A 53,748-nucleotide genomic window follows, 5' to 3' on the forward strand; every position below is an offset into this window, starting at 1 on the left:
CTTCAACAACCTTCAAAAATAGAGAGGACATTTATTTTTGTCTTCTTTGGACTGTGCTTTTATTATTATTTTTTAAATGTTTTATTTTTGAGAGAGTGCAAGTGGGGGAGGGGCAGAAAGAGAAGGGGCAGAGGATCCGAAGTGAGCTCTGTGCTGACAGAAGCGAGCCTGATGTGGGGTTCAAACTCACAAACCGCGAGATCATGACCTAAGCCGAAGTCGGATACTTAACCGACTGAGCCACCCAGGTCCCCCTGGACTGTGCTTTCAAAAATATTCTCCTGGGGCACCTGGGTGGCTCAGTTGGTTAAGTGTCCGACTTCGGCTCAGGTCATGATCTCTCAGGTTGTGGGTTCAAGCCCCACATCAGGCTCTGTGCTGACAGCTGGGAGACTGGAGCTTCAGATTCTGTGTTTCCCTCCCTCTCTCTCTCTCTCTCTGCCCCCCCCCCCCCCACTCATGCTCTGTCTCTGTCTCTCTCAAAAATAAATAAACATTAAAAAAATATACTATTCTCCTACTGGACTGAGCCACTTGGGCCACAGCTTTGGTGGGTTACAGATGTAACAGCAATTCTCCTCCAAAGAATAGATATGCCACAGGCTTCTGGCTCTCCCTATCTGCCAGCTGTGAGGACCACACAGTCCCAGTTTTTTAGTTCCCTGAGCAGACATCGTCAGGGTCCTACTCCCGACCGTCACCACTCACCACACCCGTGAATCTCTGACCGTGCACCTGAGAGTCTGACCACGTGCCTCCTCTGACTTCAGGGCTGTGCCTGGTGAGCACACAGGGCAGGCCGGCCACAGGGGGCTTAATGTGGGCCCAGGAGCAGCCCTCCGCCAGTGACAAATGGAGGTTGGTAGACAAATTCTCACCCTTTGCGTAGGAAAACTCCAAGATGTAGTGGATACCATCTCCCAGGGGGCCCGGCAGGACTGACCCCAGATGTCCCTCGTTAACGTGCCCCGTGGCGGCTCCCTCGTACTTGTACTCCAATCCTGTCTCAGTCTGTTTCTGGCAGAACCCAAAGACGTACGTTGCATTCCATCGACATGGACTTGACCGTGACCTGACCTGGAAAGAAAATGTGGCTTCTCCCTTAGCTGTTCCTACACTTCAAACACACCTGCTGCACCTGCCGCTCCAGCTCACAGGCGGCCGGTCCCATCGGCCCAGACTCAGCCGCAGCCTCCTCTCCAGGCGGTACTCCAAGCGGGTCGTGCAGCGGGTCAGTGCTGGCCCCCAGACTGGAGCTTCTCTGGGCGATCTGTTCAAACATGACTTTGACAGACAATAGGGGAGAGAGGGAGCAGAGAAAAGCTTTTTCAGAGGACCGGAGGCTGGGGACTCGGGTGTCACTGGGAGAGAGAAGTGCCTGGGGGACAGTTCTGGTGGCCCGCGTCCAGCCTCCCTCCCCACGCTGGCGCAATCTCAGGGGCAGCATCTGGCTGCACAGGGGAGTTCTCGTCTTGAACCAATGGCATTTGAACCGAGAGCACGGGAGGAGCCGAGGCCCGGGGGTGCAGGGAGAGCCTCCCCGCTCTGCACCAGCGGCCGGCCGGGGGATCTGGAGCGTTGTGCAATGGGCGGAGGCAGGCTGCTGGGAGGAGAGGCCGGCTCCCAGGGCTGAGTGTGCCAGGGCGCGACTGAGCCGGCCCTGCAGCCCGCGGGCAGGGCGGTGTCGCCCAGAGATAAGCCAAGGCCTGGCTGTGAAGTGTTACTCAGGACAACGTTAAATCGCTTCCTCCGAGCGGAGCGGGTGTGAGGGGTGGCAGGTGGATGCTGGGTGCTTCCCAGGAGTGCTGAGGGCTCCTCATCCCCACTCCGTGGCTCACGAGCCCTGCCGTCAGGAGGAGCTCAGGCGCCGGCCTCCCCACCGCGGCCCAGGGACAGGGCAGCATGAGCCGGTCAAGGCATGTGGGCAAGATCCGGAAACGCCTGGAAGATGTCAAGAGCCAGTGGGTCCGGCCGGCCAGGGCTGACTTCAGCGACAATGAGAGTGCCCGGCTGGCCACAGACGCCCTCCTGGATGGGGGTCCCGAGGCCTACTGGCAGGCACTTGGCCAGGAAGGTGAGGTAGACTTCTTGTCCTCGGTGGAGGCCCAGTACATCCAGGCCCAGGCCAAGCAGCCTCCTTGTGCCCCGGAGCCCCCCGGAGGGGCAGAGGCGGGTCCCAAGGGACTCGACTCCTGCTCCCTGCAGTCCGGTACCTACTTCCCCGTGGCCTCCGAGGGCAGCGAGCCGACCCTGTTGCACAGCTGGACCTCAGCCCAGAAGCCCTACCTGAAGGAAAAGTCCAGCGCCACTGTGTATTTCCAGACGGACAAGCACAACAACATCAGGGACCTCATTCGCCGCTGCATCACCCGGACCAGTCAGGTATCGGTGGTGGGGCCTGCATCTCCGTGGCCGTGGGGTGGGTTCTGGAAGAAGGGAAGAGGGGGGCCTCCTGCTTTAAGGGATGGAGTTCAGAAGACTGGGGTTTAGGATGGAGTCAGGGATGTTGTTCTCTGTCTCACCCTGGATCACTGACTCTCTGATCCCACCTGTCACAGTCTGGGTCCAGGCCACCACCACCCATCACTGGAACTCCTGTGATAGATTCCCGCCTGCCCCTCCTCTTCTATCTGGACTCCCCCCAACCACCCACCCAGTCCCCATGTGGCAGTAGAGCACTTTTTCTATGCTTCAAATCTAACTTGGTCCCTTCCCTGCTTAGAGCCCTCCGTGGCTCCCAATTGCCCAGAGTGAGAAGAGCAAGCTCCTTATAGCTCACAACCCTCTCCAGCTCCTCTCCCAGCTCTTGCCACTCAAAACTGAGGGACACGCAGATTCTCCAGCCCAAGGTGCTCTGTCTTCAGGGCGTTGCATGTGCTGTTCCCTCTGCCTGGGACCCTCTCACCTTCCCTGCTTTTCACCAGCTGATGCCTACTCCTTCCTCAGGACTCAGCACCCAAGTCCTTTTCTCAGGAAGGCTCTCCTGAACTCCCCCGGCTGGGCCAGGTGCCCCCCTTCTGTGCTCCCAAATGAAGGGGCCCGTCCACTGCAGCATACACTTGTCCCCTGTCCCCTAAGACTCTGCTTAGACCTGCCTGCCCACAAAGGACTGTGCAGCACCTGAATCCAGCTGGTGGTCAGATAGGGGACCGAATAGGCAGAGAGAAGGCTTCTCTCTCCCCCAGAGTATTTACATTTTAATGCGTGACTTTAGAAGAAGAAAAAATATTTCAAGACCAGAGGTTGGCTGATAGAATTTCAGGCACGGTGACTGGCATTTGGTCAGTTCTCCCTATGCCCCAGAATCACAGGCCACACTGGCTACCTGCTGCAGCTGGGGAATGGACAGTAACTCATTCTACGGTGTGTAAAATAACCATTCCGAATAGAGCTTCAGATGCCCACTCCTCCCTCCTGAAGCTGCAGAGGGGCAAGAATAGGCTCAAAAAAGAACAAGCTGATATTTAAGCTCATTTTCTGCTAGGATCCCCAGTCTCATGACTGAATCCCCTCTGGAGTTCAGTACTGTGTGAGATCTGAAGGCTGGTGGGGGGGGCGGGGAGGGGGGGAATGGGAAAAAGCCCGCATAAGGTGGAGAGGCTGTGGGTGGATGGGGGAGGGAGGGAGTGGAGTTCTGAAAAGTTAAGTAAGGTTACAGTGGGTGGAGCATCGGCTTTTCAAGTCGCAATGCTGCTTCAGAGCAGTATTTCATGTTTCAGTGACATGTCAGCATTAGAAATTGACAGATCGGCCGAGGCAGGCAGCCAGGAGGTCTGACACGGCCTGGGGCTGGCTGTGTGACCTAGGGCAAGTCCCTTGACCTCCCCAGGCTTCAGATTCCAGGCTGGACTAAGGTCTCTTCTAGCTCCCAGGGCCTGTTCCTAAGTGCGCTAGCTCTGGTCTCTCTGCGTGTGAAGTTCAGTGCCCTCCTGATGCGTGGGGACCAGTGGTATTAGGGAGATTGTCAACCACAGCTCCAGGGAGTGAGGCTCCCTGGAAAGAAGCCAGGTTAGGGCTTGTGAAGCAATCCCCTGGCTGAGTCCCTCTTCCTCCCCCTCCTCCCCACCCAGCAAAGCTTCCCTCCCCTGTGGCCCTGTGGCTCCTGATGTCCTTTGTTTCACCAATATAGCATGTTATGCATTTAAGACAACACTTAACAATCTGAAGATGTCACCTGAAAGTAAGACTTTCCAGCTCCACTTAGCTCATGGGAAGGGCTGGCTCTGTGGTGCTAAGTGGCAGCCACCTCTTTGGGTGAGTTCCCTTTGCCACAGTCCCCACCACACCCTCTTGTCCCAGGCCACGCTCATGGCCTTCATGAGCTTCACCCATTTTGTTGCCCATCAACACACACACACACACACACACACACACACACACACACAGGCTCGGGGCTGTCCTGGGCCCACAGAGAGCCCAGGGGGCCTGGAACCCAGTCACAGGCTGTGCGCCTTGCCTCGCCGCTCAGAACTGGAGGTGGTCGGGTTTGCATTCTCCTCCTGTGGTTTCAGCCTTCTGAAAGAACAGACAGAGCCCACTCCGTGTTTTCCAGACCAGTTTGCACCAACTAGCGCGAACCATCCCCCTTTCCCTCCATGCTCACACTCCTTTATCCCATGAAGCCTAATTCACGGCCAGGCCCTGCAACCAGTTGGCAGAGCAGAACAAGAGGCCTTCCTGCCTCTGCCTGCCCGCTAGAGGAGAAGACATTGGTGTGAGCAGCCCTCTGTGCCCGGGAGAGGCCGGGAGGGTGACTAAGGCAAGCTTCGCGGAAGAGGTGGCCTCTGAGTTGAGTCTCAGAGGCTGAGTAAGGAGTCGTCAGGCAGAGAGGGAAGGGGAAAGGATTCCGGGCAAAGGTCGGGAGTGGGGAGGGGTTGGGTGTCCCAGGGGTGGGAAGACACGCAGGCACAGAAATGACCGGCATAGATCGAGAAGTTTTTACTCACAGTTCCCTAGGAGCCGGACGCCACGCAGGACCACACAGGAAGCACCCGGGTCCGTCGGGAGGCAGACAGAGCCAGGGGAATGCATGGGCACAGGCCCTTACTGTGCTTCTGCAGGAAAGGGCCGGCAGGCAGTGTAGCTGGGGCCATCTCAGTGGGCTCTGGGCTGCAGATGGTCCCTCGCTGTCCAGGACCCAGCCCTGGGGTCACGTAAGGCAGGGGGACTGTTGGCTTGGTGTGTGTTAGATAAAGGAGGGGGTTGGGGTTGCTTGGTCTGGGTTTCAAAGGCTCCTAGGCAAGGTGTTTTTGCTAGTCTTCAGGAATCAATTAACCCTGGATGGCAAAGCATCATAAAAGATGGAAAAAGCATGATTTAAAAAAAAAATGTTTATTTATTTTTGAGAGTGAGTGAGAACACGAACAGGGAAAGGGCAAAGAGAGAGGAGGACAGAGGATCTGATGCAAGCTCTGGGCTGACAGCAGAGAGCCCTGTGTGGGGCTTGAACTCATGAACCCTGACATCAAGACCTTAGCCAAAGTTGGACAGTTAACCGGCTGAGCCACCCATGAGATCACAAGAGCTGAAGTCAGACACTTAACAGACTGAGCCACCCTTGAGATCATGACCTAAGCCAAGGTCGGACACTTAACCAACTGAGCCACCCAGGCGCCCTGGAAAAACCGCGATTAATAATACATCCTCCAAGTGTGGTCAGGATCCCTGAGGGTTCCAAGATCCTTTCAGTGGGCCTGGGAGGCCATGCCCTCTCTAATCACTTATCTGTGTGAGGCCAGATTATCTTCATATGCTTCCACCCACACAACACAGCACAACAGATTGCTGCAGAAGCAGATACGAGAAGCCAGCTGTCTTCCATTAAGTCAGATACCACAGAGACTTGCAAAACTGTAAAGGAATGCCACTCCGCTCGCTGCGTGTGGCTGTTGTTGTTTTTGGAAAACAAAGGAGCATCAGCAGATAGAAGAGAAAGAGGAAAGAATAGAAACAGAAGCATTGAGTGGGGGGTGGGGTGGTAAGTGTTCCCAACAACTGTCCCCAACATGCCTGGGCCCCGCCAGGACCCAAATCCCATTTCCCAGTCTACACCCTGCCCTTCCCGAAGCATCAGGATTTTCAGCCCAGGAGGAGCTCACATCTGTCTGGCAGGTTGTGAGAGATTCTCAGCCAGGATTTGAGGTCCCCGCAGGATGACCTTTGGGTACGGGTATTGCCCCAGCAGCCCAGCAGCCCCCTGGTGGGGTTCCTTGGTCTCACTGCGGCTCAGATACCCAGAGCTGGCCTGCCACACGGCACTTCCTCCCTTACAAGATGTCATCAAAGTGCTTCCTTCTTCTCAGCCAACCACACCCCAACGTGCTGGTCCAGCTGATTGGCCTACTTTATTTCTTTTTTATGTCCGTAGAGGTATAGGCACTAATTTTAATCCTCTCCCATAATCTGGACTAAAACGTTTTTGCATGTTATTCTAACAGTATTCGTACTTGCTCAGAATGCATATAAAAATCATAGTCATATTTAAACTATAAACTAGAATAAAAATCTATGCTTTTTGCACATGGTTTCATTTCTATTATCTGGGCTTAGGGTTGGATGCACTTTGAATGATAGCTGATGCTCTATTTTTGAGCAGTGTTTTATCAGTAAAGAAACTGAGGCCCAGAGAGGGTATGTGGCTTGTCCAAAGCAGTCACCGCATCTCCAGTAGGACGGGAGCTGTCAGGGGCCTCTGGCTGGTTCAGTCCGTTAAGCATCTGACTCTTCGATTTTGGCTCAGGTCATGATCTCAAGGTCATGAGGTAGGGCAGCACAGAGCCTGCTTTGGATTCACTCTCTTCTCTCTCTGCCCCTCTCCCCACTCTCTCTCTCTCTCAAAATAAATAAACATACATACATACATAAACGAAGCTGTCACTTGGGCCCTACTTCCTCTGAAGTCTCTAAGGGAGGGTCCTGCCTTCCTCTCCCAGCTTCTGGTGGCTGCAGGCATTCCTCAGCTTGTGGCCACTTCACTCCAGCGTCCGCCTCCATTTTCACCTGGACTCCTCCTCTTCTTCCTGTCTCTCTCCTGCGTGTCTTTTATAAGGACACGTGTCATTGGATTTAGGGCCTACCAGATATCCTGGATGATCTAATCTTGAGAGTCTTAATTGCACCTGCGAAGACTTCTTCCAAGTGAGGTCACGTCCATAGGTTCTGGTGGTTAGGATGTGGACATATCTTTCTGGAGGTCTTCATTCATCCTGCTATGCCATGTAAGGTAGCACATCCACGCAGGGGACTGAAGAGGGTATTGGCCTTGAATCAATCCAGCTGGGAAACAATCCCAACAGGAGGCAAACAGGATAAACCTAGATGTTGTGAGCCTGTATTTCCAAGCATCCCTTAAATCACTACGTGGGGTTATTTGCAAAGCTGCTCCCTTCTCTGTTCAATCTGTCACCAACCTCATCTCTGGGAAACAAGGACTCACTGGAACACAATGGGAGGATTTACTGATCTCCTGGGGAGAGAGAACTGTCCCTTTTGTCAATATGTCCCTCAAGGAGGAGGCATTTATCTTTTGGCAGAGAGGGTCTCAGTTGTCCTTGGTACCATAAGTTTAAATGTGTACAGACAATCCTATGATAACGGGGCCATCCATGGCTCTAAAGGAGAGTGGCCTCCCTATTAGAGCATCTTTTCTGATTTCTAACCTGGGCAGTTCCTTCCCCTGTCCAGAGACCCACATCATCGGAGCAGGAAGTCAGCTCCAAGTGGGTACCAGACATCTCCTTCACCTGTTTCAGTGACCTTCTTCTTGTCCTTGCTACTTCCCAGATGTTGATGGCCAACAAATCTCTATATCTCTATATATACTATAGAGAGACACAGAGTATACTCTCTATATATCTAGAGTATACTATATATACACTATATATAGCATATATACTATATAGCATATTATTATACATTAATATATAATAGTATACTATATACATTATTAGAAAAATGGTGGAACGTTATTACAGGGAATGCTGAAAACTGCCTTAGTGCCCAGTCCAAACTTGACTGCTAGTTTTGGCTTTGTGCTGGCTGATGTGTCTACGTACTACTGTCCCTCACTGGCAATCCTACTGGACATACTATCATTTTGTTCTCTGTTTTCCTTTTTTAACTGAATTCATTATTTGCCAATACACGTGTTGAGCATGGATTACACAGCAAGTTTTACTTCCGCATTTCACCGTCTTACAGTTTTCATGTAACCATTATAATTATCATTTTTAATGGCTGCCTAATGACCCACTTGTCAATATGCCATGATTTGGGTATTGGGACAGACTTTTGATAGGGTGACAGACATCTGCTTCTGCTCCAGTCCCACTGTGGGGGACTCTCCCATCATTCAGCAATTTTCTGACACCAGCTGGGTGTCTTGCAACCCAACACACACCAGTCCTGAGCCAAGATTGTCATCTGTGCTTCTGACCATTCTGACCAATCAGCTCAGACTGGACACTCCAACAACCCCCTCCTTGGACTTGATCAGCAGGCTAGAGTGGCTCAAAACTTTTCATTTTCTAGACTACCAGTTTATTATAATGGATAGAACTCAGATACAGTCAGATGGAAGATACAGGGCAAGGTATGGGGAAGGGCACAGAACTTCCATGCCTTCTCTGAGCACTCTGCTCTGCCCAAATCACCAACCCAGAAGCTCTCTCAACCGGTCCTTTTGGGGTGTTTAGTGGGCTTCATTACACAGGCATAATTGATTGCATCATCGGCATTGGGGGTTGATTCAACCTCCAGCCCCTCTCTTTCCCTGGGGGGAGGGTGGTGGGAGGGACAGAAAATTCCAACCCTCTAATCACTGAGTTGGTTCCCCTGGCAACCAGTTCCCATCCGAAAGCCACCTCATTAACATAACAAAGGATCTCTCTCCTTCAGCTCTCACCACTTAGGAAATTCCAAGTGTTTCTGGTGCCAGAAACAGGGTCAGAGACCATACATTTCTTTTTATAAATCACATTCCTGTGGAAAACAACCCCAAGCAAGTTTAAGAAGAGGAACATGTACTGACATCTACGGTGGGAAAGTGAAGGGTAGGACTGGCTTCATTTTCGGGCAGACTGTTCCCACGTGATGGCGAGCTGGCCGCTAGCAGCGGTAGCTCAGAATCTAGCTCAGAATCGGTTAGCTGAGCCACCCCGGTAGCAAGAACGCCTGCTTTCCCCCAGAACTCCTGAAGTCCTGAACTGCTCTTCTTAGAATAACTTAGATCATGTGAGCGGCCCCGGGCCAATCACTGTGGCCAGCAGGGGATGCAGTGCTCTCACTGGTCTGGCCTTGGTGATGTGCCCTCCCTGTGCCCAATCCAGCGCAAGGCAATGGCCCCACCCAAACCACATTGCTTGTGGAGCAGAGGGGATTCCTTAAAGCGAAGGTTCGGTCCTGCCGGCTGGAGGAGGAATGGTTGCTTGGCCCGGCAGGCACACACTCGTGTCCCCCGCTTTGCTGGATGTCTCGAGCTCCCTCCTCCCCAGGATTCCGTTATGACAGAGGAGGCAGAAAACTGCTGGCTGAGCAGGACTCCCTTCTCCATCCCACTGGGGCAGCTCAGCCTAGTCTAGTCTATAATAGGGTCTCCACGGGGATTTTGTTTGAGGCGAGGATTGTGTGGCTTACGCCATTTGAAGGCCAGTGGCCTTGGAGCGCCTTCCAGCTCCACATGACTGAGCAACCATGTCGTTAAATCTATCTCTCTGCCCAAAACCTGCCTGGCCGCCTCCTCTTGTTCTTCTCGTCCCCTCCTTGCGTTCGGTCTCTACCTTTCTCTCCTTCCTCCTGTGCCTGCTGCACCAACAGTGGACCAAGTGGCCACAGGGTGTGTGGTTGGACTGGAGAGATGGAATTAGCACAGAGGCCTCCACAACGGCTCTTTCCCTTGAATGCTGCCCTGGCAGAGCACCCCCCCACCCCCCGTCCCTGTTTCTTTTTCCTGCAGCCCCACAGAAGTGAGAAGGGCTCTCTTAGTCCCACTGGGATTTAGGAAGTTTGGCTGCAACCATTTAGCACGGGGCCCCTGACTCTTTTTGTTTCCACCTTTCCGCCCTGGCCCAGGTCTTGGCCATCCTGATGGATGTGTTCACGGATGTGGAGATCTTCTGTGACATTCTAGAGGCTGCAAACAAGCGCGGGGTGTTTGTCTGTGTGCTGCTGGACCAGGGAGGCGTAAAGCTCTTCCAAGAGATGTGTGACAAAGTCCAGGTCTCTGACAGCCACCTCAAGGTAGGGGCTCCCAATGAGAATCCAAAAGGTATTTTGTATTGGGGTAGTACAGCTGGGGGTGCCTGGGTGGCTTGGTCGGTTAAGTGCCTGACTTTGGCTCAGGTCATGATCTCACAGCTGGTGAGTTCGACCACCGCAAGGGACTCTGTGCTGACAGCTCAGAGCCTGGAGTCGGCTTCGGATTCTGCCTCCGGCTCTCTCTCTGCCCCCCCCCCCCAAATATAAATAAACATTAAAATTTTTTTAAAAAAGGATAGTATAGCTTATGCCACGCTAACAGATCCCCCCATCTCAATGGCTTAACGTAATAAAGGTTTATTTCTTGCTCAAAGTCCAGTGTAGGACAGACCGCCCTCCCCATCTTGTAGCTACGCCATAAGGAACACATGGCCTCCAAGATGGCAGCAACAGGGAGAGAGAGAACAGGAGGACCCCCGCAGCACTTGACCGCGAACGGACTCCATCACTCCCACATATAGCCCTTTGGCCTCACACAGATACACGGGGGCTGGGAACTGCAAGGAGCCCATGGATATCCCGTGGGCAGCAATCTCTGCAGATGCTTTTTCTCCCCTTGGCTGAGACCCAGTGGCCACACGTCATAGGCCAGGGCGACAGCATCCAGGCCTGCTTGGTGCATGTCTAGGACTCCCCAGCCCCACCAGAAAGCTGATCCTCTTGGACTGAACCCAACTCCCCACTTCCTTCTTCTGGCAATCAGAAAAGAAACCCAGAGGTGAGAGTTCATTTAGTCATGTCACATTTAGGGCTTCATCTACTTCTACCTGGGCCAAGTGGCCATTCTTCTGTTCATATCTGGTTAATCGCATGGACTGTGTCACACACCCAGTGATCCATCCAAAAACAAGGACTGCAGCCCAAATTCCAAATACCAGAGACTGAAATCTTCAGCCTTGCCTAGGGGAACACCTCGATCTTTGAACCTTTATTGTGTTGTTTTGTACAGGGCATTCTCTGTACGAATTTGTTGTGGTTAAAAAACAATTAGCAAAACAGCTTACATTTGTATTTATTTTCTATTCCATATCTCTACCCCATGTTTTTCCTCCTCAAAATCCATTCCTTTCAAAAATAAATCTGTTGGAGAAGTGACAAAAAAACAAAAAACATAGAGAAGGACATTGCGGCCCATATTAAGGCCAAATGTAAATTCAAGGTCAAATGTAAAACCACCCAGTTTTTATAAGCAGACCCAGCTGAACAGCACATGGGTAGTTCCTTTGGCGACTCTCCTCTAGCTCAGGCAAGGCCAGTCTCCGGGAGAGAGACCCTGCTCTCCTCACTTCCCCTCCTCACTACCTGGGATGCTGCTGAATTCAGCCACCTCCTGGACCAGCAGGCCTCAGGTTCCTCTGATTACTGCGTCTGCTTGACGTTACCTGGATCACACCTCCTCGACATGAGGTCATCAAAACAGGCCTAGAGAGTCAGCACAGGCCTTGCCTCCATGGCCCACATCAGCTACACATAACAGTCCTCTGACCACCAAGGGATAGTGGGATGTGGTCCTCCCGTCAACATGTCATAGAGCTTACGGAGAGGCTGGGACTCACTGTTGGAGGCATTAGGCATCCCCTTCCCAGAGCCCGCACAGCCACTAAAGACATTCATGGGACCCCACCAGTATCCCACCTTCCTTGGAGACCCCTGTGATTTGCCTGTCTTTTCATTACTCCAGCCTCCCAAGGGTTCTGGCTGATGGCCGGGGGAGCAGGTGTTCCTGGGGGAGAAAGGGACAAACAGAGCCACCCCTTCTGGCTGCACTTCCCTCTGACTAGCTTGGGGTCAGGGACTCATGTCACTTACAAGGCAAGGCTGGGCTTGCCAGGCCTCTGGAGTCCATGGGAGCCTAGACTAAGGGCTGTATGGACATTAGGCCCTCATCTTTCTTCTATTTTCTGCTTTGTTTAAATTCTACCATCTCCCCTTTCCTTTTTTTTTTTTTTTTTTTTTGTCTTTCCCATTATTCACATAATATCAGGACAATGAAAAGAATTTAGAAGATTCAGCCAAGGGAAAAATAAAAATGGCCTATGATCCTACCAATTAAAGATAACCCCTCCTGTTGATGTCTTAGTGAGCATCCTTCCCGATGTTTTCCTAGAGAAACACGTATGTATACATAGTGAGTGACAGCTTGATTCTCCTTGTGACAGAACATTTCCATCCGGAGTGTGGAAGGAGAGGTATACTGTGCCAAATCAGGCCGGAAGTTCGCCGGCCAAATCCAGGAGAAGTTTGTCATCTCGGACTGGAGATACGTGCTGTCTGGATCGTATAGGTGCGTGCCGGGTTTCACCTATCGAAGGCTTGGAGGAGGCCCAGGCCGAGCATGGTACACGGCAGCCCCTGCCGTTCGGGCCCACATACCCCTACCAGTCCCGTGCCCGGCAGGGCTGGGACTTTATCACATACATGAGGCGGGAGGCAGTACCAGTCTGGGCAGAAGAGGGAAATCTGGACCCTTCCTGGTGGAGCTTCAGGCTCCAGAGGCACTTCCAATTTCCCTTCGGATTGCCATAGGACGTAGAATTTTCTTTTTCCCTCCTCAGCTCTCTCAGGCACGATTGTAAAACTATGCAATTTGCTTTGAGCTGTGTGTATGTGTGTGTGTCCTAGTTTATTTTCAGAAGTGTGTCCAAATTCCATGGGATCTAAGGCTGGTGCTAGGGACAGGAAGTGGCAGCAGCCCAGACTGGAAGTCAGACGACAGAGGTTCAATTCCCAGCTTTGTAGCTTCCTGGCTGGGTGACCTTGGGCAAGGCACCACACCGCTCTGTTCCTTCATTCATTGGACAGCTACGTACAGCCCTCCTGGGTACATTCCAGGCACGCTCCGGGCTGGGGTACCCTTCTGGAGCTCCCAGTAACCCCAAGGAGATAAACAACAGCCAGATCAGAGGCACCTGACTGGCTCAGTCAGTAGAGCATGTGCCTCTTGATCTTGGGGTTGTAAGTTCAAGCCCCATGTTAGGCATAGAAATTACTTAAAAAAAAAAAAGCAGCACATAGAGAGTGATGGGAGCCTGGGAAGAGGTGGGTAGGGTGGGTTCCCCTTTGCTCTCCTCTGGGCCTCTCTCTCTCCACCTTTTCTGGGTCTTGTTTTCCTCAGCCGTGCAGCACTGGAGCTGAATGCAGTGTGGTCCGTCTGCAGGGGGACGTGGTTGTTTCATGGCTTCTATACCGGGAAGGGCTCTGACGAGAGGCAGTCCTCAGGGACCACCTCCAGCGTCCGGGGGTCACTGAGCCCCAAGGGCATTTCTATCCACAGCTTCTCTCCGTGGCGTTGTACAAAAGGAAGGCCACCTGCTTCTGATCCTTGGGCCCTGCATCCAGCACTCGGTTGTTCCCTAAGAGGCTGAGGTGGGGCTGAGCTACCCTCCCCAAGTGGCCAAAACCAGCTTCGCAGCTTTTGTCCATCAAGGCATAAAGCTCTGGCTGGGACCCAGTTTGGCCTCACACCCCACATCAGGACTTGAGGCTTCTGACCTTGGCCTCTGACCTTGACCAAGCTGCCACTAGACCTGTTTTGCCACCTGGATGGGAAGGGTCAGATCTCTATCAGGGCAGCTGCCCCAGACCCAAGGAGCCAAGCCTGGAAGCAGGGGCCCACCATAGCTGAGGAGTTTTCTCTCTCTCTCTCTCTCCCTCCCTCCCTCTTTTTTTTTTTTTTTTTTTTACAGGGAAATTCACATAACATAAAATTAGTCACTTTAAATGTGTAATTCAGTGGCATTTAGTACATTCACTGTGTGTGCAACCATTACCATTGTCTAGTTCCAAAATATTGTTATCACCTCCAGAAAAAACCCATACCCACTATATGGGGAGGAAAAACTTCCTTTTCCTATTACCCTTCTAGGTTTTTTGCCTGGGGCCTGTAAATTAAACAAGATAAGGTAATAAGAGAAAAGCATATGGATTGTTTATAAGTTTTATGTGGCATATGTAGCCTCCATAAAGAAATGATCCTAAGACATGGTTGAGCCTGAGCATTTTTTATATGAGGTTTGATGAAGAGTAGAAAGTCCTGGAAAGTCGTGGAAATTGTGGTAGAACAAAAGGGTATAAGCTCCAGGTAGTTACTGGGGAAACGTAGCAAAAGGCCTCTTCGATTCTTCCGCTGACTTCAGGGACAGAGAAAGAAATTCTGAAAGAGAAAATGAAGAGGGGGAAAAGTCTCTCCTCTTATTCTGAATAGGGAGAGTTAAGCCTGTTTTCCTTTGTATTTGCTCTTACAGGGCTCAGCACGCAGGGGCGGCCCTTGCCCTTGGTAGGGGCAGAAGGAAGCAGAGCCAACCTTGTTGAGCTTTGTGCCAGACCCTTGGCCAGGTGTGGTCAGACATTTCGTAAGGATTGACAAGCCTTTGAAGGAGGCATTATTCCTCCAGTTGACAGATGGGGGAGCTGAGGCACAGAGAGGGTGGGTGATTGGCCCAGGGTCACCAGTTTCCTTGGCTAGGATCTCTGGCTCTCCTAGAGAGAGCTCGTCCTCTCTGCTACTGGGCTTGTCCTCCGGATACGGGAGGTGTCAGGAGAAGGGTGGCAGTGGGCTTGAAGACATGCAAGGCCGTTCCTGAGAACTGAAGAATCTGGAGAGAGTGCAGGGCGGCAACTATAACTTGTTTTGCACTCAGCTCTCAAGGGGGACCTGTTTGCCAGGCTTTTCGAAAATCCTTTTCCTTGGGACTCTCAGTTGTCTCCAGTTAAAACACAGTTAAAGCAGTCTCTATTTCATTCTTTCAATCCAGCTATCCCTGGACTTCAGATATTTTGGCCCTGGTTGCACCCAGTTCAAACTGAAGAGCTCTGTCCGCATCTTCAGCCGAGGGATGGGGGTGAGGTTGGGGGGGCTCGTATGTATTTCAACATTTAAGCTCTTGTAGAAAGTCTTACCCCAGCACAGGCACTGTGCCAGGTCTGGGGACACAGAGCTCTTCTCTGTCATCAAAAAATATGGATAAATGGCTGTAGAGCGGTGTGATATGTGCTGTAAGATCAGCATGAGCTAAGAAGGTGCTCGGGGGGTCAACCAGGAGGAAGCTCCCACTTCCTAATGGCAGGTCCAGGGGTGGGGCCTTGGCGGGCACAGCATGAGAACCTAACTGGCCCTGATTCCATTCCTGCCCCGAGCCGCCCTTCCACCTCTGGGCTTTCTCCACCAGGAACAGAAAGGTTTTTAAATTCAAACCAGATCAAATCACTTGCATCCTGAAAATCCTTCCAGACTTGTCACTGCTCCTAGAAATGAAAAAAAAAAAAAAAAAAAAATTCATTCTTACCATGGCCTCTGTCTCAGCAGGATTTTCCTTCCCCTCCACTGTGCTGTGGCCACACTGTTTTCCTCCAGGTCTTTCATGCTCTTTCACACCTCAGGGCCTTTGCACTTGCTGATTATTTACTCTGCTGGAGAGGTCATTCTTGCTGTCTTTATCCTGCTAATTCCTTATCTTATAGCTTCCAGATCATCCCCTAGAGAGCTTCTCTGTGGACTTGTTTAGCCAAGATGGAAACATGATGTCAGAACCTGGATTGGGTCTGTTTTCTTCTCAATTGCATTCCTGGCGTGAAGTACAGTTAATCAGGTGCCTGAGTTTCATATATGACCATAAATATCTGTTGAACGAATGAATGAATGAATGTCCACATTAGGTCCTGGTCATCCAGTGTAGCTAGAGGAACAAAGTTTTTCAAACTGTGTGCATCATCAATCCATTAGCAGGATAGGAAGTCAATTTAGTGGAGGATGCCTGGAAATTTTTTTAATAATGAAATAGGATAGAATAAACATAACGAGAGCAGACCAAGGTAAGGGATGTTCTGGAAACTGTTGCAGGGGCATGTATGTGTTTGTATGCGTGAGTAGGTCATGATGTAAAATGTATTTCTCCAAGATTAGCTGAGATAAGTCTGAAGAATAGGCAGGGAGGACTTGCCCTGCCAGAGATCAAGACTTGTCATGGAGCTTGAGTGATGAAGACAATGTGACTCTGGAGGAGCAGACTGACAAGTGGAACAGAGCAGAAAGCCCAGAGAGAGACCTGCACATGATGGGGCATGTCAGGGCATGGGGAAAGGAAAAAAAATCTCCATACAGAAAATATATATACAAAACACATATACAAAAAAAAAAAAAAAAATCACCCTCCAATAGATTAAAAGGCCTTAAATGTCAAAAACAAACTTTAAAACTCTTAGTAGAAAAGAATACATGAATGTCATTTAGCCCTTAGGATAAGGATTATGTGTCTTTTTTTTTTTAATTTTATTTAAAAAAAGTTTTAATGTTTACTCATTTTTGAGACAGAGAGAGACAAAGCACGAACGGGGGAGGGATAGAGAGAGGGAAACAGAATCTGAAGCAGTCTCCAGGCTCTGAGCTGTCAGCACAGAGCCCAATGCAGGGCTCATACCCACGAACTGCGAGATTATGACCTGAGCCGAAGTGAGACGCTTACCCAACTGAGCCACCCAGGTGCCCCCAAAGATTAAGTATTTTAAGACAGACACCCCCCTTTTGTGTTAAGCAGAACACAAAAGAGCCTTGCCTATAAAAGATTGCTAAATCGGACTATATTACAATCAAGAACTTTGGTTCATTGAAAGATATCTGGAGGAAAGTGAAAAGTCAGATTACAAAGTGAGAGCAGGTTTTCATGATGCCCTGAGAAGATTTGTGTCGAGAACCACAAAGAACTCCTAGGAATCACAAGAGCAGAGCAGGGCAAGGAAAAGTGGGCAAGAGGCATGAGCGGGCGTTTCGGCCAGGAGCAAACATGTGTGAAAACATGATGAGGTGTTCCGCATCATCAGTGACCAGGAAAGTGCAAATCAAGGCTAGAATGAGTTGCCATTTTATTCCTTTTCAACAAGCAAAAAAGATAAGACCGACAATACCAAATGCCGGATGTACAGGATCTTTTCTACATTGCCGATGGGACTGTAAATCTATACAGTGACTTTCAACAGAGTTAGGAGTTTTCTCCTAAAGCTGACGATTCACCTGGTTTATAATCCAGCAATTCCACTCCTAGGTGTATTTCCAAGAGAATGAGCCCATGGTACAGTAAAAGACATATGTAAGAATGTTCATTAGAGCACTGGTCACAACAGAAATATAGCAGAAGCAATCCAAATGCCTGTCAATGGGAGAATGGAGAAATAAACCATCATCTAGCCACTAGTGGAATATTATACAGCAATCAAAAATGAATGGAGTACTGAAACAGATAACATGGCTAAATCTTAGCAATATAATATTAAGTGAAAAAAATCCCCAAATATTACATATACTTTAAAAACAACTAAGACATTTTCTTTCCAGAACACATAAAACTTTTTTTGTTTTTTGTAATAGAGAAAAGAAAGTATAGGAGCTATGCCACAGGATTCAGGATGATGATTCCTTCTTTTGGGGGGCCCTGGAAAATGGGTTGCTGGGAGGGACCCTTATGATTAGATGCTGGTTGTTGTCAAGATGCTAGCTTTTTATTTTAGGTGGTGGGTTCATTGGTGCTTATTACATTATTTAAAATAACCAAGTAAATAGCTACATAAATTAAAAGGGGCCAAGAATAGACCCGTCATGAGAGTTGCTCTTGAGCCAAAGATTGTGAAAGTCATTTCCATGTACGAAGTGCCAAAAAGCAATAGAAATGAAGTGTATTTCTTACCATGGGTGGTGATAGGAAAAGAGTAAAAACTAGAGCACAGGACGAATGGCCATGTGGGGTGTGCGGGAGGGGGACCCCAGCACAGTGCGCAGGCACGCAGGGGCTACAGCGACCCACAAGGGACCTGAGTGTGGGGTGCAGGGGCCGTGGGGGTCCGAAGAGTTGCTAAGGCACCTTTGCACGTGTTTAGTTGCGTAAAGCATGCAGTAGCTTGGCCTAATCTAGTCTGATTTCAAACTACACAGGGCGATTGATTTCTTAGCATAGCCAAGGGTCCCCTATCCCCATATTTCCTGCCTTCCCTGTCACCTGGCTGGCCCTAGCCCAGCATCAGCTGCTCACCTCTCTGGGGTGTGTGGGAGGCTCCTCCCGGGTGGGAGGCGGGGTTTAAACAAAGGCTCCTTGTTCCTCCCAGGATTGCTGCAGCCCGCTTGGGCCCTGCCCTGCCTCACCGGGAAGGGACTCTGCAGGCTGGGCTAGGCTGGTGGGGGGGTGGCTGAGACCATTGGTGGGGGTCAATCCTGTCCGCCCCCCCCCCCCCAGCAACCATGTCTCCCTGTGACCATCCTGCCACCTTTGCTCCCCACACCTGGGTTCCCATTATTAGGGACCCAGAAATCTCTAACCTGACCCTTTGGGTGGGTCTTCTGTGCTGTCACCAGGCACAGAAGGGGGTGTGGATGTGGGGCAGGGAGAGATAATGTGGGGGCTTTTCCATCAGAGATAAAAAGGAATTTAGTTCAATCACGGGATCGTGAAAAGTAATCCATAAATGCCTTCAGAATTTTATTTTCATTTAATACCAGTACACAGAGGGAGGGCCACGGTCCCTGCTGGAGGGTGTCCTCCCTGGGGGTCCGGGCGAAGCGTGCCCAAGTTGTGTCATTCTGGTGCTTGTGGGCCCGCCTTGTGTTCTCCCTTCCACCTCCCACCTCCTGAACAGCATGTGATCCTCCCTCCCCTCCCACCCCTTTGGGTCCAGGTGCTTGAGCGGGGCCCACACCCTTAAGGCTTTCAAGAGAACACAGCCCCTGCCTTATAAGGAGCGGCCGCTTTCTTGCGGTGCCTTCCCCAGATGCCTATTCGTTCAGAAGAGGCAGGCGTTCCCACATTTCACAAGTGGCCTCAGCAGCTAGGGGACCGACTCATTGGCACAGAGCTGGGGACACTGAGACTCAGCTGTCAGCCCTTTTGTGCTTCCGCAGGGATGGCCAGCATCTGAGCACCGGGATTCAACCTGGTGTCTTTACCGTTCACCTGCATACGTTTGCTGGTTTCTGAGCTTCGGTCTTGCCATCAGTGAGGGGGCTCCTACGGCCACCCTGCACGGGTGCTGCCAGGATGAAATGGGGTCCTTCCCACAGCCCGGGGGTCAGCCCACCTTCCCACTCCCACCCCTCACGCTCCTCTTCCCCTGCAGCTTCACCTGGCTCTGCGGCCACGTCCACCGGAACATCCTCTCCAAGTTCACGGGCCCGGCGGTGGAGCTGTTTGACGAGGAGTTCCGCCACCTCTACGCCTCCTCCAAGCCCGTGATGGGCCCAAAGTCTCCCAGGCTGACGGCCCCCCTCCAGCCCAGAGCCGGCCACAGCCCCCCGCCCGGCCGCCTCAGTGGCAGTAGCTGCTCCGCCAGCGACCACACGTCCTCCAACCCCTTCAGCAGCCCCTCGACGGGCAGCAACCCCCAGAACCGGACTCTGTCGGCGTCGTCGGGGCCAGGCAGTCCCCTGGCTCCAAACCCACCTCCGCCCCCCAGGCCTCAGCCCCACCACGGCCCCTGGGGGGCCCCGAGCCCACAGACCCACTTCTGCCCGAGGCCCCACGACAGCACGCCGGCTCCCTACAGCAACCTCAACGCCTACAGGCCCACTCGGCTGCAGCTTGAGCAGCTGGGCTTGGTGCCCAGGGCGGCCCACATCTGGAGGCCGTTTCTACAGGCCTCCCCTCATTTCTGAAGGGTCGCTTCCTCCAGCAGCACACCCTCCCCCCCACACGCCACCACCCAGGCCCGGGGCCGGGCATTCCTGGGCTGTCTGGCCACCTCAATACTAGCAGCTTTGAACGTGCATCCCTTTGAGCTGAAAGTGCTTAGACAACACTGTCCTCTGTGTTTGAATGTTCCCAGGCCTGAGACCATTCACTGGCCGACACCCACCAGATCCTGGGCTTCCCTCTCTAGTTTGGCCTGTGGAGCACATTCCAGAAAGTTCCGGGTTGGGGGGTGGGGTGGGGAGCTAGAGAACAAAATCATGAAAATAGAGTCCTTTTCCTCCAGAGAGCAGCCAGTCCTTTAATAATAATGTTTCCTGAATCTCTGAGACGTAAGAAGGGGCGGATGCAGCCCCAGTTTGACATATGGGTAAACTGAGGCACTAAAGGTACGCTGAGGGTGGGACCAAGGTACTCCTGTTTCCCAGTGCTCGGGAATGGCCCACTCTACAGAGATTCCACAGGTATGGGAACATTCTGAATGTTTCTGGGAAAGTATCCCTGGGCCCGATGAATTAGGCCCCAGAACGTGTGGCTGTAAGCAGTGTGGGGCCAGCTGAAACTGTAGCCACCAGGGATGGGGTGAGCCAAGGTGACGAGGGGATGAAGTTCTGCAGCTCAGCTTCTGGCATCAGGGAGCCTTGGGCTGGCCTAGAGCCCCCCCCGTCCGGGCCAGTCCCTGGGGCTTGAGTTGTCAGTGTCCAGCACGGCCTTGAGCAACCATGGAGGGCTCAGCATTGATCCTGCAGCCCCCTCACAGTCAGACCCAGGAGCCTCTGTCTGGCTCATTGACATCCTGAAAAAGGGTGCCGGGCCCTCACAAGCCCCATCGTTCATTCATTCTCAGAGTCACAGCACGTCCTTTGTTCCTGAGGTGGTACCAGATCTCGAGGGCACAGCCTAGCTGGGGTACAAAGAATACATACAGCAAGCTGAGGGAGCACTGGGAGGGCCAGGCAGCCCACTTTGGGGACCTCAGGGGACACGTGGGAGGGAGGTGACAGGTAACGAGACCCAATGAACAAGGGTGTTATAGCTGGGGGGAGGGATGGAACCCAGGCTATTCTAGCCTGACAGAAGCAGCCACAGAGACGCGCAGGCAACTTCCTGCTTCCGTGCCCTCCTGCCACCAACTCATCTCAGCAAATGTCTTGCTGTTGCCTGTTTCTGGCTCAGAAGCTTTGCTTTTGTCGTGGAGGGCTGGGAGGACAGAGCCCTTCCTCCCGCTGGCTCCTGAGCCCCGACAGCTCATGGCGCCCCAAGTTACGCTCTACAGAGAGAACCCGCCTTCAGCCCATCCCTGCTTGTCCAGTACTCCTGGCAAAGGCACCTTTGCGCCTGTTTTCTTTTGAATAGCATTCCTGTCCTCATTTTACTTTTCTCCTCCCTAGTTCCCTGCAAGTCCAACCCAAAACCCCTTTGGTTCCTTAAGTTTCTTTAAACCCCAGTCCCGATGTGCTGTCTTCCTGCTGACCGCGGTGACGAGGCTAGAACCATCAGGGGCTGCAGAAGGTTCTAAAGTGAGTTCCACAGTCGGCTGAGGAAGTTTCAGGAAGGTAAAGACTTCTGGGGGCCAACAGCCCCAAAGGACCGCTCCTGCCTCTGTCTGTGCCTGGCTTGGCCTGAGTGGACAGGAGCAAGCCCTCTTGCCCCCGTCACTCTCCACCGGCCTGTCATCTTAGGGGTTCACAAGTACTGTTTCTCCTCCTCTGGACACCTTTGCCACGTGTGACCCCTGCCTGCTGGGAAATTAGCCGTGGCTGGTGCGATACGAGAAATGTTGAGGATCACTTCCTGGCAGAAGTTTTAAGAGCCTGGGTGCAGCTGGCGATGCGCGAGCACGCCTCAGATGGAGCCCCCCCCCCCCCCCAGCCAGCCCAGATTCCTGAGACCGTGGTGAGCAGGACCTCCCACTTCTACCCGACCCGCAGTGGATAAGCAGCGTGAGCCAGAAGTAAACCTGTGTGTGTAAGCCACTGAGATTGGGGGTTATTTCTTCCTGCACCATGATCCAGCCTAGCCTGACACAAGGTTGGGACCCACTCACGTGAGGCCGGGCCTTTCCTTTATGGGACTGGATTTCCAAGGGCCCCCAGCCCTGAGCTCTCATTCCAAGACACTATTTCCACCAGAGACTGGGAGGGTTTTATACCCATGGCAAGGGGGTGGCCGAAGATCAAAATAAACCCTTATTGGAGTTTCCAATGCTCCCGAACTCACTTTGCCCCATCTTTAATTCTGCTCTGGACTAGAATCACACCTGCACCTGCCTTGCAGGCCTGCTTGCTGTGGGCCGTCCCAAACATGGCGTCTCTACTGCAGCGTGAAACTCAACCCCAGCAATGGAGCACCCCCCGTGGGTGTGCCGGGCACCATTCTGGTGCCAGGCAGAGACTCAGACTCACATCTGTCCTGGGGAACTCCCAAGTCAGCTGAGAGGTGACACCTACATGAACCACCACCATGAAGAACATGAGAGAATGAGAGAAATAGTTCAATAGTGTTCATCCAGGGGGCATGGCAGAGATGGGGGGGGGTCTACTTATGGCCACATGCACACCCCATACCAGGGATTAGGGATCACATTATCCACCTGTACCATTATCAGCCAGGACCGGAAGTGTTGGTTCTCCAAGCCTCCCCTAGGAATTATCTGTACTATTCATTTGGTCCTCACCAGATATTGATCCCCCTATCTGCACTGTAAGAGCCCAGAGGCCAAGGGTATCTTTGCAGGCCCAAGGGACCCTAACCTGAGTGCCTTGGCTGGTCCCAGTGCACTATGAGTGCCAACCAGCTGGTCAAAGAGCTCTCTCTGCTCCTGCAGGGGACACGAACACTCAGACACTGCAGGACGACTTGTACTCTTCCCGTTCCTGCTCTCACCTTGACCTGAGCTCCCTGCCTCCTCCTTGCTTGCCCTGCTGGCCCGTCACAGAGATGCCAGAGCCGCATCTCCAAATGCTTCATTTTCTGGACTTGGTCCAAGAAGTGTTGGGACACAGAGAAACTGTCATTCACTTTCTCAGCTTCTTCCTGAAGAGCGTATGTGTGTCAGAAAAACTGTTACCAGGGTATATAAATATCGCAGACACACATGTACGAGCATAAACACAAACTCCTTTTTCTCGTTGTTCCCTGTGTTTTGACCGAGCCAGACATGTGGCTTCCGGAGGTGCTCCATCCTTCTTCCCTCGGCAGGGTGTGGCGAGTGAGGTTGTCCCCACGGTGCTGTGTCATGCTGACTGGACAGCCTGAAGAGAACGAAAAGGCTGACCCTCCCCTGAGTCAGACAGTATTCCTCCTGCCTCGCTGCCTTTGAACTGGGCCATAGGTTTTTCCTGCCATCAGACTCCCAACTGAAACAGCAGTTTTCCCTAGGTCTTCAGCCTGTTGGCCTTTGGGCTGGAACCACACCATGGGCTCTCCGGGTCTCTAGCTTCCCAGCTCACCCTGCAGATCTTGTCAGCTTCTATAATCACCTAAGCCAACCCATGTAATAAATCTCTCTCTGTTAGACAGATAGTTAGAGCTGTAGATAGAGATACAGGTGTAGATATGCACATCCTACTGGTCCTGTTGCTCTAGAGAATCCTGACCAATACAGATTTTGGTGCCAGGAGGTTAAAGGCCTTATCTCCAGGAGCGCCTGAGTGGCTCAGTGGGTTAGACGTCTGACTTCGGCTCAGGTCATGATCTCACAGTTCATGGCTTCGAGCCCCGTGTCAGACCCTGTGCTGACAGCCCAGAGCCTGGAGCCTGCTTCCGATACTGTGTCTCCCTCTCTCTCTCTCTCTGCCCTTCTCCTGCTCACTCTGTCTCTCTCTCTCTCTCTTTCAAAAATAAATAAACATTAAAAAAAAAAAAAAACCTTTCTTAAAGGCCTTATCCCCAAATACAGTCCCATTCTGGGCTAGGGTTTCAACAGGCAACTTCTCAGTGGGGGGACATAGTCCAGCCCTGACAGACAGGCCTCCCCTGTGGGCCCACGTGGCCGGAGGGGCCCGGTCTGTACATCTGGGCTGCTCCTTCGACCCCCACTGCTCGCTCTCCCTCTGTCCCCACGACATTCGTCGCCTGCTTTGCTGTGGAACACCCAACAGCTGAGTCAGTTCAGCCAGTGTCTGGAAATGGCTGTTCTCCCTTCAAACTGTGTTTCTTGGCCTGCAGGGTCAGAGGCTTGCTTCTGGCGGCCGCTCTTCGAGAACGGCGCTTCCTGACTTTTCTTCCAGATATACACACGTGTCTGCTCCTCGCAGAGGCCTCGGCAGGCAGCGCAGCCTGCTGTTGAGGGGCAAGCCCAGCATGCTGTTCTGGGAACCCTCCCCTCAGGCACAGCGTGAAGAAACGTCCAGTTCACGTCTCCTTGAGGAATTACTCTATCCCAGGCCCTGCGAGGCCAGTCTTGGCTTCCACACCAAAAGGGCCTGGACTCGTGTATCTAATCACACATTCGCCTCCCGCCCCAACCCGTGTGCCAAGAGCTGGGTGGTCAATACAGATGGAAGCAGATGTGCTCCCAGTTTACATCACAGCATCAAGAGCCTCCCTGCCTCCGGGGTTTGCACCTTGCTAATGGGCGGTTTGTTGGGTCTGAGAGTGACAGGGGGCAGGGAAGGCCCTTGTGAGGGGAGACAGGAGCGGAGACTGGAACACGAGAAGCAGTCAGCCATGCAAGAGGCAGGAAGAGTGTGCAGGACAGCAGGCAAAGGCTGGCTGGAGTCTGCCTTATTCTAAGTGTAACGGGAAGCCCTGAGGAGTAACAGACTACGATAATGTAAATTCCGTAAGGTGCTCGGACGCCTTGGGTATCTTGAGCCCACCTCCACCCTCCATGTTAGTGCGAATATCTGGGGCTTTCCTAGACCCAGAAAACACATGCTGCCTGAAGCTCAAAGCCTTTTTTTTTTTTTTAACGTTTATTTATTTTTGAGAGAGAGCAAGAGTGGGGAAGAGGCAGAGAGAGAGAGAGGGGGGAGGACAGAGGATCCCAAGCAGGCTCTGCAAGTGCTGAGTCTATCGCGGGGTTCGAACTTACAAAACATGAGACCATGATCTGAGTTGAAATCAAGAGTTGGAGGCTTAAAAAAACCGACTGAGCCACCCAGGCGTCCCTACAGTCAACCTTCTTACCCCAGCATTGACAACCCTCCATAATTTGATGCTGGGTTACCTGCCCTGTCTGATCACCCACATCCCTTCATGCCCACTAACCTGGACAACCAGTCTTCATGTCCTCCACGTGGTGGCTCCTTTCATCCCGCTGCTGAGAAACCCAACATGCCTCCCTTTCATTCTCCACAGAGCCTGCTACAAACTCTCCCTTTCCCAAGGTCCAACTCAGATGTTACTGCCTTCATGAAACTTCTTTCACTTATTTTTTAAATTAATTTTTAAAAACATTTTTAAAGTTTATTTATTTATTTTGAGAGAGAGAGAGAGAAAGAGAATCCCAAGCAGGCTTTGCACTGTCAGCACAGAACCCGATGCGGGGCTCGAACTCACAACTGTGAGATCATGACTTAATCTGAAACCAAGAGTTGGACGCTTAACCGACTGAGCCATCCAGGCGCCCCCTTCATGAAACTTATTTGAGAGCCCAGCCTTCCTCTGCACTTCTGCCACGTCCAGACCTCCCTCCTACCCCTTATTTACTACTGATGTGGATGTCCTATCACCTCTGCTGGAGAATGGAAGATCCTGAAATCAGGTGCTGCGCCTTTGAGATCTACAATAATCTCTATCAAGCTTTCACAAAACAAATTCCTATGTAAAAGAAAGTCTTCTGAGAAACAAAATCTTACAGTACAACCATGACTGAAAGGGCCCAAGTAATAAAAAAAAAAAAAAAAGTAAAAAAAAAAAAAAAAAAGAAAGGGCTCAAGTGGCTTCTGTTAGGATTCTTTGGTTACAATAACAGAAGCTGAAACTAGCTTAAGCAGCCAACTTAGGACCACAAACATCATTGCTTAAAACAACACAAATTTATTACCTTATGGTTCTCTAGTTAGAACTCCAACACAGGTCTCACTGGGCTAAAGTCAAGGTGTCAGCAGGGTGTGTTCCTTCCTGGACACCCTAGGAGAGAATATTTTCTTATCTTTTCTAGTTTCCATATGCCACCCACATTCCTTGGCTCATGGCTCTGTTCTCCATCTTCAAAGCCAGTAGTATAGCATCTTTCTGACCCTCACCCACTTCTGCCTCCAGATGATAGCTAATTTTATGTGTCAACTTGACTGGACTAGGGGATGCCCAGATGGCTGGTAGAACATTATTCTGGGTGTGTCTTGAGAGTTTCTGGTAGAGATTAGCATTTGAACTGACAAACTGGGTAAAGAAGATCACCCTCCCCAATGCAGATGGGCATCATCTATCCTCATGAAAGCCCGAATGGAACAAAAAGGCAGAGGAAGGGCAAATTTGCTCTCTCTGCTTGAGCTAGGACATTCATCTTGTGCCCTTGAAGATTGGCACTCCTGATTCTCTGGCTTTGGACTCAGATCAGGACATACACCATTGGCCCCCTGATTTTCAGGCCATTAGACTTCTCAGCCTCCATAACCATATGAACCAATCCCCATAATAAATCTCTATGTGTGTATATATACATATACATACATACACAAATATACATATACATACGTACACAATACCCACATACATCTACATATCTGCATATTATCTATCTATCTATCTATCTATCTATCTATCTATCTACCTATCTCCTGTTAGTTCTGCTTCTCTGGAGAGCCCTAATATACTCCGTCTTCCATTTGGAAACATTCCAGTGATTACACTGGGTCCACCTGGATAATCCAGGATATTCTCCCTATTTTAAAGTCAGCTGATTAGCAACCTTAATTCCCCTTTGCCACATAACCTAACGTATTCACAGTTTCTGTGATTTAAGGCGTGTATATCTTTGGGGAGCCATTATTCTGCCTACCACACTCCAGGTGTTTCATGGAGACCTCGGCCAAGAATGTGGCTAGGGCTAGAGAACAGGAAGGGTTTGCAATGAGGAAATAGTTGGGCATCTCCTTCATTTTTCTCCTTCTCTCTGTAGACTTCCTCTCTGCTCCTCAGTCCACTTGGAAGAACAAAACCAGCCCCAGGTTTTGCCCTTACTGGTTTCAGATACAGAAGAATCTTTCATTTCTAAATCTCTTGAGAGTCTGATTGGTCCAGCTTCAATCAGGTAAACCCTCCTTCCTCTCTCCAGTTAGTTAGGGTCATTGAGTATAAATATGGCTGCCACCGGTGTGGGTGAGAGGGCACTTCCCAGAGACAGGGGGCGGGTGGTTGTTAGCTCAAGGGCTGAGCAGACACAACACTGAAGCTTTAGGTGATGAAGCCACTCTGCCAAGGAGGGAGAAAAGGACAAGTGTGAGCCCCAAATAGACAAACGCCTGCCCTCTGTTTTTCCTGACCTCTTTACCAATGCCTCCCGGTGGACACACTCAGATTAGATTGGAGCCAGGCCTGGTCTGCCCCTCATCAGGACTTGTTTCACAAGCTTTGGTGGTTTTGTACAATCCTCCTTGGTTTGTGCTTGTTTGCATATTGTTTTTGTGATTAAGACCTTGGAAATCAGTGTATAAACTACTTTTACAGATGAAATTGCAGAAGTATTAGAAAACTGCAATTTAAAACAATCTGTTTTTGTAAATAGCGGCCTTGCGTTTGTTTCATAGACATTTCTACCCAAGATTTTCTTTTTTTTTTTTTTTTTTTTTTAAATTTTTTTTAACGTTTTTATTTATTTTTGGGACAGAGAGAGACAGAGCATGAACGGGGGAGGGGCAGAGAGAGGGAGACACAGAATCGGAAACAGGCTCCAGGCTCCGAGCCATCAGCCCAGAGCCTGACGCGGGGCTCGAACTCACGGACCGCGAGATCGTGACCTGGCTGAAGTCGGACGCTTAACCGACTGCGCCACCCAGGCGCCCCAACTACCCAAGATTTTCTAACATGAGGCACATCTTTGTTGAAATGCAGTACTGTGCTGGCAGGCAGGGGGCCTGTGGCGCTGACAGTGGATCTCAGTGGGAATGGGCCACACGGGCTTCTGGCTCACCAGGCCTTTGGTGGCCTCTGCAAGGCCTGGGCCTCCAGCGAGGCAGCAATGGGCAGAAGTCACGGTGTCCGGTAAGCTGGGCTCTGCCATAAATGGGCAAACCGGAGACACAGTGCTAGAGCTTATGACCCAGCAAAGTTTCAGACAACAAAAATTCAATTATAATCCTATTAAACACTCTGCGGGGGAAAGCACAGGTACCATGACATTTAAAGGAACCTGAGCAAGTCCGGGATCGGGACCATCTGGCCAGAGAATGACCCGAGCTGAGATCTGTAGGAAGGGGAAGCCTATGGCAGGGTTACGAGATTGCAGGGAAGAATGTTCCAAGTGGAGATAACTGGATGGACATAGGGCTTGGGTGCAAAGATGCTTGAAGAGTCCAAGGACATGAGAAAAACCAGTGAGCCAGGGCGAAGTGGGCCAGGCCAGACCACACAGAGCCTCACACACGGGCTTTGTGAAGGAGTTGGGAAATCACTGGATGACTGAAAACAATCTTTATAAGATCCTTTGGCTCTGTATGAAGACTGCAGAGGTGTTAAGAGTGTAAAGGATAAAGGACTCTCACCAGCTCGAATACCAGGTATAAACCCCCCCTTGGGAGAAAATGTTGAAGACAGGCCTTTTGAGAATCACAGGAGACAAGAATCACCGTTGGGTCTCACCCCACCCACCTGGAGTGCAGTCACTTCTGTGGTTCACATTTGCTCACCTTCCGAGTGATTCATTCACTGACAAGAGGGTGGAGTGTCTAAATAGGCAGGCCTGAGATTTCTCTTTAGCACAATTGTTGCTCAGTTAACCCTACCCTTCACCATCTGTCCTGGAAATCATCAAGATGACTTGGGCGTGACGAAACTCTGAGGTGGCCGGTATTCCTGAGTGCCCTTTCCTGCCCTGTATTACAGCCAAGCATCATAGTGCGGGAAGCTGGCTTCTCACACACATCACCATGTTGCTGCCGGGAACGTGAGGTGAGGCAGGAGTGAGAATGTGGGGGGATTCACGAAGACCACTCAGGCAGTTCAGAACAGCACAGACGGTGGATCTGGGAGGACAGCCAGAGGGCTGAAAGCTAACAGCATGGACAAAGTTAGAAGGACACTAGGATGGAAACAGGAAGCCAAGCCAGGCAGGGAAGAGGGCAATAAAAAAAAGAAGTTTATTTGAGGGAGGGGGAGGGGCACAGAGGGAGAGAGAATCCCAAGTAGGTTTCATGTTGTCAGCACAGATCCCATGAGCCATGAGATCAGGACCTGAGCCGAAATCAAGAGTCAGACGCTTAACTGACTGAACCACTCAGGCGCCCCGAAAAGGGCATCTCTAGGAGGCCCAGACTAACAGGAGGAAGGCGTTTAGCTCCATTGAGAGAAACAGGCAGGGTGCTCTGACGGCCTCAGCACTGTGCTGGATCTTTGGGGTGCAAACAAAGTAAGATGCTCGCCAGTTAATTCAGAAATTCAACCAATATTTAATGAAATGCCGGGTATTCTGCCCTGAGGATATCAATGTAAAAAAGACAGTCCTGAAGTCTATCGTGACAACAGAGCAGGAAGAATCAGTATGGGAGTGAAACAGTAAAGGAGCAGGAAAGAGGGAAACCTACAGCCACCTGGAGGTCAAGACTCCTGGGAAGCTGTAAGGAGGTGGAGACCTGAAAGGTGAACAGAATTAGCCCCATGATGGGGGGTGGGGAGGGGTACCATCCCTTCATGCCAGCGTGAAGGCCTAAAGGCGAAAGCTAAGGCACAGCTGGGGAGCAAGGAAGGAGGGAGCCTGGGAGCCAAAGACTATGATGAAGGGTTTGCCAAACCACAGTTCAGCTTGGGCTCTATCAGGAGGGCCGGTCAAAGCTAGACCGCCAACTCCCTGAAAGCCAGGGTCTCCACGGCAACCTTACCATGACTGTCAGATAACACATAACACAGTGATGGTTCATGACTCCATGAATAGATGGAGGCCAATGGGGAGCTGTTGAGAGGTTTCCATACTTTTTAATGGTTCCTAAAAATCGAAATGTCTACTAATCATACCAATCTTTGGTTTCACATTAGAGAAAAATGACAACTTGCAGTTGCTAGTCAGGCTATTGTACCTACTAAAAGAGCAGCCAAAATAGAAACACAATGAGATGTTTGTCTGTTTTGGAAAGGGGCCTGGAAAGGGGAGAAGCAGCAGGTGGAAGGGAAATCCTGATGACTCCACCTCTTGACCCAGGGCTGGGATTCTTTTCCCTCCGCCGAGAATAAAAAGTTGTGCGGGACAACATTTGATGATGTTTTGGTTTCCTATTAAATTCCACTCCTCATAAGGGAGCTCTTGTATCTCAGATGATTCGAGTAAGATGTATCGAAGACGTTAGAGACTGTGACTGTAATCCGTGTGGCTGGAAGGACAGGACCATCACCCTGCGAGACGGTGCTCTGTGGGCCTCGTGATTCTGCGCCATCTCATGAGCGAGGCACCAAATGCCCTTCATTCCAGACCATCTTTTCAGTGATGTCTGCATAGCAAACAGCCTTACAAAAGAGACCGTATCGTCCTCTGGAGCGGGAGGCAAGCATGCTGACTACTGCCTGTTAGAGAAGACCTGTGTTTCCTCAGCTCAGGGCTCCTCCCCTGTAATACAGCCCACCCCATGTGTACTCTTTTGTTTAGGCCCACACGCAAAATCGCAGACCTTGACACTCCCTTCTTAGAAACGGTTTACTGCTACATCTCAACATTCTTGTTCTTTCCTGAATTTACCTAAACAATGTGGCCACTTTTACTGCTGATTATAACACAGTTCCTGTTTTTAAAAGACTGTAATACCTAAAAGGCTCTTTTATACACTTCCAACAGATATCTTCTAAAGGGGTAGTAGGTCTAAGATAAGTGAATGGCAAAAATCTACAAAGAAAACAAACAAAAAATCAAGAAACTGAACACAGAAGAAATAATCTGAAGAGAAGCCGTTTTTATAAAACAAATAATTATTTCAAATCCATTATATTCAATGAATGGCAGTGCATTCTATCTGAAATAAACAAGAACAATTAAAACAGTACAGGATTTTTTTTTTTTTTAAAGGGACCACTAAACCAAGATTTGTATCTCTGTTTGGAACTGATTTTCAAAGGGACAGAAGTGGTCTTTGATCTTTCTGAACCATTTGTCTTCAAATTCTTTCGAAGATGCAATCACCAAGGCAGTCAGGGCTGTAGGGCCAACACACTTCACCTCTGTGTGAACCTCATCTTTTATTTTTTCTGGGACGATATCTTCTCCCATAACCTGTAGCAGGAGGGAAAAAAAAAAACCAAAAACCTGTCCCAATAAAAGGGGCAGCGTGCGCAGAATGGAAGACTATGCTATTCATCAAGAGTAAAGGATTTCATACCAAAAAAAGCAGAATACTTTAGCAGCCAGGGGACAATTCCAACAATTCCAACATATTGAAAAGCTGTTTGTTTAGAAGTAGCAATCCAAGGACCACATGTGTAAAATACCCTGTATTTCTCCTCTTGTCTTCCCGAGTGAACAAATCACTGAACTACTGATGTGGCAGCTATCAGCCTAGAGAGAGCGCCCGGTCAACCTTCTTAAATCAAAGAGCATCTTCTGTTGGCAAGACTGCATCTGCAAGTCCTTCTCCCTCACTGTAAAACAACCAGAAAACAGAGCTGGGGCAGAGTACAGCTGCTGGGGGTGGGGTGAGGGCACAGACTCTTCCTCTTAGAAGTTGTCCAAAAAAGTCAAAGACTGTGAACAGTCGAGTAGCAAGCAGCTGGGCCTACCCTTTCCTGACCCAGAAAGACTCAACCCTCTGGAATTGCTGCACATGCCCTCTGAAGGCACAATACTGCTCCCTACTGGTCAGAGTCAGGCCCAGATCTGGTGTTCGCTTCTCCAGTAAGACAAGCAAAAGTTGTGGAAAGCCGGCACCTGAACCCACTAAGTGATCAGCCCATCTTCAGTAAGGACAGTGAACTAAAATTAAGTCCCGATACATTTCATACCACTGGCATGACAGGCTGGGGAGCCACCTGGCAGGGATGCTACAGAAGGAATTTAAGTCACTTGGGATTTGGACTAGATGATGACTAAGTTTCCTGTAAACCCTGAGATCCAGTGTGTTGATGAATACGCAAATTATAATGGATTAGAAGCACATTCAAAGAATCGTTTCCTCTGGCTTTAAATCTTCAAGGGCTACTTATTATTTGAGGCAAGAGCTAATGAGATGAACAGCTTAACCAGGCAACTGTCCACATTTATTTTATTTATTTTTTTTTTTTAATTTTTTTTTTTTCAACGTTTATTTATTTTTGGGACAGAGAGAGACAGAGCATGAACGGGGAAGGGGCAGAGAGAGAGAGGGAGACAACAGAATCGGAAACAGGCTCCAGGCTCCGAGCCATCAGCCCAGAGCCCAACGCGGGGCTCGAACTCGCGGACCGCGAGATCGTGACCTGGCTGAAGTCGGACGCCTAACCGACTGCGCCACCCAGGCGCCCCCTGTCCACATTTATTAAAGCATGATATTTTCATTCATTCTAAGACAATTTTTGTTTTTGTATTTTAACGTTTCTGACATCAAGAGGTATCTTATAACACAGGTGTGTCATAGTATAAGCGGCATCTTGCTTTTCTTTTGGTGACCTGTCAACGATGTGGCTTACAACTGGTGACTTCTTGGACTCAACGAAACGTAGAACTTTAAAATCTGGGATATAACACCAAACATCTTTTTTTTTTTTAATTAAAAAAAAAGAGATTTGAATAATAGTAATACCCAAATGTGCAATATTCCAAAAAAAGGGATTAGCAGGTACATCATTCACAGGTTCAAAATATCTGCAAAAATATTTGACCAGGGGCGCCTGGGTGGCTCACTCCGGTCACGATCTTGCGGTCCGTGAGTTCGAGCCCCTGGGCTGATGGCTCAGAGCCTGGAGCCTGCTTCCGATTCTGTGTCTCCCTCTCTCTCTGCCCCTCCCCCGTTCATGCTCTGTCTCTGTCTCAAAAATAAATAAACGTTAAAAAAAAAATTAAAAAAAAATATTTGACCATATAAAAAAATTTAAACTTCTATATACCAGAAAAACATCATACACTTCAGAAAATACTGCAAAAGGGGCACCTGGGTGGCTCAGTCAGTTAAGCATCTGACTCTTGATTTCAGCTCAGGTTGTGATCTCATGATTCATGGGACCAAGCTCTGCTTTGGGGTTTGTGCAGAGCCCGCTTGGGATTCTCTCTCCCTCTCTGTCCCTCCCCTACTCATACGCTCTCTCTCAAAATAAATAAATAAACACTAAAAAAGAAAAGAAAATACTGCAACATATAAAATGTTAGTAAGCCTAGGATAGAGAGCGAGCTCTTAAAAATTAGTAAGAAAAACAGAAACATAGAAGTAGAATAATGAAGAAAAAGCATGACTGGTATTTCACAAAATAGAAATGGCCAAACATATGAAACATATGAAAAACTGTTTATCTTAATAGTAATTAAACAAGAGGGGCACCTGGTGGCTCAGTTGGTTAAACATCGACTTTGGCTCAGGTCATGATCTCACGGATCATGGGTTCAAGCCCCGCATAGGGCTCTGTGCTAACAGCTCAGAGCCTGGAGCCTGCTTCGGATTCTGTGTCTCCCTCTCCCTCTGCCCCTCCCCTGCTCATGCTCGGTCTCTCTCTCAAAAATAAATAAAACGTTAAAAACAAAAAAATAGTAATCAAACAAGTAATACTAAAACATGCCATTTTTACCAAATTGAAAATTTCAAAAAGTAATAAATACTACAGAATTGTCTTTAGAGGTATAAAGGATCAACTATTGACAATCTCACATGGTGCAATCTAGTATCTAGGATTGGAGAAGGGAAATCAGTATTCTCATACAGGATATATAAAGTGAACCAACCTTTCTGAATCACAATTTGGAAATGAGCTTCAAGTCTTTAAACTATACTTTAGCCTAGTGATTCTGTTTCTAGTAATCTATTCTAAAAGGGACAAATACATACAATGATTTATTTTGCAAAGACTTATTAAAATAGGTACTTGCTATTTGTTAAAAATGCTCAATATAGAGGACTTAAATAAATAAATGATAGCTCATCAAAAGCTAGTTAGACTACTATCCGGCCATCAAAAAGTACATACTCAAACAGTATTTACAGACACGGGGTCATGATTATGTCACAATGTTAGGTAAAAATAACAGAATATAAAGTGAAAAGTACAGTTTGGCAGTTCCTCAAAAAGTTAAACACAGAATCACCACATGACTTAGCAAATTCCACTCCTAGGTATATATCCAAAAGATTTTAAGTCAGGAATTCAAACAGATACTTGTATGCCAATGTTCATGGCAGTATTATTCACAAGAGCCAAAAGGTGGAAATGATGCAAATGCCCATCAACAGCTGAACGGATAAACAAAACATGGCACATATGTGCACACAATGGAGTATGATTCAGCCACAAAAAGGAATGAAGTTCTGACACCTGCTACGAATGGATGAACCTTGAAAACATTATGTTAAGTGAAATAAGCCAGATATAAAAGGGCAAATATTATATGATTCCACTATTTGAAACATCTAGAACAGGCAAATCATAGACACAGAAAGTAGATTAGAGGTCACCAGCTGTCGAAGGGAGGGGGAATGGGAATTATTGCTTAATGGTTACAGAATTTCTCTTTGGAATGACGAAAAAGTTTTGGAAATAGTGGTGATGGTTGCACAACACTGTGCATGTAAGTACTGAATCGTATACTAAACAATGATTAAGATGGTAAATTTTAGGTCACGTATATTTTTTTTATCTTAAAAAAGCAAAGAAGGGGAGCTACTACAGAACGAAAGAGACATAAGAGACAGAAGACCAAATACAGTCTGTGGACCTTATATGGATCCTAATTCAAATAAAACAACTCTAAAAAGGAGAAAAAAGTATGCAATGAAAGGACATTTAAGGACACAGGATCCTACTCATGTCACAAAGTAAAATTAAAAGAGCACATAGTGAAATGTACATTATAATCCCAACGAGAGCCCAGACACTTGTCTTTTTTAAAAAGCTCCACAGATACTTCTCATGCGTTGTGCAGATGGAGAACGACCATTCCACTCAGTCCACAGATGCATCAAGCACCGCAAAGAATATGAAGATGTTTAAGACATCTTGTAAAGATGCCTTATATTTTTCCTTATAAGGAAATCTAAAACCTAGTTGAAAAGATAAGATATATTCTTGTTTGTTTTTTTTTGGGGGGGAGGGGGGCAAAGAGCTATCTATTCTAGGATTCACTCTACCTGAGCTCAGAGGGAGCCGTTGCCACAGACAGGGACATTCAGGGAAAGCTTCCTAGAGGATGCGGGACTTCGGTGGGGTCTTTGAGGATGGGAATATAGTAAATTGGTGGAGATGAGAAAACCCATGACAAGTTTGTCAGATGTGCAGATCAGTCTAAAGGATGTACGAGATCTGCGTAAGGAATTACTAGATCCTCAGTTTGGGGCTACTCTCTGGAAGGCGCCTAAATTAGACCTGACCTCTGAGGTGATGGTGGAGACAACTTTAGTTTTTGGGCATCTGGTGACACGTTCGAAGCAATGCTGTGAGATAAACCTGGTGGCAGCAACGTTTAAGACAGATCTGAGGGGAGAAAGCAAGGAAGCGAGGAGGGATGAACCAGGAGGTCACTGTGAGCCAAGCATGAGGTGACCAGGATGAGGGTGCTGGCGGTGCCAGAGAAATGAAAGGTGACCTGAAGGAAGGGTGGGCTGAGTGCCCCCTAGAGATGAGACTGGAGAAGACGAGGCCCACAGCTGGTGAGGTCCCAGGTCTGGGTAAAAGAAGAATGACAGACAGGACTGATGAAAAGAATGAAGTCTAGAACGCAGACATGGTTCTCTCCAACTCCTCTCTGCTTGGTACTGACAGAAGACTGACTGGGAAGTGTTTTGATGAGCAGCTCCACTTTAGACACTTTGTACTTGAAATGACAGGAGGATATCAGCAATTTCAGATTAATACTCAGTAGGTAACTAGTCTGAGTGTTTAAGATGGGACCAGGGACACAGAATGGAGGGTAATCAACCAGGAGGTGACAGCTAAAACCGTGAGTGGGGTTAGGACTTCTGTGGGAGACAGGCAGAGAGGAGAGAGAACCTAAGTGGAACCTCAGAGAATGTTGTTACTTAAGACACAAAGGAAACCAGAAGTCCCAAGAGGCAGAGGAATATCAAGAATTCAGGAGAAAACCAGACTGGTGTGGCCTCTGGAAGTAAAGAGAAGAGGGAACAAAAAGTGAGTGGTCAGTAGGTATAAATACCCCAGAAAGATGAAGGAAAACAAAGAGCAAGGAAAGGCTACAGTAAACTTAGGAGGGACAGGCTGTCCGCACACATCTGTGGACTCAAGGAAAAGGGCCCATGGAAGGGGAAAGGTTGAAAAAGGCTCAGAGAGAACAGATAGAGGGGCGTGGTCCCACCAGAGGGAAAACAGGGTCCAAGTGGGGGCTTAGCTTGGAGAAGGAGGGAGCCTGGCAATCTAGATATGCAGTAAGTGTTTCTGGAAAGAAAGACATTAGGATGGATATGGATAGAAGGTCTTTCATGGGATTCGTCCCTGAACTGTCAATTTCAATTTCATACTAAAGGGAACTAGTGTGAATAACTTGAATACAAACACAGATAATCTCCAAATTCTATCTTTTTTTTTTTTTTTTTTTTTAATTTTTTTTTTTCAACGTTTATTTATTTTTGGGACAGAGAGAGACAGAGCATGAACGGGGAAGGGGCAGAGAGAGAGGGAGACACAGGATCGGAAACAGGCTCCAGGCTCTGAGCCATCAGCCCAGAGCCCGATGCGGGGCTCGAACTCACGGACCGCGAGATCGTGACCTGGCTGAAGTCGGACGCTTAACCGACTGCGCCACCCAGGCGCCCCTCCAAATTCTATCTTAAGAAATTTCAACATCATATTTTTAAAAAAGCTAATGAAGGTTAAAAAATAAAAACAACCCTGACATTTGAATTTCTCAACCATCGAGGTAGTAGGAAGGTGGAGCAGAAAGAAAATGGACCTGTAGCCGGATGGGTTTCAGTCTAGCTCTGCCGCTTAAAATCTGGCCTTAGGCAGGTCCCAACCTGTCCCAACAGGTGTCACTCCCAGCTCCACCTGTCCCATAGGCCATTAAGAGTGTCAGGAGAACAACCGGAGGTAAAAATGCGCAGAAATGCTGCAAGAATGTCAATATTCATTCATTTAAACAGCACTCAAAAAACAATTTGGGGGCATTTATGGTGTTCAGGCAGGCATGTACTAACAAGCACCAACAAGAAAATGAAACTGAGCCCTTGCTTCTAGCATGCTGCAGGAGAAAGATGACGAAGAGGCCGCTTTCGGGGATTAAGTGATCAAACGGCATGTAAAGCAGGGAGAAAGGGTCCTTTTAGGAGATGAGATTTGGCTGTTTTTTTAAAAAACGGTACCAGAGCCAGGAAAAATACCTCTGATGCCTCGGTTCACATAAAGCCCTAGGGGTTTATGCGAACACTCACCTCAGCTATCAACAGCAAAGTGTCTTCTTTGAAGCCGAACTCTTTCATTTTATCTGCAATTTCCTGCTGAGTCCTTAAATTCCTCTCCAAAGCAAACGAGGTTTGCTGAGACTGGGTGAGCTGAAGCAAAAGCCTGAAAAACAGAAGTCCCAACGTGTGGGCACAGGTAAGGGAAAGCAGTGAGGGAATGTTCCCAGAGAGCACAGGCATGCTGCCGGATGGGAGTCCTACCAGGCTTGGAATGCACTCGCCTTCATTTGAATCCCTAAAGCTTCTTACTTGAGCAAACTGCCTTGGAGAGTCATCTTTTCTAAAATTCACAGACTAAAGCTTCTCAAAGAAATCTTTAGAAAGCGAAACCTCAAAGGGCTTCCTGTAGGAGTCAAGTGATTGAAAGCACAAACAATTTGGAGTGAAAAGGACAAGCTTCCCAATCAAAGACTCCTCCCCACAAAGTGCTGGGATGTGTTCCTTTGAAGTCAGTGTTCTGTGACCCTTCAATCTCCCAGGACCCAGAGCAACTTGCTCAAGGACTAATTAGATTCTCCAGTGTACTTCAATTACCCAAAGCAGGGTCAAATCTCTGATGAGCCTCTGGTGACCACTTTGCAACTGTCTCACTGCTAACTTTCCCATCATGATCATAACCCGGTCTTCTCTTTCCTCCTCCCTCCTGTCCTCCCACGTGGCCCCTTCTCTTCATTGTTTTTTATTATTTATTTATTTAAATTTTTTTAGACAACATATCCCCTCTTCTTTAAAAAATTGCTTTTATGTGTATTTACTTATTTTGAGAGAAAGAGAGCACAAGCAGGGGAGGAGCTGAGAGAGACAGAGAGAGAGAGAAAGAGACAGAATCCCAAGCAGGTTCTACACTGTCAGCACAGAGCCTAAAGCAGAGCCTGATCTCACGAACTGAGAGATCATGACCTGAGCCAAAATGAAGAGCCAGGCTCCACCGAACCACCCAGGCGCCCCACTTCATTGTTTTTTTAAATATCGAATGTGTAGATTTTTCCAGTTCCCCTCAAGCCTGACTGGTCCCTACTGCTATTCCCAGAAGCATTCAGCTCTCCTGTTTGTTCATTTCATGTCTTAAAGAATGGACCGCTCACTACTCTAAGCATTAGGAGAAACTGGTGAGCACAACAGACGGACAGGTGCCCGTTCCATGGAATGGAAGACGAGAGATCACAAATAAATAAGACGATTTTAGGCAGTGAAGGAAGGCTTTTCTGAGTTACCACTCAAGCTAAGACCCAAATAATGAGCCAGCCACAAGAATATCTGGGGGAAGGAGCCCTGACACATGCATTAGCTTGACATGTTTGAAAACCGTGGAGATCACTGTGGCTAGACCAGAGAGAAGAAAACTAGTGAATGAGGAGAAGAAAGGCAAGGCCAATTCCATAACATTTCGCAGCCCGTGGAAAGCACCACAGCATTTACGTAGGTGCAGCAGGAGGTCACTGGAGAGTGTGGTGAAGAGCATGCCTTGACCAACATTCCCCTGACTCACTCAAACCTGCCTATGGTACCAACTGGCCTCTGGAAGCATGGACATTTGTGACTCCTTTGATCTCTTATGTCCTTGCTTTCTCCCTCTTGCTCCTGAAAGTACTTGAAAATACAACTTACGTTCGCTCCTTCATGTCATGTTTGTTTAGTCCTCTGCCATCTGTCTTGTCACCCATCACTACTGAAGCTGCCTTCTCAAAGGCCACAAATGACCTCCTCAGTGTCAAATCTCCTCAGAGGCGTTCAGACCTGACTCCTCACCATCATCCGGTTGCTAATCTCCTTCATCTCTAGCTCCCTTCTTCTGAGCTCAACTCCTCCTGGTGAAAAGCTCCAGTTGGGTGTCCTACTGGCACCTGAATCTCAGCACATTAAACCAAAATGTTAATTCCACCCTCAGTCTGCTCTGCTCTTCCTCCTGTGTGTTGTGTCTCAGCAGAAGGTGCCACCACCTACCCATCTACCCAAGGTAGAGTCTTGACTCGTCTTGGACTCCTCTGCTCCCCTCTTCCCTCCCTGTCTTTCCCACAGCCTCAGCTGGTCCCCAAGTCCTGTCTATTCCTTCCTGCAGTGATGCTCATTTCCTCTTCTTACCACTGCACTGTCCCAGGTCAGGTCCTCACTGCCACCCACTGATGACGCCACAGCTCCTTCATGGCATCCCAGGATCCCAAATCCTTCTTTTAATACATCCTCCAGCCACCAGATTCGCTCTTGAAATCACAGCTCTTGTCACACCACTTGGGACATTTAAAACTTTCAAATACTACTCAGGCCTTCGGCTTAAGAACCAAATTCTTTAAGATGACATTTAACACCTTATGCCAGTAGAAGTACAACCTTTACCAAATGCTCACCACACAGTGTGCACTATACCAAGTCCTTCAGACACTCACTCTCACAACCCCACAAAGAAGGCATTTCCCCATTTCTCCACGAAGGTGAAGATGAAGAAACCGGAGGTCCGAGAGTTTAATTTGTGCAAGGTCAGACAGCTAACAAGTAGAGGAGTCCAGATTCGTTCACTCAGTAACAATTTATTAGGTCCTTACAATGAGCTCTGCCCCCCAAACCCCCCCTCCTCCTCCTCCTCCTCCTCCTCCTCCTCCTCCTCCTCCTCCTCCCCCTCCTCACTATGCCATCCCGGGCTCGCGGTCTCCAGCCTGCCTCTCTGGCTCCACCATCAATGCTCTGTCACCGCAGCAGACTGCGTGACCACACTGTGCCACACAGAGCTTCCACCCCATGGACCCCCCTTTCTTTCTCTTTACCCAGCATGCCTCTTCTCAGCTGGGGAATATTGCACGGAGTCAGCAAGATACCCTGGAAAGAACACAAGCTCTGGGGTCAGAGGCCTGGGTCAAGGTCATGGCAGCACTTCATAGCTGTGCCACTCTGGGCAGAATTCTACATTAGTCTCCTAGTCTCCAGGGTGGGAATCCAACACCCGCCCTGGGCAGTGGTGCGCACGGACGTGAAACGGCGCATGCGAACCACGTGGTACCCATTTCTCTGTACAGCTGACCGAGGTGCCCAGAAACATTCAGCAGAGGCGTCACTGCCCCTGCAAAGGCTTCCTTCTTCCTGCTACACCGAACCCCTCCCGTCGCCGGCCCACGAGGTTCTGCTCACACTACTGACACCCCGTCAGCGCCTGTGCCACCTGTCACTGACGATACAGTGTTTCCCTCAGCACAGCACACAGCGAGTGGTGGAAAGAAAGGGCCTCTTTCTTTAACAATCTTTATGAGCCCAGACTCAGGCAGGTGCCTGGCACACCACTGCCATTCAATGCACTTCTGAATTAAAAGTAACATAGTCAAGACTATAAATCTGCTGAATAAAGTTTAAAATCTGCCAGATACCACTTCTCAGTAAGCCTCACTGTGAATCAGTATTTCTTGAATTCTCCAGAGTTAAAAATAACAACAACAACCACACCACTCTGTTTTTTGGCACCGTTTGAGACTTCAGCAAATCTGTTTCTCTCATAAATTACAGAATTGGTAAAGTGTATGCTCCCCTTTCCCTTAAACTCTTATTACTATGGATTTAAAGTGTTCAGAGTACCTAAACCATGGGAATTCTCTGTAAAATGAGTTAAATATTGTTTATTCATATTATTAATAGTGATTCAAACACTAGAGCAGATTTTTTTGTCTGCAGATTTCTGTGGAACCTACCGGTGAAAAATTCCTGGTTTAAAAGACCTCTTCCCCTTTGTCAATGTTTTATACATTTAATTTTCTTTTCTTAATTTTACTGTTTTATAGCTTTAACATTTTATCTTGAGTAATGATACAAATCATATTCTCGAGCGAATATAGGTTTGTATCTAAATCTTACATACTAAAAGGACAAGTTCAAAAGATTCACCTAGACTATAGGAGAAAAATCTCAAAAATCTACCAAATGTCCCGCCTAGAACTTTCTGAAGCTTAAAATTAAAAAATAATACCTTTACTCTAGGCTTAGTACCATGTGGTGTTTAATCTATTCTTCCTTTACCTGGTTCGTATAAAGGAGGCACACGCTTTCATCTGAGTCTCTAGCAACACTGCTTCTCTCTTTTCTGCCACACAGTCCTGAATATTTTTCAGAGCTTTCTCATTCTTCTGGTTATTACTGCTGCTTGCTTCCCCAGAAAACACAGGGCTCTCAGGCAACGTTTCAGGAAAACACAAAAGACAGTCTTTTCCTGAGTGTGTAAAGGAGGATTTGATGGTTTTGTCACTGGAGGTAAAACTGTCCTGTTTTTGAGATGACGCACACAATGTTGACAGAGCTGGCCCCAGACTCAGGTAAGCCTCCGCCAATTTGCCCCAGTTCCAAGGATCAAAAGGATGCAAAGAAATCAGTTTCTGTAGGCAGAGGATTGTTTTCTCCAAGTTCTGCAGACTTGAACAAATAGCAAATTGGAGGTAGAGCACAGTGGTTAAATGGTCTGTATTAGTTGCTTTATTTTCCTAGAGAGAAAAAAAAAGTTAAAAACTTTATTATTTTTTTAACATTCTATTTTTAAGTAATCTCTACACCCCATGTGAGGCCCGAACCACAAGCTCCACTGACTGAGCCAGCCAGGTGCCCCCAAAGTTAAAAACTTGAAACAGCAGAATCTTTTCCATGTGAAAATGGAGATGCCTAAAAACCCAAGTTGCATATGTTGTAAATCAGAATTATCTTTCAGCAGCTACAGAAGGAGAGAGAACGAAGTTTGAAGTTGTAAACGTAGAGAAACATATACTACCTACCAATAACCATGAGAAATTCCCAAACATTCTTGTCATAACCATAACATAATTCCCGGGACAATGTCCTGACAAAATTCAGCATCAAAAACATAAATGTCAGTTGATCTTCAAGTTTTATTGTAATCTTTATTGTCTTCAGCCAGGTAGCTGAAAGACCCAAGCCAACTTTTTTGTTCCCTGGGCTAATGGTTCCATTTTAATATTCCAGGCTTTCTAAAACTCCAAATGGTAATTTCCTTGAGGATTCGAATGGATTCCATTTCCAAATCTGACTTGGCTTAGACATCTTAAACAGGATAGCCCTGAAGCTCTCAGTGCTTCATGATGCGTCATAATTGAATCCAAATGCCGTCCCTGGTAACTATTACGAAGGTCAATTATTTTTGGCCAGAAGGGGTTGCTTGGTTTCCTTCTGATCAGAAAATCCTTTTCAAGTCTCTTTAACCAGAGTTACCACCTCTTGCCTAACTTGCCATATGGCAAAAGCCCTGTGGGTTAGGGAAAACAGGCTTCTTTTTCTAAGTTAAAGTCTATAAGGAGCAGATGGCAGACTAAAATTACCTTTCAGTTAACTTTAAGTCTAAAGAAAACCTGGTCCTACTAGCCTCCGGATCAAGCTCCTGCAAAGAATTACACTGAGCAGGAAATACAAGTAAAACTACCCTGTATGCAGACTGAAGAAACAGGCCAGAGAGGGAAAGCTTCGGGAGGATTCCAAATATTTACACATTATGTGAGAATATAGAAAATAAAGCTCCATGCAACCTATTTAGTGATACTGCACCTTCTCGATGACAGAATACATCTGGTTTTATTACCATTGTTTAGTATTCTGTCCTTCCTAAACATTAGGTTCCATTTTTTTTTTTTTACTTTTTAAAACTCATCTATTTCAACCTTAGTCTTGACCACACATAAAATTCTTTCCTAAAGCTTTCCTTCAGAAACTTATACAATTTTCTTTGCCTTTTTTACTGTAAGCTTTATTTTAATTCCAGTTGGTTAACATACAGTGTTGTTATTAGTTTCAGGAGTACATCACCCTGTGCTCATCACAAGTGCATTCCTTAATCCCCTTCATCTATCTCACCCATTGCCCACCCCTCCCCTCTGATAACTATCAGATTGTTCTCTATAATTAAGAGTCTGGTTTTTGTTTTGACTCTTTTTTTCTCCCCCAAAAGGTTTTAGTGTTCAATGCTGAATTCCTAACAGAGAACATACCACCTCGGAACTAACAGATGTTTTAACTAAGTAATACGTCTTCATGTCTTCTATGTATAAGGAGAGCAAGAGACTTTGAGAGAAGCTACCTTTCTTCTACAAGGAGTCTAAGTGCTTTATGCTGTTTAATAACATTTCATATTAAGAATGTATGTTGGGGGGCGCCTGGGTGGCGCAGTCGGTTAAGCGTCCGACTTCAGCCAGGTCGCGATCTCGCGGTCCGTGAGTTCGAGCCCCGCGTCGGGCTCTGGGCTGATGGCTCAGAGCCTGGAGCCTGTTTCCGATTCTGTGTCTCCCTCTCTCTCTGCCCCTCCCCCGTTCATGCTCTGTCTCTCTCTGTCCCAAAAATAAAATAAAAAACGTTGAAAAAAAAAATTAAAAAAAAAAAAAGAATGTATGTTGGGGTAGAGGCTGTTACATACAAACCATGATTTTGATAGGAGAGTTTTTATAGCACAGGTAGTAAATAACTCTCTGGAAATTAAATTCCATTTAAATGACTGTATGGGGGTACCTGGGTGACTCAGTCGGTTAAGTGTCCAACTTTTCATCTCAACTCAGGTCCTTTTTTTTTTTTTTAATGTTTTTTTTTTTTTTAATGTTTATTTATTTTTGAGAGAGAACACGAGAGAGCGAGAGCAGGGGAGGGGCAAAGAGAGAGGGAGACACAGAATCCGAAGCAGACTCCAGGCTCTGAGCTGAGCCCGATGTGGGGCTTGAACTCACAAACTATGAAATTGTGACCTGATCTGAAGTCAGACGCTTAACTGACTAAGCCACTCAGGTGCCCTGTCAGCTCAGGTCTTGATTTCAGGGTCCTGAGCCCCACACTGGGCTCCATACAAGCTGGGTATAAAGTCTATTTTCTTTTTTTTTTTTTTTTTTTTTTAGAGAGAGAGAGATACACACAGTAAGAGAGAGGATCCCAAGCAAGCTCCACACTCAGCATGGAGACCGACTCAGGGCTCGATCTCACAAACCGCGAGATCATGATCTCAGCCGAAATCAAGAGTTGGATGTTTAACTGACTGGGCCGCCCAGGCCCACCTGGGCGTGAAACCTGCTTTAAATTAATTAATTAATTAATTAAATAAATAAAAAATAAATGACTTTGTGTGATTTTTCCAGAATAATGCAACTCCTTTTGAAATGCAATAATGATGAAGACAGTTAATATTTATTGAGTCCTAACATGTACCAGGTACTATTCTAAGTGCTTTACTCATTTAATCCTCATGATGATCCTTTAAATTTTTTTTTTTTTTAACATTTATTTATTTTTGAGAGACAGAGAGAGGCAGAGTATGAACAGGAGAGAGGCAGAGAGAGAAGGAGACACAGAATCCGAAGCGGGCTCCAGGCTCCAAGCTGTCAGCACAGAGCCCAACGCGGGGCCCGAACTCACAAACCGCGAGATCGTGACCTGAGCCAAAGTCGGATGCTCAACCGAATGAGCCACCCAGGCGCCCCACATGATGATCCTTTAAAATAGATTCCATTATTATCCCCATTATATAGATGAGGCAACTGAGTCCCAACAGAAAAGTTAGAGAACCTACCTGAAGTCACCCAGCTAGTAAGCAGCAGAGCTACAAGTCACACTAGGAGTCACAGAATAAAGGGCCCTTTCCCTCTCTCTTTCTATTTATCTAAAGTAGACTTCATGCCCAGCATGGAGCCCAATGCAAGGCTTGAGCTCACGACCCTGAGATCAATACCTGAGCTGGATCAAGAGTTGGATGTTTAACTGACTAAGCCACCCAGGTGCCTCAAGGGTACTTTCCAAGAGAAGACATGTGTTTACTTGGTGAACAGTATATGCACAAGGTATTTATATGCTCCATCTGTCACCTTAGCATTGAACCTAGAGCCGGGCACAGGGTGGGACTGAAATACATGTTTGTAGAGTGCAGAAATTTATTTATTTATTTTTAATGTTTAGTCATTTTTGAAAAAGAGATAGCATGAGCAGGGGAGGGGCAGAGAGAATGGGAGACACAGAATTGGAAGCAGGCTCCAAGCTCTGCACTGTCAGCACAGAGCCTGACATGATACTCGAACTCCAAGTTGTGAGGTCATGACCTGAGCCGAAGTTGGACACTTAACTGACTAAGCCACCCAGGTGCCCAAGAGTGCATAAATTTTTTTTTTAATATATGAAATTTATTGTCAAATTGGTTTCCATACAACACCCAGTGCTCATCCCAAAAGGTGCCCTCCTCAATACCCATCAACCCTCCCACCCCCCATCAACCCTCAGTTTGTTCTCAGTTTTTAACAGTCTCTTAGAGTGCATAAATTTTAAAAAGAGTCATTTACCATCAGAAAGCAATGTCCTTACCACAGCTTATCACATGAGTACATCAGCTATTCTAAAATGTTTAAATTATTTAAATAAGAAATAAGAATATATAAATAAAATCCATTACAAATTCTGTCCAAAAATCATTAAGAAGAGAAGTGAATTAGAAGCTGTGAGCATGAAGGGCGCCTGGGTGGCTCAGTTGCTTAAGCATCCAACTTCGGCTCAGGTCATGATCTCATGGTTTGTGAGTTCGAGCCCTGTGTCAGGCTCTGTGTTGACAGCTCAGAGCCTGGAGCCTGACTTCAGACTCTGTGTCTCCCTTTCTCTCTGCCCCTCCCCAGCTTGCGCTCTGAAATTCTTTCTCTCTTTCTCTCTCTCTCTCAAAAATAAATAAACATTAAAAAAAAAAAGTTGTGAGCATAAAATGTTCATATCCTGATGGGCACTCCAAAACTAGCTGTCTACTTTGTTCAATGCTGTATTCTGGCCTGTCCCCCTACAGAACAGGAAAGGACAACAGCCACCAAGACACAAACAGAAATAGACCAGAGTTAATAGCAAAAGAGAAGGGTCTATAAATAGGGAAGAAATTTAAAAAATAAAATACAAGGTACCAGGAAATGAGAGACTATATAAATCGGTAGGATCCACTGAGATCCTGTGAAGAGACCCAAAGGAAGGGTAAGGCTCCTGGCCTGCACTGCTGGTTCCTTCCCCAACAGGATGCCCAGAAGCCTGATGAATAGTTCCCAAAGTCCTGGCAGGGGAGCTGAAGGTCTTCTGCCTGGTCCTTCCCCCTGCCTGGTAGCATCCCAAGCTCCGGAGACCTTGCATCTGCTGACTGGCAACAGATCTTTCTCTGAGCCACAGAAACAGACTAACTAAGCTGGAGGGAACCACAAAAATAACCCAGACGCTAAAGCCACCGCCACTGCCTTCAGTGGGTTAGGCGGGGACAACGAGCACAACAGAGATGTGCAGATGTCAGGAAGAGAGAGGTGACAGGAGAGTACGGAACAGGAATGAAGGACGGGTGACTGATGTCTAGAAAAAGTACTAAAAGGGCCAAAGCTGTTGTTAATTTGTAGACCCGGGAGACTGAGAATGAACACTGTTAAATTCCACCAAGTTCACTGTGCCGTCTACTTCCTCAACGAGGTAATTTTACCTTCCAGCTTCAGAATTAACCCACACTTAGGAGAAGAGCAAGACACAGCTGTTTTCCACATTCTACACACAATTTTCAAGGTTTCCTCTCACCGCAAGAGGCTGAAGTACTAGGCAATGAACCCCATCGGCAAGCAAATTTAGGGATTTCTCTTAGTTAATGACATGGAAGAGACGAGCTCAATTGCGTGCATACTTTAAGCTGACCTCTGTTTGGCTTGATCCACAGGGTTCAAGATCAGTGCCTTAGTGCCTCATTAATTCCCTCTGAGGAGGTAAACTGGCCATCTATAAACTAAGATTGGTCAACTTAGACCAATCCCATATAAAATTTACACACCCACACAAAACAGAAGTAAACCAAAAATGCCATCACCTGAAAACAAAAACAAGCAGAATCTAGAACTGCAAATAACTGCTTTTCTTTATCCCTTAAAAAGGGATTCTAAAAGGCTGGAAAAAATAAAAATAAAAAAGGATGTTAAGCTTGGCTCAGTTTATATTTAGGGTTTTTTGGGGGTTTTTTGGTAACTCTTTTTTCCTGTTTCCAAAAGTAATCCATGTTCATTGTAAAAATTTTGAGAAATAAAATCTAAAAAAAAAACTGAAGAAAAAGTCACTGATGATCCCTCTACTCTGAATATTTACTCCTAACAAGAGTAAAACCTTTACAAATGAGATTTTCAGGCAATGAAGAATTTTGAGCCTAACACAGGAAAGAAAAAATATTACAAGAAAGTGATTGTCTAGAGCTCTGAACTGTTCATCATAATAAAGTTCTTTTTTTTTTTTTTTTTTTTTTTTTTTTTTTAATGTTTTTTTTTTTTTTTTTTTATTATTTATTTTTGGTACAGAGAGAGACAGAGCATGAATGGGGGAGGGGCAGAGAGAGAGGGAGATACAGAATCGGAAACAGGCTCCAGGCTCTGAGCCATCAGCCCAGAGCCTGACGCGGGGCTCGAACTCCCGGACCGCGAGATCGTGACCTGGCTGAAGTCGGACGCTTAACCGACTGCGCCACCCAGGCGCCCCCATCATAATAAAGTTCTTACACCATTGCCAATTTTCATCTACTTATCCAAACCCACAGATTTTGCTTTTGTTTTCTGTTTTGTTTTTTACAAAATAAACTATTCAACAATCCGCGGACAACAAATGGAAAATAAGCAATGAAACCACTTACCAAGTTTGCAGCGATCTCCAGGGCTTCTATGTGCCTTCCCAGGTGAACCAGACACCGCGCCTGGCCTTCCTGGACATCCCTTTTCATGGCAAAATTTGTAGATGGCAGTTTTTCAGAGACACTCGAGTACTCTTGCAGTGCTTTCTGCATATTATTTGTTAAATAAAGGAAATGAAAAGAAGGGATGAAAAAAAGAGGTGAAACTATAGTAGAAAAAAGGATTTAGTTATAGGGATGATTTTTTTCTTGGCAGAAGGTAATAATTATAATGGACTCTACAATGAACTAAGGAGGGCTTGAGCATTTGTCAGTACTATTTTCTAAGAAGTAGAAAAGAGATGGCTGGAGAATATAACCCCTACTACCATGGAAAATATCACCGTATGGTAGGAAAGCACTCTGGGGCCAAACAGACCAGGGTTTGAATCCTGGTTCTGCCACTAACTGGCTATATAGCTTTGCTTTTCTCATCAGCAAAATAACAAAGGGACTCTTGTGAAGAAGAAATGAGATTGTATATGTAAAGCAAGCTGGGACCTAACTGTTAGTTCTTTCTTTTTCTTACACATTTTGGGTGCTTTGCTCCTCTGACCCCATGAGGCATCTGTGCTAGAGGGTCACAGAATGAGGAGACACACAGCCTGGGGAAACAGACTGCAAGAACCCCAAGAAGATCCCTATATTGTAGTTACAGGAAACAAAACAAATGGCAGAGAGCCATGTAGAAAAGGACAGAAATTTGGGATTCTGAGATTACAGACCCTTACCACAAAAGACTAAATTCATCCTCACAAACAACACACTCATAACTGATATGCTATAACTGATAGAACAAGAACCTATTTCAGGCAGTGCAACCTTAGATATGTTCAATTCTACCTGATACTCTTGCCGTCTGTAGGCGAGGTCCCCTTTGAATTTCTTCAGAGTTAGAGCTTCAACTTCATCACTGCTCCCCGTTTCTTCATAAAACCACTAGAAATTGTGAAAATAGCACATTACAGAGAATTAAGTGATACTTTTCCACCTCATACTCAAGTAGAAGTAATTTCCCATATACTATTGATTAGACCCCCAAAAAAGATCCTTTTTTAGGATGAGACTCACAGGAAAACCTATGACGAGAACGACGATTTTAGTGATGGCTCAGTTTTTATTAAACTTATCATAAGTAACAAACGTACTCATCACATGGAACCTCTCAACTGAAAAAGAAGCACAGGCCTATTTAGTTCTATCTATAGCATTTCAAAGTGGGGTTGTGGTGCCTGGGAAGCTACATTTTAATTAGGACAGTTCAAATGTTGTTGTTGTTGTTGTTTTAAGTTTATTTACTTATTTTGAGAGAAAGAAATAGAGAGAGAGAAAGAGAGAGAATCCCAAGCTGGCTCCACACTGTCAGCACAGAGCCCTACGCCAGGCTTGAACTCACAAACCATGAGATCATGGCCTGAGTCAAAATCAAGAGTCAGACGCTTAAGTTGACTGAGCCATCCAGGTGTCCCTTGAATGCTTCTTTAGGCTGACATGTTTCTCTGTAGAGACATTTTTAGAGTGGTCAGAACAGGTATTGACAACTCTTTATGGAAAGGATATAGGGAAGAAGAATTATCTTTATAGTGCTTATTATGAAAATGTTGTAAAAGCAGAAGGTAGAATCTAACCAAAAGAGACAGAAATTAAGGCTGAAAGTAGGTTTCCATGCAATCAAAAGCCAAAGACCTGTAGAAAGGAAGTCTGAGTAAATGTCCATCTGGCATATTTTATTCCCTTTTCTACTGATTTAAACCTTATGGACAAGAAGGAAAGTGAACTGGGAATTTTTGGTTAGTGAATCAAGAACATGAAGATGAGAAAACAGGTGTAACAAAAAGCAGTCTGTATGCCAGTTTTTCCAGCTCCAAAGCAGTAACTCAACCTCCCTTCTCCTCACAGAAAAACACACCGAGTCTGAATGTAGTCTACCCCCAGGTAAGTGCTATTAAAACGCCAACTGCATTTGTGATGGTTCTACCATCATGTCCAAATTGCTTGGTTCCATTTCTAAAAGAGTTGCCCGGGGTATCCCTGCCCTCCTATTATCTCAGTAAAATCGTTTCTCTCCTTAGCCTCACCCATCACAGCGAAGAAAGCTGGCAACTGCTGTTTTTCTGTTGTCCCCGGAGGACTGCGTAAGTCAACAACAGTCCGTGTACTGAACCCACAATTCCTCTGCGCTCTGCTGCTCTCCAGTCACAGCGCCAATCCCAACTGCCTCACTGCAAACCTTCATCCAATTTTCATGATCCCACTGGGAAATGATCACGCAAAAACTGGCTTTCAAATGATTGTCTTTATGCTCCCCCGTAACCTGCAGGCCTGCAACAATTCACAACAGGGATGGCTTCAAACACCCCCTTTTCTGGTGAGAGGAAGGAGGGGAGATCTGTGAACAAGGGTGGCCCTAAGAGGTGAAGCGCTGGATGCGGCCCACCTCCGTCCCACACCGAACCTGAGCAGGGACAACAAATCCTCTAACCCAAATTCCTGGTGTTACACCCAAAGAAACCAACAAGACTTGAGGAAGGCCTTTCTGGCTTCACCAGCAGTATCACGTACCAAACAAGTCCTAAAGACCAGCGATTTTTGGTTTTGACTTTTCTTTTTTTTTTTCTTTTTTTTAACTTTTTTTTTTTTTACGTTTATTTATTTTTGAGACAGAGAGAGACAGAGCATGAATGGGGGAGGGGCAGAGAGAGAGGGAGACACAGAATCGGAAGCAGGATCCAGGCTCCGAGCCATCAGCCCAGAGCCTGACGCGGGGCTCGAACTCACGGACCGCGAGATAGTGACCTGGCTGAAGTCGGACGCTTAACCGACTGAGCCACCCAGGCGCCCCTGGTTTTGACTTTTCTAAGCATACAGCACATCACACCTGACAGTCTCTTGCCCCCTTCACTCCACAACAGCCCTGGGAGCCAGCAAATGCCATTTTCCCCAAATGACAAAGGAACCGACACCTTGAAAGGCAAGTGGTAAAGCCCAGGCTGGAATTCAGGATCCTATCTCATAACTCTCCGTATGTAGCTTTTGATGGGGCACCACTATGACTTCCCAAGCCCGTTCCTGTTTTTAGTCTACACTGCGATCAACTACTACAGGTAACGCTGAAAGAATGTGAAATAAAGTGAAATAAAACAAACATATTTCCGTAATCACTGAGCGCCTGAGATCTCTACAACGGTTTCAAAGAAAAATGAAGACAATACATATAAAGGAACCCAGCACAGTGCCGGGAACAGGTTAAGTTTTTGATAAATAGTACAGCAGTTCTTATACGTGAGGTGAGATTTACACCCATTGAGTAACACAAAGTAATATTCTACGAAGTCAAAACATTCACGGAGTTGCTATTATGAACAAAAACTGCCAGGCACTGTAGAGGACACAAAGTCAAGCACCCACTCTGCTGAGATCATTTAGCACTCCAAGAGCTTGACGCTCCTGACAAGGGATGTAACACAAACTGAATGGAGGAGGAAAGTAGTCAAAGGCAAACGTATTTCCTTGGAAGGAGGAAATCAAAAAAGACTTCCTGGAAGAGGCAGCATTCAAGGTGCACTCTAAGAAATGGCTATAATTGAGCGATTTGACCCTGCGAGCGAGGCTGACGCGGGCTGGAGGAATTCACTGACCATGGGCAGGCCAGTGGGCGGGACGTCGCCGTTTGCAGAGCGGCCAAGAGTTCAGTTTTGGAAAGTGGGCGGGAACGGGATTCTGAGGGTCCCGGCTGCAGAATCAGTGTGGGCACACGGAGTTCCTGAAGATTTCAGGGCAGGGGGCGACGTGAGGTCAGCGAGCCTTTGGAGAGACCCGCTAAACGCCCGGTACGAGTTAATCGCTGCCAGCGCGGGGCCGCCGGACCGAGCCCACCGGTGGGGCTCGGGAAACGCACCGGTCTCGTGAGGACAGGGGCAGCGCAGCGGGAGGGGCGGCCCGGCGAGGCGGAGGGCGTTACTGCTGCCAGGAGCTCCCCGCCTGGCACCCGCGGAGGCCGAGGCCGGCGGCCCGGACAGAAGCCAGGAGGCCCCGCCTTCTCACCTGCGGCTCGCAGCGCTTGGCGCAATAGGACGCCGGCAGTCCAGGCCGCCGCTCCCGCCTCTCTTCGAACACCGAGTCCTCGAACTCGCCCCCCAGCAACCAGCACCCAGTCTCCATCCCGCGCCAGCCGCCGGGTTTCGGGAGTAGGAGGAGTCTAGAGCGGCGCCCACGTGCGGGCCAATGCGGAAGGGGCGGAGCCGCCAGAGGCCAGAGAGCGGCATGCTGGGGTTTGTAGTCTCTGGAGGAGGAGGGGCCCAAAGCGGGAATTGGCCCGCTGCTGGCATGGAGCCCCGGTGGAACTAGGATTTTTATCTGACTCCCAAACTGACCGAAGTCGGGAACGGAGTGTTTGATTTATCCGTTTCAGGAGATGGACAGAGATCCTCATCTGCACGCATCAAAAACCAGGCTCCAGGGTAGCTTTTTAAAACTCAAAGGTAGTATTTTTTTCACCACTCAAGATATTTGTGGCACTGTGTTAAGCACAGTTTTGCACTTTACATCCTCTCTTAACAACTTATGAAAGGCGCAATGATTCCCACTTTGCAAATGAAGCTGTTGGGGCTTAGAGAGAAGTTGCTTAGGATCAATTTTTATGTGGCTAAGAGCTGGGAAAGACAGAAACGAACCTCTAGTCCCCATGTTTCCAGAAAAGGGACACCACCAATAACAAAGACCAGAGTAATTCACGCATTTATAGAATGGAGGACAGAAGTTTACTCTGGAGGCTCGATCAAGGACCATTATTTTTTTCTGGAGAAAAAACACCAAATCCCAGAAGTATAAAACTAACATTTACTAGAGTTCTTATACTTTCAAGATACTCCTTGAGACTAGAAAATCAAAATTACTGACAAAATACTGGCCAATATGCTACAGCTCAATATTACTGTGACATATTACACAGCAGGTTTTCCCTGGTTTTCCTATTTCTCCCCACTCACCTGTTCCTCTTCCACCATTTGTCTTACAAGGTTCTATCTTCAACCCAATTTTCTATTCCACAAACTTAACCTGGGGGAACCTAATCCACTCCCCAAGGTTTCAAAATCCACCTCTCTGCTGATCAGTCCTCAAATCTAGAGTCAGTCCATATATCCAACAACCTTGAGTGGAAGGCTTTATCAGGACAGGCTGCAGACATTAGCTACTGATGTATTCATCCATAGAAGGGCTGTTAAAAAAAAAAAAAAAGAAGAAGAAGAAAATGTTTTCTTATCAGAGATGTTATAGTACTAATTAGGAAAAATTTAGAAATTATAGAAAAATAGCAGAAAAAAAGATACCCATAATATCATCATCCAGAGGTGATGGAGAGTCTAAAAAAGGTAAGCATATTTGTCCTAATGTTAATATGTCCTGTTCTAGCAGAATAAGCAATACAGCATAGTGTTGAAACAGCCTCATACACCAGATTTCTCTGCGCTCATGATCCTGGTTCAGTTATTCACTAGCAGTG

General features: G+C 47.7%; 2 protein-coding genes across 7 annotated transcripts; one reads left to right on the forward strand and one right to left on the reverse strand.

Annotated features, from left to right (window-relative positions):
- The first annotated feature begins 1,902 nt into the window (after window positions 1-1,902).
- FAM83A (family with sequence similarity 83 member A) lies at window positions 1,903-21,792 on the forward strand. Of its 2 annotated transcripts, XM_047842624.1 has the most exons (4): window positions 1,903-2,382; window positions 10,069-10,236; window positions 12,414-12,538; window positions 19,351-21,792. In XM_047842624.1, the coding sequence occupies exons 1-4, from the start codon at window positions 1,903-1,905 to the stop codon at window positions 19,883-19,885; spliced, it is 1,308 nt and encodes a 435-aa protein (XP_047698580.1). In that variant the 3' UTR covers window positions 19,886-21,792. The 2 variants fall into 2 exon arrangements, with proteins under 2 accessions (XP_047698580.1, XP_047698581.1); XM_047842625.1 differs by lacking the exon at window positions 10,069-10,236.
- On the reverse strand, window positions 15,820-53,343 carry CF2H8orf76 (chromosome F2 C8orf76 homolog). Of its 5 annotated transcripts, none has more exons than XM_047842629.1 (6): window positions 52,290-52,456; window positions 49,089-49,184; window positions 48,210-48,353; window positions 41,588-42,045; window positions 37,562-37,694; window positions 15,820-15,873 (listed from the first exon to the last, which is right to left on the reverse strand). In XM_047842629.1, exons 1-6 carry the CDS (start codon window positions 52,404-52,406, stop codon window positions 15,835-15,837), a joined length of 987 nt encoding a protein of 328 aa, XP_047698585.1. In that variant the 5' UTR covers window positions 52,407-52,456; the 3' UTR covers window positions 15,820-15,834. The 5 variants fall into 5 exon arrangements, with proteins under 5 accessions (XP_047698585.1, XP_047698583.1, XP_047698582.1 ...); XM_047842627.1 differs by lacking the exons at window positions 15,820-15,873; window positions 52,290-52,456 and adding exons at window positions 30,942-31,278; window positions 53,234-53,343; XM_047842626.1 differs by lacking the exon at window positions 15,820-15,873 and adding an exon at window positions 30,942-31,278.
- Between the last annotated feature and the right edge of the window lie 405 nt (window positions 53,344-53,748).

Source organism: Prionailurus viverrinus, chromosome F2 (genome assembly GCF_022837055.1).
Source record: "Prionailurus viverrinus isolate Anna chromosome F2, UM_Priviv_1.0, whole genome shotgun sequence".
NCBI lineage: Eukaryota > Metazoa > Chordata > Mammalia > Carnivora > Felidae > Prionailurus > Prionailurus viverrinus.

Coding starts and splice junctions, on each gene's coding strand:
- FAM83A (XM_047842624.1), top strand. CDS start 1,903: ATGAGCCGGTCAAGGCATGTGGGCAAGATCCGGAAACGCCTGGAAGAT. Junction 10,237..12,413: donor TCTCTGACAGCCACCTCAAG/GTAGGGGCTCCC, acceptor TCCTTGTGACAG/AACATTTCCATCCGGAGTGT. Junction 12,539..19,350: donor GTGCTGTCTGGATCGTATAG/GTGCGTGCCGGG, acceptor CTTCCCCTGCAG/CTTCACCTGGCTCTGCGGCC.
- CF2H8orf76 (XM_047842626.1), bottom strand. CDS start 52,406: ATGGAGACTGGGTGCTGGTTGCTGGGGGGCGAGTTCGAGGACTCGGTG. Junction 48,354..49,088: donor ACAGACGGCAAGAGTATCAG/GTAGAATTGAAC, acceptor AATAATATGCAG/AAAGCACTGCAAGAGTACTC. Junction 31,279..37,561: donor CTTTGCTGTTGATAGCTGAG/GTGAGTGTTCGC, acceptor CTCCTGCTACAG/GTTATGGGAGAAGATATCGT.